Source organism: Oncorhynchus keta, chromosome 26 (genome assembly GCF_023373465.1).
Source record: "Oncorhynchus keta strain PuntledgeMale-10-30-2019 chromosome 26, Oket_V2, whole genome shotgun sequence".
NCBI lineage: Eukaryota > Metazoa > Chordata > Actinopteri > Salmoniformes > Salmonidae > Oncorhynchus > Oncorhynchus keta.
Genome location: NC_068446.1, coordinates 34,232,066 through 34,302,047, shown reverse-complemented (window position 1 = coordinate 34,302,047; position 69,982 = coordinate 34,232,066). Strand labels below are relative to the sequence as shown.

Sequence of the window (69,982 nt, the reverse complement as noted above, 5' to 3'; positions counted from 1 at the left end):
AATGTGCCACTGGTAAGAAAATATTTGTCCTGAAACCTAGTGCCCTTTTTTATCCTGGTAATATTTCAATGTTGACTATTTTTTGAGCACTGCATCCTAAATGTTGGGGTTGGGTTTTTGATAATCTGTTTTAGCACTATGGATTAGCTACAGCATGTACAGAGGGTTCATTCTTATCATAACAAATTACATTGTAACACAGGTAAATATTCACACTGCCTTTGTCAATCAGGGATATCTCAGTGTTAATGTTTAGCCCCTCAGCAAGCAACAATTTGTCTAATATGAAAGGCTCCATTTTCTAGTACAGGGTTTCCCAAACTCGATCCTGGCCCCCTCCCCGGGTAAACAGTTTGGTTTTTTCCGAGCGCTACACAGCTGCTTCAAATAATCAAAGCTTGATGATGAGTTGGTTATTTGAATCAGCTGTGCAGTGCTAGGGGGAAAACCAAAATGTTTACCTGGAGAGGGGACCAGGATTGAGTTTGGGAAACCCTGTACTAGTAGAACAGAAATGGCAACATTCACAGTGATTGAGCTATTTATAAAACTGCAGATGTGGCACTGTGACTATCCTTTTGCTTGTATGTGGCACTATGCTGTTGAGGCCTTTCTCGTAGTTTGAATTAAAATTGTAAATGAAAACTTGTTCTCTACTTGCCTACCTGGTTAAATAAAGGTGGGAAAAAAATACAAGTTCAAGAAACATTATTACAGCAAAGTTACAGAACTTGGCAAGGCCTAATCTCTGGATGTTTTCCTACCTGTATATGTAATTCAGGCTCCTGTCCAAATTTGATGATGAGTAGGAATGAGCACCACGAGCCTCGGCCTGTCCCTGTTGCCCTCACCCCCCAGCTTGTCCCAAGGGCCCACCGGCCCCTCTGCCTCTCCGTCTCCTCAGATAGCAATGGCCGCTTCAAAGCTCTGGAGACCCAAGAGTGGAAGAATAATCTCAAAGCCCAGGTATGTCTGTCTACTAGGCCTATACTGGTGGGTTTCCCCATCAGTGACTACTGTTAGCTATGTGAGTGGTTGTAGTACTTGCATTGTAACCAGGGGTTGGAACCAAAATTCTTTGCCCAGAACCACAATTCCTTTCTTTCCGTTCCACTGTTTCGACTAGCAAAATAAAGTTCTGAACCAGTTCGAACACCAAAAAATAAACTGTTTATCTTTCCTTTTTGTTCCCTTTTAAACCGCTGAAATCAAATTACTTCACCAATGAATAGAGCTGCTTGCTATGGAGCTGGTAAGCTATGTACGTACATGCATTGGACAGACAAGTGTAGCGAAGGGTATGACATGTGACTGACATTGGAATGTCTTTGAACTTCAGAGTTGGCTTAACTAACGTTGGACCAGAGCTAGCCCTTGATTGAGTTTTTTGAGAGCTAGACCAGAGCTAGCTAAAAAGCTAGCTATAGTGCAATCGGGAAGTATTCAGACCCCTTGACTTTTTCCACATCTTGTTATGTTACAGCCTTGTTCCAAAAATGTGTCAATTGTTTTTTCCCCTTATCAATCTATACACAATACCCATAATGACAAAGCAAAATAGTTTTTTATACATTTTTGCAATTTAATATAAACAATTAAAATAATATCACATTTCCGTAAGTATTCAGACCCTTTAGTCGGTACTTTGTTGAAGCACCTTTAGCAGTGATTACAGCCTGGGGTCTTCTTGGGTATGACACTGCAAGCTTCGCACACCTGTATGTGGCGAGTTACTTCCATTCTTCTCTGCAGATCCTCTTGAGTTCTGTCAGGTTAGATGGAGAGCGTCTCTGCACAGCTATTTTCAGTTCTCTGTTGGATCGGGTTAATGTCCGGGCTCTGGCTGGGCCACTCAAAGACATTTAGAGACTTGTCCCGAAGCCACTCCAGCATTGTCTTGGCTGTGTGCTTAGGGTAGTTGTCCTGCTGGAAGGTGAACCTTCACCTCAGTCTGAGGTCCTGAGCACTCTGGGGCAGGTTTTCATCAAGGATCTCTCTGTGCTTTGCTCTGTTCATCTTTCCCTCGATCATGACTAGTCTCCCAGTTCCTGCCACTGAAAAACAACCCCACAGCATGATGCTGCCACCACCATGCTTCACTGTAGGGAGAGTGAAAGGTTTCCTCCAGACGTGACGCTTGGCATTCAGGCCAAAGAGTTCCATCTTGGACCAGAACATCTTGCCTTTTGACTGTCCTGCCTTTTGCTAAGGAGTGTCTTCTGTCTGGCGACTCTACGATAAAGGCCTGATTGGTGGAGTGCTGCAGAGGTGGGAGAACCTTTTCAGAAGGACATCCATCTCCACAGAGTAACTCTAGAGCTCTGTCAGTGACCATCGGGTTGTTGGTCACCTCCCTGACCAAGGCCCTTCTCCCCCGATTGCTCAGTTTGGCAGCCAGCTCTAAGAAGAGTCTTGGTGGTTCCAAACTTCTTCCATTTCAGAATGATGGAGGCCACTGTGTTCTTGGGGACTTTTAATGCTGCAGACATGTTTTGGTACACTTCCCCAGATCTGTGCCTCGACACAATCCTGTCTCTGATCTCTACAGACAATTCCTTTGACCTCATGGCTTGGTTTTTGCTCTGACAATTGATGGACCTTATGTAGACAGGTGTGTGCCTTTCCAAATTATATCCAATCAATTGAATTTACCTCAGGTAGACTCCAAGTTGTAGAAACATCTCAAGGATGATCAGTAGAAACAGGATGGACCTGAGCTCAATTTTGAGTCTCGCGGCAAAGGGTCTGAATACTTATGTAAATAAGTTATTTCTGTTTTATATTTGTAATACATTTACAAAAATTTCCACAAACCTGTTTCCGCTTTGAATTGATGGTGTATTGTGTGTAGATTGAGGAGGAAAAACTATTATTTAATCAATTTTAGAGCAAGGCTGTAATGTAACAAGATGCGGAAAAAGTCAATGGGTCTGAATACTTCCTGAATGCACTGTACCAGAAATAAAATAACACGTCTTACATTTTCGTAGATAATAAATCCAATGTGAAACATGAAATCTATAGTGTCCTTAACTAGCATTAAAAAAAGGTAATGCATTGTTCTCTACACTAAACAAAAATATAAATCCAACATGAAAAGTGTTGGTCCCATGTTTCATGGGCTGAAATAAAAGATACCAGAACATTTCCATACACACAGTGCTTATTTCTCTCAAATTCTGTCCACAAGGTAACCTCAGTTGCAAAGGTAATCCATCCACCTGACAGGTGTGGCATATCAAGAAGCTGATTAAACAGCATGATCATCACGCAGGTGCACCTTGTGCTGGGGACAATAAAAGACCACTTTAAAATGTGCTGTTTTGTCAGACAACACAATGCCAGAGATGTCTCACGTTTTGAGGGAGTGTGTAATTGGGATGCTGACTGCAGGAATGTCCACCAGAGCTGTTGCCAGAGAATACAGTTTTAATTTCTCTACCATAATGTTGTTTTAGAGAATTTGTCAGTACGTCCAACTGGCCTCACAACCCACGTGTAACCATGTCAGCCATGGACCTCCACATCAGGCTTCTTCACCTGCAGGATCGTCTGAAACCAGACATCCAGACAGCTGATGAAACTGTGACCTGACTGCATTTGGGTGTCGTAACCGACTTCTTCAGTGGGAAAATGCTCACCTTCGATGGCCACTGGCATGCTAAAGAAGTGTGCTCTTCACAGATAAATTCTGGTTTCAACTGTACTGGGAAGATGGCAGACAGCGTCTATATAGCATCGTGTTGGCGAGCGGTTGGCTGATGACGTAGTGAACAGAGTGCCCCATGGTGGCAGAGTGCCTGTATTCCAGCCATGTGAAATCCTTAGATCAGGGCCTAATGCATTTATTTAAATTGACTGATTTCCTTATGTACTGTAACTCAGTAAAATCTTTGAAATGGTTGCGTTTTATGTTTTTTTGTTCAGTGTAAAATCTCTCCCTACCTTCTGAATGATGCCTGTAACATCAGTAGCTACAGTAGACTATGCTTCGGGGGAAGGGTCAGATACCCTACACATGCACACACACTGGCAAAGATTTCCAGCTGGCAGGCAGACACTGGAATTAGTTTCTGAGTTGACAGTGAGGGCTTTGCATAGGCGCTTTGTTTTTGTGGGACTGGAAAAAAATGTCCAGATTGTTAAATAACGTTAACCGGTTCCCATGCTTTAAAAAATAATGTCTCTGTTCCAGAACAATGTAGATCACATTTGTTGTCAGTTCTAGTTCTGTTCCTCTAAAATAAATGACCTTTTTGTTTCCAACCCCTCATTGTTACTAGTATTTTAATGTATTGCTGACATCCCAAAATGAATTTCTTAAAAAAAAATCTGTGTCCTATCTTTTGGTATGGTGCCCTACTTCAGTATGCTTTGTGTGTGTGTTTGATGTTGTTTGTGTCTCACTTCAGATGGAGCAGGCCCACAGTGCAGGAGCAGCCAGCAGCACAGGCTCCCTGGAGAGGGCCTCATTGTTTTGTGCCTCTGGTTCCACCACGGCCTCCAGCTCTGGCCTATCCAGCCCTGTGGAGAACCTCACCAAGAGCAAGTCCTCCAGCCGCTTCTCCCTATTTTCCCCTCCCTGGAACAGTAGCTCAGAGTCCGACTCCAACCCCCCCTCCCGCTCCGGCTCCAAGAAGCTGCGTAACTACAGCATGAGAGCTGCCACAGGTCCGGCCGGGGTGGGGTCAGTGGGCAGGGCGGGTCCACCAGACGCCCCAGACACGCCCAAACAGAACGTCCCGGAACACTTCCAGTACTCTGAGCCCGTCATCTCCAAGGTGACGGACTACATCTTCGTGGGCAACCTGAATGCAGCGTACAACGGGCGCACGCTGTGTCGCAACAACATTGACAGCATCATCGACATGAGCAGCATGCCAGGGGACTCCGGCCCAAGTCTCAGCCTTATCCCCTGCACCTGCTCCCGAGGAGCCCGCCACAGCTGGTCCCGCCTCAAGGTGGACATCTGTGATGTCCCAGACGCACTGGGCGAGGGAAGCCCCGCCCTGAAGCAGCACTGCTTCGAGGACATCAACGAGTGCATCGAGGCTTCCACGGAAAAAAGGAAACGAGTGCTGGTCCACTGCCGCGACGGGTACTCCCTGGCTCCGACCTGTATCATCCAGTACCTCATGGTGAAGCAGAATATGCGGCTGATCTCGGCTTATGAGCTGCTGAGGGCCAAGTACCCCGTTAACATCAGGGAGTGTCACCAGAATGTGCTGGTGAGCCTGGAGAGAGCTCTGCGGCCTGGAGGCAACGTGGACCCAGAGTGCTTCAAGCAGGCTATCTCAAGGAAAGTGGCCTGGACCTGACCTGGCTCCTCCCCCTCCCCTTTCCCTGTAGTTTGGCCCTCTTTATTTTTCTAATCTCACCGTGGCATTCAATGGATATTTTTCTATGGACAATTTTTGAAAGGCAGCTTTACTTTCTGTCATAGTCAACTGGATATGGAGATGTTGCCACTAACAGTGAGCTTCAAAAGTATTGGGACAGTGACACATTTTTTTAATGTTTTGGCTCTGTACTTCAGCACTCTGGATTTGAAATGATACGCTGAACTGAGGTTAAAGTGCAGACTGTCAGCTTTACTTTTAGGGTATTTTCATCCATATCTGGTGAACCATTGTAGAAGTGTTTAGAAACCATATTCTATTCTTATTTACAATAAAAGTGACTCGAAAATGACACTACACATTATTTACCATAAATTTCTGTTGAGCACAAAATAATCTGAAACACCACCAAAGCAAATGCCTCTAACAAGTTTGTAGAGTCTCACACGCTTGATGTAATCTTTGTGTGCTAGGAATATGGGACCAAATACTACACTTTTTACCAGTTTAATACAAATATAAGTGAATTTGTCCCAATACTTTTAGTACAGCACTTTTTGCACATGCCTTCTTAACGGTTCACCGGATATGGATGAAAATACCCTCAAATTAAAGCTGACAGTCTGCACTTTAACCTCCGTCATCGTATCATTTCAAATCCAAAGTGCTGAAGTACAGAGCCAAAACGACAACAAATGTCAGTCCCAATACTTTTGATGCTCAATGTACTTGCGACACATCAAAATGCTTGTGAAAATGTAAATGCAAGTTGATGTATTTGTCCTCTTCTGAGCCGGTGAATTTGACTTTGATGTTTCTCCATAAGCGATTAGATGTTTTACTCTTTACATCTGCTAGACATGGAAAATGTTTCATTCTAGACGGTGACTTCAGGCTGAATAAGCCCTGTGCTACCTTGGTTTTATTGTGGTTGTGTTTTTATTTCAGGGGGATTTGAATGGGAGTTCTCAGGAGAACTAATGATGATGTCATTCCAATATAGCTGCAAACACTGCTGATCTAATCTGAAAGCTCTGTGTGAATAATGGAGGATGTCACTGCTCTCTTGGATCTACACCGGCCAACCACAGGAGCAGATCATTACTGTACTTTTATCAGCGACATGCAGGGGACTTTGCACATGGATGCCGATTTGTTGTTGTAAATCCCTCCCTCACACCTCAATTGGTCTGTGACCCTCCTGCCACAGACAGACATAACAATGTGGTAGCCTCCTCAAGACATTTTCCAATATGGTTCAGAAGACCAGGTGGAAGACAATGATTTATCATAGATCATCCTCTATGAGGACTAACTTACATGACGTTCCCTATCACTTTAACTCACCGTTGTAAACATTTGCTGTGCTACTTCTTGGAAACTGTGGCTTTGTAATTTCAGCTGTTGTGTATGCAATGAAAATGGATGGTCAGTATCTATCTCTCTGGAATGTCAGTATTAGTATATTATAAATCAGACTGAATGGTGATTCAGTGTTGTACTGCGGGAAATTCTATTGCACTACCTAAAAAGGTTCTCCAGAAATGCACAGTTTGATGGTTATTAGTAAGCTGACATGAATTTCAACACCAGTTAACTTTTTTATTGTCATTGTTCTGTGGTATGGAAATGTATTTTTACAATTATTGTTTTGAAGCCACTGTGCTCTAGTGTTCGATTCAGTTAATTTGGTCCCAATATTTTTCCCTTAATTAAAGGGACAGTTTGTTCAAAAGTAATATTTCAATTATTTTACTTATCTTGGAAGTAGTCATAGACCAGTAGTGACTACGTCTAGGATTAGGGTTTAATTATTTTGCTTCAGCCACAACAGGCTAAATGTTAACATTCTCTACCTCAACACAAGGGTTGAATGTTGCCCACCTTTAGAACTGTCTGAATTGCAAAATCAACTCAAATTAACATAACATTGGAAAGCGAAACTTTATCTCCAGGGAGTTGTGTAGAGGCTCATATGATTTATAAAATCAGTTAAATTTCTGTAAACAATTTTTTTTTTAAAGATGGCTTGCTACAGTAATTTATCATATTCATAAAATGCCACTGATCCAATGTTATTGTAGTATGATTATGATCATTAACCACTTTTATCTGACAGATTTAATATTAGAAATGCTTATTTTTGTCAGCAGTAGTTGTAGTACATGTTTGTTGTTCTGTGACCAGTATGGGTGGAATGGAAGCTTCAGTACATGAGTATGGTGCCTTTGCTTGAATTTGTCTTGTGCGACTGTACAGTGACACTTGCACACTTTGTATGCAGTTGTTGGGCGTTGATAAACATTTTTCTACTTTAAAATGTTGCCTATTAATGCTGTCAATGTTTTTAATTGGAATACATGACGTAAGGATCTTATGAAAGAATACAGTTATGTGAATTGGTTATTGCTGTAACATGTTTTGGTGGTCAGTGAGTGCACAGTCTTATGTACTATGCGAAATGTGGCTGTGACCATTCATCCATGATGTGATCAGGGTTATAGAATGACCCTAACTTTCCCAAAATTCCCTCCCAGGTGTTCCAGAAATCCTTTTTGGGGGATTCAGGGTTTTCTGTGTATTTCCACCTGATTCCTGGAATCTACCAACTGGGATTTCTGGAAAACCTGGGAATTTTTAAACCCTGGATGTGATGATTCAACATTTTGTGCACTTCTGCACGCCATACAATTTAGGCCATAGACAGATGTTTTAACATTTTCATGGTGAATATACTATATTTAAAAAATAAACAGTTATAGAAGGTTTATTTGACCCTTGTGATGGTGTCTTTGGGTCCTGTCTCAACTTTGGTTTGGTTTTAAAACTTGTTCTCAGGTGAACTGTATAATGGCCCGGAATGTTTTGACTGAACTGTATATGAAACCAGAATATGTGACGCTACGCATTTCCTGTCAAGTTTTTGGTAGGTGTACATATTAAAAAAGACGTTACATCATTGCCATATGTATATTGTTTGACCGGATTATTCTGTATAGAAACGTAAACAAAGTTGCGTCTTCGTGTTCTCAGGGTTCTATTCATTAGTGTATACCATAGCAAATGTTGCAAAACTTTTTGCAACAAAAATAAGTTTCTTATCAGCTCAGGTTCAGGTAGTCCATCCCCATTTCTGTCCGTTTTCTTCCGTTTGATGTCTAGTGAATTTACACAAGGATAATCTTGGGTTCCCCACATCAATATCAGTCGTGATGTGAACAAGTGTACTCGGGGAGGGCGGAAAGGGTAGAGAATCATAGGAATATGGGGGCTTCAAGGTTTGATTTCGAGCATCAGGAAACTATTATTCTGCTCTCTGAAGAGGAGACACATACACACAAAATCCCCTATGCAGAATAAGGAGCCAGGCTCCAGTTTTAAAATAATCAGCTTTAAACATACACATTCGTGAAGAAATTACATCTTGACAACATCAGACATTCCTGCAGAGGGTGAGGGGGGGCTTGCTGACCCTGACCCCATCACAGTATTATTAGCCTTATTCCACACACAGAGCTAACACACTGCTGCTGTAGCCTGTCTGTCACCAGCCTCCATGACTTCTATGACCAGCACGACTTCAGCTTTCCCTTCCTTTATTCCATTTCCCTGCCCCTCTTCTGGCTCTCACTGGTCCTTAAGTACTACATATCCCCACAGTTTGCCTCTCCCCTCCCATCTCCCCCATTCCCAGGCTGCTGTATTCACTTACCCACCTGTCCAACCCATTAGTGATGTGACGTCTGCAAAGAGCCTTTTTCATGCGATCGGGCATTTGATATCATTCCAGCCCTTTGCCCATTGTAACACAGTGTTAGATTTAATGTAGCCTGGCTGTCTGGAAGAAACAGCTCTTCAGCTAACATCATACAATGAATCATAACATACTGTATATGGCACTAAATTAAACATTCATATTCAGTGGCAGATATTACATATATTATTACTAAAACAAACATTCTTCTGTTTAGTATAAACACTTTTTCTCAGTGCTATGGTGACCGCCACCTCAACCTGATATGTTCTGGAAGAAATGCCAAAGCATGATGCTGGTATATATTGATTCTCCTCTAACACGTCACCATTAACTGCTCACTGATTCTCTAAAGTAGCTTGCGCTGTGCTGTTGTTACTTCTGGTTAATTATACAAGTCCATTGGTCATTTCACGTACAGCTTCCTGAATAGTCTTCACTGTGCAGCCAAAACAAATTCCCTGGACCGTTCTCATACCGGCTGCCTCCTTTACTTTCATCACTGAGCATTCCCTCCTTCTTTTCTTCAGCCTGCTCAAACTGGTGGTGGTGGTATCACACTGCCACTTCTCTGTAGAACTCTTTCTGAATGTTCATCTCCCTATCAAACGCACTAGCAACCCTAGCCTTGTCTCTCAGTTCTTCACACTTTCTGAATGGTCATCTCCCTATCAAACGCACTAGCAACCCTAGCCTTGTCTCTCAGTTCTTCACACTTTCTGAATGGTCATCTCCCTATCAAACGCACTAACAACCTTAGCCCTGTCTCTCAGTTCTTCACACTTTCTGAATGGTCATCTCCCTATCAAACGCACTAGCAACCCTAGCCTTGTCTCTCAGTTCTTCACACTTTCTGAATGGTCATCTCCCTATCAAATGCACTAACAACCCTAGCCCTGTCTCTCAGTTCTTCACACTTTCTGAATGGTCATCTCCCTATCAAACGCACTAGCAACCCTAGCCCTGTCTCTCAGTTCTTCACACTTTCTGAATGGTCATCTCCCTATCAAACGCACTAACAACCCTAGCCCTGTCTCTCAGTTCTTCACACTTTCTGAATGGTCATCTCCCTATCAAACGCACTAGCAACCCTAGCCCTGTCTCTCAGTTCTTCACACTTTCTGAATGGTCATCTCCCTATCAAACGCACTAACAACCCTAGCCCTGTCTCTCAGTTCTTCACACTTTCTGAATGGTCATCTCCCTATCAAACGCACTAGCAACCCTAGCCCTGTCTCTCAGTTATTCACACTTTCTGAATGGTCATCTCCCTATCAAACGCACTAACAACCCTAGCCCTGTCTCTCAGTTCTTCACACTTTCTGAATGGTCATCTCTCTATCAAACGCACTAACAACCCTAGCCCTGTCTCTCAGTTCTTCACACTTTGTGAAGCTAAAGTGGCAATCCGACTCACAGCAGTAAACCAAGCTACCCACAACTCATCAGAAAGGAAGCATCAGACCACCACTTTCTTCTGTACTAAATAAGGCTGTTGTCTAAAGGAATTATCACATAACAATCACAATATCATCAGAGTAAGGTTATTTATAACGGAGGAGGTGGGAGTCAGATATAGTATTTCAGGTGCTTGCTTATTGGTCTGTGGATGAATCTACTTCCATAAACAGAAAGATGGGATTTCCTTGACCATTGGGAATTGCAATATATACCATCTTATGATTCCATCTGCTGCTGTAGCCACTAGGCGGTCTCACCCATCCCTCCTCCAAAATCTGTCCCGCTCCTCTTCCTGCTCAGCTCCTAGGTGAGAACTGCTCTTCTTTCAGCCAGCTCTAGCTTGACTGCTCTGTGCTACTGGTGAATTGTTTGGATTTATTCAGTGGTCCATCTAGTTTCAAATGACTTTGTGCCGGTTTATGTACGGGTTCTATTTGAAGGATTTGGGACTTATTGCTTCTTTATTTGGATGTGTTGGTCTCTGTGGTGGGTGTTGTCTATTAAAGCATTTTGCCTGGTTTGATGCACTTTCAATGAGATATTGTCAATCCGTTGATGATTAGTGTAGGTTTTTATGGAAGTACAATGCAAACATTTGTGAAGGAGACATTATCCAGCACTTTCTACATTATACAAGGACAATGTAGGTTGTTCTAGACCTAGATGCTGTTTATGTGGGCTGTTTGACATTACGAGACACCTTTAACTGATGGATGTGAAATGCGATACCCCCAGTGTTTATCTTGGTGTCAACGCAAACAATTTTTCACTATATAACACAGATGAGGAATTGGCTGGAATATAATCTCAAACCCGGAGGATGTTATGTTGGTTGTGGAAATGGGAAGGCATAAAGAAGCTAACTCAGGTTGCCGAATTGGATAATAAAGTAGATCATAGAGGATTATACCAGGCTATCACTGAGGTAATATCAGTTGTTACCTTCGTCCTGCAAGGGTAATGTGATGAAGTGATTGTCAGGGTTTCTAAACGTGTCTTTCTTTGTAATCCTACATTGTATATCAATGTTTAATGAAGTGTGGCATTACACATCACATTTTAGATCAGAATTTAACACCCACAGTGTTAAATGTAACACGTATAAATGATATGTGACCCACCAAAATAGTGTAAAACTAACACTTGGTTCCCTAACACCATTTATTAGAGTTGATGCTGTTATACTTTCTCTGTGTTAGGGAATTACACATGTAGTGTTACAGTATTTAGGGGAGGGGGTTGTTTTAACACTGTAGGGTGTGATGCCATGTTTGCATATTTTCCAGCATGCCTTTCAAATCAAATGTATTTATAAAGCCCTTCTTACATCAGCTGATATCTCAAAGTGCTGTACAGAAACCCAGCCTAAAACCCCAAACAGCAGGCAATGCAGGTGTAGAAGCAAGGGGGCTAGGAAAATCTCCCTAGAAAGGCCAGAACCTAGAACCTAGAGAGGAACCAGGCTATGAGGGGTGGCCAGTCCTCTTCTGGCTGTGCTGGGTGGAGATTATAACATAACATGGCCAAGATGTTAAAATGTTCATAGATGACCAGCATGGTCAAATAATAATAATCACAGTAGTTGTCGAGGGTGCAACAGGTCAGCACCTCAGGAGTAAATGTCAGCTGGCTTTTCATAGCCGATCATTCAGAGTATCTCTACCGCTCCTGCGGTCTCTAGAGAGTTGAAAACAGCAGGTCTTGGACAGGTAGCACGTCCAGTGAACAGGTCAGGGTTCCATAGCCGCAGGCAGAACAGTTGAAACTGGAGCAGCAGCACGGCCAGGTGGACTGGGGACAGCAAGGAGTCATCAGGCCAGGTAGTCCCGAGGCATGGTCCTAGGGCTCAGGTCCTCCGAGAGAGAGAAAGAAAGAATTATAGAGAGCATACTTAAATTCACACAGGACACCGGGTAAGACAGGAGAAGTACTCCAGATATAACAGACTGACCCTAGCCCCCCAACACATAAACTACTGATTTCAATTTAATGTAAGCGATACCTACCCATGACTGTATTTGTAAGTGACAGATTCATGGTAGTTGCATTCAATAACATTTAACCCTGAAATGACCTCATAAGTGAATGTGTTTACGTTTAAAGTAAACCCTTTATGACCATATATTATACATCTCATAAGGCCTTTAGTTATGGCCTAGTTATCCTCAACATTGTGGTATGAAAATCCTTGCACATCAGACCTGCAAGTCACAATACACTGCTTTGTGAAGTGATTAGTAATTCCTATCGGAATCCAGCCAGATGGAGGAAATCCAACCATTTGAATATTTTATCACTCACAACCTGCATTCAGATTGCTATTGTGAAGGACTTGACAAACAACACTACCTAAACCATGTAAACTGGAATAACCATCTCAGTAACGGGTGCAATAAATCCAACCCTTTACAGATTGGATTAGTTTAGAAAATGTAAATCCTTTATTTTTTATATAGTTTAAGATAAATCAATCAATGTGCATGCAGACACAGATATTAAAACAAACTATTGCTAACAATCAATCTGGGACAAAGCTTGTTAGGAATTATGATAATGAATACCCCTCCCACTTGCTTTTCAATCAGAGATTTAAGAGAAATGTGACTAGCAAACATAGTCATGGGTGGTACCTCTAAAATTCACTCGAAAGGTACCCTGGGAAACACATATGCAAATAAGACTTTACACCCTGCCTACAGTGTTAAAACAACACCCAAAAACCAGTTACTGTAACACCATAAGTGCTAATTCCCTAACGCTGAGAACGCATCAACTGTAATAAAGTGATAATTTAAATTGGAATTTGCAATACCCATAGTGTTAGGGACCCTAAACACTTGAGGTGTTAGTTTATCAACACTTTGAAAAGTGTTAGTTTAACACTATTTTGGTAGGCCACGTATAATGACTAAGAAGGTGATCAATTCAACACTGTGTTAAACACACACAATTTAACACAGTGTCCATGGTACTATTTGCCAAAGATAAAGATTCAAAGCCACATCTCATTCTTTATGAAAGCACTGGGATTATCAATTTACAATACATTTTTTACAAGAGATATAGGTTCAAAAGATTTATCCAGAGGCTTTTATTTTGGTGTTTGACAGGTCTTCTAACCATAAAAGGGCAATCTGTGATTGGTACATCCATTTTTTTAAACTTTTAAATTAAAGATATATAGCTGTTTTTGAATTTGAAAGTGATTACATTTCTCCAGCCCCACCCCACCGCTGTTTACCAAAACAGTGTTAGGGTGGCCACTTTATTAATGTTTGAATCCCCGATTGCCCCTTTAAACAGTCAAAGCTCTATTGAAGTGCTGGATCAAGTGGACTTTTCCAGGCAGATGAGCCCTTATTTCAGATGTGATGGTGTAACTTCTCTGCCATCTCAGGGATATTCTAGAGGGTAGGCTGGGCATCAACAGAGGTGGTATCAGGTTGTTGATAATCTCCCAGCCTTCCATTATGGAGCTACTCAAGGACAACAGCTGGCCTTCATATTCTTAGACTCATTTAGACCCTGCTGCTTTTCCAGGGCCAAATGGCCCTCACTTGTGTTGGGAGGCTATAGTGTTTCCCCTCAGCCCTCACGTATGTTGGTAGGCTATAGTGTTCCCCCTCAGTGGAACAATTATGCATGACTGCCCTGTATAAGGAACTTCCATGGTGATTAAACTCAGCATGACTTCTGATTGACCCTCCTTGAGAGATTCCTGGAGAGATTAATTGGTACATCTGTTTAGATTAGGTGAACAAAATAATATATAATTATCTCCACCTAAATTACATCAATGTTCGTCTGAAAAATAAATTGAAAATACATCAACAATTTGATAGAACATGTCAAAAGTTCTGACATTTGACCATTGTAGTTACAGTATATATCACTTACATTTACATAGTTGTGAATTGTATTCTTATTCTTATTCTTTGCCACTGTAAAACAAAGACATGCAGTTGATAACAGAAAGTACACATAAAAATAAATATGTTTTCCACTTGAAATGTGTAAATCTGACAAATTTTTGCAGCCTTAAGAAAATATTTAACTGACATGACAGGCGATTGGCAATGCAGTAAATGTATTTCTTTTAATTAATTTGATATGTATATGAAATAATGACCTCTTTTTTCACAGTGTGAAATCAAACAAACGCCAAGATGTCGGAGTGAGTAACTTATACATTGATCACATCTCATATTCTCTGATGTCGATGTGTAATACATGAAAATGAACATTATTTTATTCTCTCACCTTTTCATAATTTGATCTCTTCAGGAAAAAGATGTCTTCGAGTCGGAGGCATTACCTGAAGGTAAACACTCAAATATCTGATCTTAATTTGATACTTGTCAACAACTATCAATACAAGGAGAACAGAGGGGAACACAAGTATACAATATCTCAAGGTTCATGTTTTACACGAAATGTCCTAATTCTGTTATAGCTGGGCTTTTCACACGTGTAACCTGCATGCCTCATTGTCTCCCAGAGCTTGATGCTCTCCATTGCTAAAGGCTTATTGGAAGACGAGGCAAAGGAGAACGAGCAAGAGAGAATAAGATGGATGGCGGAGAACTGCCCTCCCCTGTCCCTGCCAGGGGGTACTCAACAGTTACAGGTAAACCAAACAAACAATCAATCAAAGCATTACTATATAATCCCACAATGAAAAGTGGTAGTTCACTCAGCAATCAACATTTGGTCAAACCCCAAATCAATGTAAAATATATGCCTTCATATATAAGATGATTACATCATTATTTACTGTATTCAAATGTATTGAATAAAGTGTTCACTATTGTTATTATGATTATTGTTATGAATAGTAGTAGTAGTACTAGTTGTAGTAGCCATAGTACCATTAGTAGTAGCACTAATAGAAGTAGCAGAAGTACTGCAGTAGTAGTAGCAGTAGTAGTAGTAGCAGTAGTAGTAGTAGTAGTAACAGTGGTAGTAGTAGTAGTAGTCACAGTGGTGGTAGTAGTAGTAGTAGTAATAGTAGTAGTACCAGCAGCAGCAGTAGTAGCAGAAGCAGTAGTAGCAGTAGTAGCAGCAGTAGTAGTAGAAGTAGTAATAATACTAGCAGTAGTAGCAATAGAAGTTGCAATAGTAGTAGCAGCAGTAGTAGTGATGGTAGTATATATTTGTTTTATTGGTATAATGATTATGATGATTATTATTATTAATGCTTGATTTTTGTTGATATCACCTCAGGAGTTCTTGAAAGAGCTGCATCATAAGATTGACGTGATAGATGAGGAGAGATATGACCTGGAGAGCAAAGTGAACAAAGCCACTAAGGAGGTATACTCTATTCACTTTACCTCACACCTACTAAAACTTGGAATGCATTCCATGAGTAATTATGTGGTGCCAGTTAGATCAATGCTGTTGTTCTCCTCTTCTTCCATTGGTCAGATTGAAGATTTGAACATTAAAGTTATTGACTTGAAGGGCAAGTTCAAGAAGCCAACTTTGAGGAAAGTTCGTATGTCTGCTGACGCTATGCTCCAGGCTCTGCTGGGCTCCAAGCACAAGGTGTCCATGGATCTGAGGTCCAACCTGAAACAAGTGAAGAAGGAGGTCAAAGAGGAGGTGGGTAACTGTTCAGTAAAATAGAATATTGTAGAGATGTCACTTTGGGTAATGTCTTGTGGATAGATGCACGTAACATAAATGTTGGTAGTATCTGGTGACAGATTGTGCGGTGCGACGACTAACAACTTTGTTGCAAGATTTTTCATCACTGATCATTTGAATAAATCACAATTTCGCAGGTGCTCACATATTTCACATTTCAAAAGGGGAGGGGACATTTGGCCCATAGACTTGTACAAAACTGTCTGAGAGTTTCTGTTTAGAGGGGTAGAGACTTCACGAGTCTCCTTAGTACAAAGTACATTTTATAACACGTCTCCCCCCAGGACTTAATCGAGCATCAATTTCACAACATTTGTTCTGTCCGAGATCAGCCATTGGCAGACATTGCTATTGTCCAACCTGATGCCTTGTTAATCTACTCTAAGAGGTGAAATGAATTCACACATAGATAAGCTCAGCACAGCGCACCCATGTTATACGGCTGTTCGATTTGATGTTGTATAGAGTGGCCAAACCACTGATACAGGGTCAGATATATTTTCATAGCTTTGGGTTCTTGGGTCATCTACAGTTATACAACTTCTGCCAAACAACTGCTCCACTCCGACATGACAACTTGTTGTTTGGCTTCAGCACTCAAATATCTCAAGGTTGTAATTTACTGAATTTTTAACCCTGAACCTTTGACTATGTTGCTATTGCAGGATAAGGAACTGCGTAATGTTGGAGACTGGCGTCAGAACATTGAAGACAAGTCCGGAATGGACGGGAGGAAGAAGATGTTTGAGTCCGAGGGTTAATTTAGTCTATCATTTCCCTGTATAGATCCCGCTAAGCAACACAAAACTCTCACTTTTTTGAACATTTATCTTATTGAGCACTATGGTATCATTTGAACCAGTGTATGTGTGTAAAACGAAAGGACAATTAAATGTTTCGAGTGGAACAGAATCGTGCGTTAATAAATGCTTTATAGATTGCCACAATTTCTTGTACCTGTGTGATCAGATCTATGTTTTGTCTCTGTCTTGTCTAAATGTACCTCTAGTCTAGAACATATGTTATGTTTGTTAGTTGAAATATATATGACAAACATATTTTCTGCCAGTTTTTATCTTCTTTTGTTTTTCCTGATGTAACATCTATTGTATCAATAGACACAATTGCCTTACTGTAACGATCGTCGACTTCTTCTGATGAGGAGTAAGAGAGGTCGGACCAATTTGCAGCGTGGTAAGTGTCCATTTTAATAAGACAAACTGAACACTACAAAAGTACAAAATAACAAAGTGAAACAAACTAAACGGTCCCATGTGGTAACAAACACTAACACGGAAAATAATCACCCACCACTCAAAAGTGAAACCAGGCTACCTAAATATGGTTCTCAATCAGGGACAATTATAAACAGCTGCCTCTGATTGAGAACCATATTTAGGTAGCCTGGTTTCACTTTTGAGTTGTGGGTGATTATTTTCCGTGTTAGTGTTTGTTACCACACAAGACCGTTTCATTTGTTTCACTTTGGCAGCCCCCCACACCAGGCTGTCTCTCCGTCTCCTCCCTACAGGTGCTCCCGCCTCCCGAGTCTTCCTCATGCCCATCGCCCATCGCTGCCAGAGTCTCCCGTCTGTCCTGAGCTGCCAGAACTGTCCGTCTGTCCTGAGCTGCCAGAGTCGCCCATCTGTCCTGAGCTGCCAGAGTCGCCCATCTGTCAAGAGTTGCCAGAGCCGCCCGTCAGTCAGGAGCTGCCAGAGCCGTCCGTCAGTCAGGAGCTGCCAGAGCCGTCCGTCAGTCAGGAGCTGCCAGAGCCGTCCGTCAGCCAGGAGCTGCCAGAGGCGGACAAGGACTATGGTGGAGTGGGGTCCACGTCCCGTGCCAGAGCCGCCACCACGGACAGACACCCACCCAGATCCTCCTCAATAGGTTCAGGTTTTGCGGCCGGAGTCCGCACTTTTGGGGGGAGGGGGGGGTACTGTCACGTTCTGACCTTAGTTCTTTTGTTACGTCTTTGTTTTAGTATGGTCAGGGCGTGAGTTAGGTGGGTTGTCTATGTTCGTTTTTCTATGATTTGCTATTTCTGTGTTTGGCCTGGTATGGTTCTCAATCTGAGGCAGCTGTCAATCGTTGCCCCTGATTGAGAACCATATTTAGGGAGCCTGTTTTCTATTGTGTTTCGTGGCTGATTGTTTTCTGTTGTGTGTCTGCACCAGCCAGAACTGTTTTAGGTCGTTTCTCTTTGCTATTTTTGTTATTTCAATGTTCATTTGAATAAATATGGACACATACCACGCTACACCTTGGTCCTCACCTTCTTCCACCAACAACGGCCGTTACACTTACAGTACATGTAAGCCTGACTAGACTGTGCAGTATGATAGGCACAGTGGTATCACGTGATATGGAGTGAAGTGCCACCAATGTCTATCACTCTAGAATCATATTCACAAGTCCTCTAGAGGAATTGCCAGCCAGTGATTTACAACCTGACTGACAGATATAATGCGACCTGACCACATTAAATCCTCAGTAATAGCACATTCTGACCTTACCCACTGGGCATGGACGTCAATTCAACGTCTATTCCACGTTGCTTCAACGTAATTTCATTGAAACATTGTTGATTCAACCAGTGTGTGCCCAGTGGGTAAAGGTTTGGCTAATTGTATGTTCTGGTTTGCTAGAGGTACAGTATCAGTTGATAGTTAACAGTATTTAAGAAACAAGCAGAGCACTATTGGTTGTTGCCTGGGTAACCACTTATTGGATATAAAGAGATGTTGTCAGGTGGTGCAGCTGTGGAGGGTGTGAGTGAAGAGGAGAACAACTCTTCTTGGGAAGTGGGGTAAGTGAGGCGAGCCACAAGGCAGACCTACTGCCTGGCCATGGCTCTGTTAATTGATTCAATATGTGAGAACTGATTACAAATGTTAGTAATTAGGTAGCATTGATGGATGGTTTCAAGTAGCACTCAAGATGTTTCCAGTTTCATTCTTTCATCCACAGTGAAAAATTGAGTTAGTAGAGAAAAAGATATCCATGAACCATCCTTGTCCATCTTACTTGTCTTTCAGTGGGAGATCTGACAGTGACAGAACTGTCATCAGGTCCTTTGGGCGCCTCAGAAGCCACGGACATAAATCTCAGACACATGATGCCTCCGAGGTACTACCAGTTCAATAGTTTGCCATCCTTTTACGATAAACATCATGGGTGCCAGTTGCATGTCTGGCCTTCTGAAAATGTGTGAATTATAGCATTCTCTATTACTGTTGGTGTGAGTGGCCTTTAAAGTTCTGAGTAGTGGCCATGCATGCTCCTTATGGGTGATGGCATATGCTAAATAAAAGATGATGAAATAAGAACAACCATCTTGAAGGACGTGTTATTTATACTAGAGCCACTGGGGGAGGGGAGGGAACAGGGAAACACCGTACTGTATTTCATGACCTTGTCAGCCCATTGGTTTGGTCTGTAATCCACTTCCATAAAGAGAAATGGAGGATTATAGCGAGGGATCAGAAAATGCAATATATACCTTCTTAACACTTGAGCTGCCTGCGATCAGTCAGTCAGTTGGGGATCTCTTAACAAGCCTGTGCTGCTCTCTTTAGTCCTGAGGTGAGAACCAACGTTTACAGTATGTCCCTATCTGTCTGTCCTGTACTTCTAACTAGTTAGACACTCTCTGAAGGAGAGAAGATTTATTAAGATTTTACTCAGGTTTTAGTTTTCGGAGAAACTACATTTTTTCTTGCTATGATTTACAGAAGCAGTGTGGTCTTTGCGCTAACTTATTCATGAGAAATTGCAGAATTATAGTGATATGCCTATTTAATGTCAATACTTGGCTGTTGGTTGAGGAAAATAAGATAGTTTTATAAAGATTTCAGCATGTGAAATGCATTTTAGTTTGTGAAATTAATGTGAATTGTATTGTGTATTGCAATTGTATTGCACTGTAGCTAATTATACATTTGTATTTGGTTGGTATTGTTGGCTCTAGTCCAAGAGTGTTAAATGTCTTAACTGTAGTCATAAACTGATTGGATTGTTGCTTTATGTAGTAATGCTCATTTTATATGACATATTATCCTTATTCAAATATATGTAATGTCTGTCACTAATGTTTAAATGACTGAAATTATATATAATTTGAAACATATTAACATCAAAGTTTAAAAAATCATAACTCAATTATTTGGTTTATTTCAATACATTTTATAGATATTTGATTTGTTTTGTACAGTATTTCATGATTTATTTTGTCGGTGTATCTTAATTTGTAATCTTTCAATAGTAGTATTTGCATAAGAAAATGTTCTCAGGTACCAGTAGTGTTTTGAATGTGTTTAGTGAGCATCTATGGGGTGGTAAATTATAGATCTAAATGGACTCATGATGTGACATGCAGAAGGGTACACCACCACAAGACATAAATCTGAAAGCGATCGTCAAATGTTTTCCTTCCTCTCAACACCATATTTTAAACATACCTACACAGCCTGTTACAACGTTATAGACATCTCTGATACATCACCTAATTGGCAATCTGGACAAATATATATATACAGTACCAGTGAAGAGTTCGGACACACCTATACATTCAAGTGTTTTTATTTATTTTGACTATTTACATTGTATAATAATAGTGAATACATCAAAACTATGAAATAACACATATGGAATCATGTAGTAACCAAAAAAGTGTTAAACATATCAAAATGTATGTTATATTTTGGATTCTTCAAAGTAGCCACCCTTCGCCTTGATGACAGCTTTGCACACTCTTGGCATTCTCTCAACCAGCTTCACCTGGAATGCTTTTCCAACAGTCTTGAAGGAGGTCCCACATGCTGAGCACTTGTTGTCAGCTTATCCTTCACTCTGCGGTCCAGCTCATCCCAAACCATCTCAATTAGGTTGAGGTGGGGTGACTGTGGAGGATAGGGCATCTGATGCAGCACTCCATCACTCTCATTCCTTGACAAATAGCCCTTACACAGCCTGGATGTGTGTTGGGTCATTGTCCTGTTGAAAACAAATGATAGTCCCACTGCAGAATGCCGTGGAAGACATGCTGGTTAAGTGTGCCTTGAATTCTAAATAAGTGTCACCAGCAAAGCACACCCACAACATCACACCTCCTCCTCCATGCTTCATAGTGGGAGCCACACAGATCATCCGTTCACCTACTCTGCGTTTCACAAAGACACGGCGGTTGCAGGCAAAAATCTCAATTTTGGACTGATCAGACCAAAGGACAGATTTCCACTGGTCTAATGGCCATTACTCGTGTTTCTTGGACCAAGCAAGTCTCTTCTTATTATTGGTGTCCTTTAGTAGTGGTTTCTTTGCAGCAATTTGACCATGAATGCCTGATTCACACAGTCTCCTTTGAACAGTTGATGTTGAGATGTGTCTGTTACTTGAACTCTGTGAAGCATTTATTTGGGATGCAATCTGAGGTGCAGTTAACTCTCATGAACGTATCCTCTGCAGCAGAGGTAACTCTGGGTCTTCTTTTCCCGTGGAAGTCCTCATGAGAGCTAGTTTCATCATAGAGCTTGAAGGTTTTTGAAACTGCACTTGAAGAAACTTTCAAAGTTCTTGAAATGTTCAGTATTGACTGACATTAATGTCTTAAAGTAATGATGGACTGTCGTTTCTCTTTGCTTATTTGAGCTTTTTCTTGCCACAATATGGACTTGGTCTTTTACCAAATAGGCTTTATCACCTATACCTATTCACAACACAACTGTTTGGTTCAAATGCATTAAGAAGGAAATATATTCCACAATTTAACTTTCAACTAGGCACACCTGTTAATTGAAATGCATTCCAGGTGACTACCTCATGAAGCTGGTTGAGAGAATGCCAAGAGTATGCAAAGCTGTCATCAAGGCAAAGCGTGGCTACTTTGAAGAATCTCAAATATAAAATATATTTTCATTTGTTTAACACTTTTTTCGTAACTGTATGATTCCATGTGTTATTTCATAGCTTTGATGTCTTCACTACTATTCTACAGTGTAGAAAATACTAACAATTATTTGTACTATTTTCTACATCTACAATACATACATACATACATACATACATACATACATACATACATACATACATACATACATACATACATACATACATACATACATACATACATACATACATACACTATTGTTCTAAGGTTTGGGGTCACTTAGAAATGTCCTTGTTTTTGAAAGAAAAGATGTGTACTACTCCCTTCACAGTACAGCGCAAACTGGCTCTGAGCAGAATGGAAAGTGCACCGGAGCCTCCCACTCCTCTTTCTATTCTGGTTAGGGCCAGTTTGCACTGTTCTGTGAAGGGAGTAGTACACAGTGTTGTACGAGATCTTCAGCTTCTTGGCAATTTCTCACATGGAATAGCCTTCATTTCTCAGAACAAGAATAGACTGACGAGTTTCAGAAGAAAGTGCTTTGTTTCTGGCCATTTTGAGCCTGTAATCGAACCCACAAATGCCGATGCTCCAGATACTCAACTAGTCTAAAGAAGGCCAGTTTGATTGCTTCTTTAATCAGAACAACAGTTTTCAGCTGTGCTAACATAATTGCAAAAGGGTTTTCCAATTATCAATTATCATTTTAAAATGATAAACTTGGATTAGCTAACACAATGTGCCATTTGAACACAGGAGTGATGGTTGCTGATAATGAATGGGCCTCTGTACGCCTATGTAGATATTCCATAAAAAATCCTGCCGTTTTCAGCTACAATAGTAATTTACAACATTATCAATGTCTACACAGTATTTCAGATTCATTTGATGATATTTTAATGGAAATATTTTCTTTCAAAAACAAGGACATTTCCAAGTGACCCCAAACTTTTGAACGGTGGTGTATATTCAGTGTAGTTAATCATGGAGAATGGAGACAGTTGAGTGAGTACAATGAAATGACCTGATGGAGCAGCAGCAGTTCTTTTTGAGACAAGCCCTAATGTCTTGGTCATCTAAGGGATGTTCTGGAAGGCAATGGCAGGGCTGGCACCACCAGCTGCGGTGTTGGGTTACTGTGACCTCTCGGAGACAAGCCTACAATAACACAGAGCCATTTTAGACAAGATATGGGGCCCAATTTAGATCTCCTCAACACAAGATAACTTCCCCATCTCCAGGGAAACGATACCCAGAGCCCAGACCAAAGATTTGGAGTCGACTGAGTTTAAGGAATTCGGAATGTATTCTTATCACTTGTCTCAATTACAAGAGCAAGTAAGAAGACCGTTGTAAATCATAGCTGCATGCCATGGCCCCCGTTGGAAGTAGGGCAGAACAGGGATAATTGTAAAAAGGGACAGATTCAATAACATAAATTGGAAATAGCCTAGAGTACTCTTATTCAATGTGCTTTAAAAAATATATACTTTTTTCAGACTTTGACTACTTTTTTGTATTGACTGGTCTAGCATTCTCCATGTACCTTATCCTATATAATAGTATCAGTAATCTTACTGGTGTAGTTTTGTAATTGGTATAGTTGAGGATATACCAGTATTGTTGGTAAAATGTTAATAATAATAAATGCCATTTAGCAGACGCTTTTATCCAAAGCGACTTACAGTCATGTGTGCATACATTCTACATATGGGTGGTCTCGGGAATCGAACCCACTACCCTGGCGTTACAAGCGCCATGCTCTACCAACTGTGCTACAGAAGGACCACAAGCTCTTATGAGTACATAATTCATGATTACTATTGTTTTGCATTTCTAGGAACTGAAGACACAAAACAGCCAAGATGGCTGAGTAAGTATAGGCCAATACACTGTCTACACGTTGTGTTTCAAGTGTTTAGGTAGTTGTACTTAACCTGACTTTCTTTTCTTGGTCCAATAGCAAGAAAGGCAATGTGTCCTCAAGCCGTAAGCACACTCTGAAGGTAAGGAATCCCACACAGCCATTCCTTTAATGTTTTACGTAGAATAACACATTTAATAATGTATAGAAATCACAATATAACATAACTTTTAAAAAGTAGTAAAACAAAGGGAGATATAGGTCAATTATCTGGCAACTGTCATAATTTGTCTCCAGAGTTGTATGCTGGCACTTGCTAAAGATTGGCTTGAAGCTGAAGCATTAGAGAAAGTTAAAGAGCGGGAGAGATACATGGAAGAGAACTGCCCTCCTCTGGAGATGTCCCACTCCAAGGATGATTTGATGGTATGATATTCAGATATTCAAAGACAGACATTATGAAAACACATCATACCTGCTTGATACAGTGTGTTGTATGAATTGTGCTTCTACCCGGTTCAGCTGTACTAAGTTCAAGCATAAAAATAGGTATTATATGAAGACAGTTACATTCTCCTTTGTTGCATTCTTTCATTAGGAGCTTTGCAAAAAGATGTACGACAAAATTAATGTGATTGATGAGGAGAGATACAACTTAGAATATAAAGTGATCATGGTTTGCAATGAGGTAAGCAACTGTCTTGTCTGTTCATTTTTTTATGTTTCAATATAAATATACAGTGCGTTCAGAAAGACTTATTCCACATTTTGTTGTGTTACAGCCTGAATTCAAAATGGATGAAATAGATGTTGATTCTCACCCATCTACACACAATACCTCACAATGACAAATTGAAAACTTGTTTTTAGACATTTTTTCAAATGTATTGAAAATGAATTACAGAGACATCTCTGAGTAAAATCACATTTGGCTGTGATGACAGCTGTGAGTGTTTCTGGGTAATTCTCTAAGAGCTTTCCACACCTGGATTGTGAAACATTTGCCTATTATTCTTTTCAAAATTCTTAATTCTCTGTCAAATTGGTTGCTCATTGCTAGACAACCATTTTCAGGTCTTGCCATTGATTTTAATGTAGATTTAAGTCTAAACTGTAACTCGACCACTCAGTAATATTCACTGTCTTCTTGGTAAGCAACTCTAGTATTGATTTGGCTTTGTGTTTTAGGTTATTGTCCTGCTGAAAGGTGAATCAATCTCACAGTGTCTGGTGGAAAGCAGACTGAACCAGATTTTCCTCTAGGTTTTTGCCTGTGCTTAGCTCCATTTCGTTCCATTTTTATCCTGAAAATTTGCCCAGTCCTTGTATTGGAAAACCTCCCTGGACTTTGTGGCTGAATCTGTGTTTGAAATTCACTGCTCGACAGAGGGGCCTTACAGATAATTGTATGTGTGGGCTATAGAGATGAGGTAGCCATTCACAAATCATATTAAACACTATTACTGCACACAGAGTGAGTCCATGCAACTTATTATGTGACTTGTTAAGGCTTGCCATAACCAACGGGTTGAATACTTATTGACTCGAGACATTTTAGCTTTTAATTTTCTAATTGACTTGAAAAAATGTTGAAAAATAATTCCACTTTGAAATGATGGGGTATGGTGTGTAGAAAAATGTTTATGAATGTTAAATTCAGACTGTAACAAAATAACATTTTGAAAAAGTCAAGGGGTGTGAATACTTTCTGAAGGCACTGTATGTACAATATATATATATAAATATAACAGTATTGTTGGTATATATGGAATATGATAAATATATTTTTTATATATACAGTTCTTCTGTTGAGCCCACCTGAATCACTGATTTTCCTGTTCCAAAATTACACCCACTAGGTTTTAGACCTAAACATAAAAATAGTTGACCTGAGGGGCAAGTTCAAGAAGCCAGCCCTGAAGAAAGTGCGTATGTCTGCTGACGCTATGCTCCAGGCTCTGCTGGGCTCCAAGCACAAGGTGACCATGGATCTGAGGTCCAACCTGAAACAAGTGAAGAAAGATGAGAAGAAAGAGGTGGGTCCATTAGGTTGGATATCAAATCGGGAGACATTGTCAATGTTGAACAAACTTTACGCCTTGATATTCTACACTTCATTGTCTTCTCACTCTTTCTACCATCACAGGATAAGGAATTGCGTGACGTTGGTGACTGGCGTAAGAACATTGACGACAAGGCCGGTATGGATGGCAGGAAGAAGATGTTTCAGGGAGATAATTAGATCATTGGGCTGTGTTTGTATGATGTGACTGACTACTGTCCTGTAATGTCTTACTGTCAACCACATACTGATTGATACCCATTACAACCAGTATTGTAACTATATGACACCTCTTTGTTTCTTTTGAAGACACAAAATAAATAGAAGGAAACAGAAACAGAGAGTAAGAAAGTCTAAGGAAGATGTGTGTAATGGTCTGTATGTTGGTTTACTGCTTTACTTCCTGTAGTAGAGTAGCCTACTGTACAGTGACAAACTTTTCAAATAAATTGTCTTAAGGAAATCATTCAACATTTATATTATTTCTATTTTGTCATTCTGATACACTAAGAGAACTAAAATGCTAAATCTTGCAACCACTAAATAGAGTTTCAATAGAGTGGTTCCCTGGTAATGTTCTAGACTGGAGTGCTGTTGCCCATATCTCTTTCTTTTCAAAAGTCACATATGCAGATCACTCCTATAGTTAAAGATGCGTTATAAAGGTTTTCATTCATTCATTTCAGAAAGTAGTTTTGAAAGTATTGCTCAAAAGTCCAAACGGGCTACTGAAAATCGTGCACAATTGTGTGCAACTTCACCCATTTTGTATGATCCTCCAAATTAAAAAAATAATAATAATCTTAAAATCCCATTCAATCTCTTTAATACCCGTCTCCGATTTTGTTAGTCTAATTTGTGCAGCATATACAGTAACATGTTTCTAGAGGTTTTGAAATCAATGCTTTCTGTCATGTTGTACCACGTTATCTGGAACATTATTCAGGTATTATTGGATAAAGAAAACTTCATGTTAAGTAAAATCATGAGATTTGTTTTATAGATTTTATTCATTCAACAGTTCAGGCTAATATGAAAACAATTGGGCTCAGCAATGTTTTCTGCAAGCTTTTTGAGGTCTTTGTCATTATCACTGAAATTAAGGTGAGTTACTTCATTATTTTGCATTTTTCCCTTTTGTATTACAAAGTAAAAGCAAGTATATTATTTCATTGTTCACTCTTACAATTGAAACAAATTGACTAAGCAATTTTATGTTTTCAAAACTGTAGTTAAATGTTTCCTGTCTACAATTTGCATTTACTGTAATGTATTACTTTCCTACTCTCAACAGATAAATTCTCACTTAAACATCAGATGGAATCTTATTGATGCTTCAGTGGTAAGTGTTTTTACAGTGCATTTGGAAAGTATTCAGACCCCTTGACTTTTTCCATATTTTGTTATGTTACAGCCTTATTCTAAAATGGATTATAATATATTTTTTCCCTTATCAATCTACACACAATTCCCCATAATGACAAAACGAAAACAGATTTTTTTGTGTGCAAATCTACCAAATAAAAAACCCAGAAATACCTTATTTACATAAGTATTCAAACCCTTAGTTATGTGATTCAAAATCTATCTTGTTTCCTTTGATTGGACATGATTTGGAAAGGCACACTCCTGTCTATATAAGGTCCCACAGTTGACAGTCAATGTCAGAGCAAAAACCAAGCCATGAGATTGACCATAGAGCTCGAGACAGGATTGTGTCAAGTCAAAGATCTGGGGAAGGGTACCAAAAAATGTTTGCACCATTGAAGGTCCCGAAGAACACAGTCGCCTCCATCATTCTTAAATGGAAGAAGTTTGAATCCACCAAGACTCTTCCTAGAGCTGGCAGCGCGGACAAACTAAGCAATCGGGGGGGGGACCTTGGTCAGGGAGGTGACCAAGAACCTGATGGTCACTCTGACAGACTCCAGAATTCCTCTGTTGAGATGGGAGAACCTTCTAGAAGGACAACCATCTCTGCAGCACTCCACCATCAGGCCTTTATGCTAGAGTGGCCAGACGGGAGCCACTCTTCAGTAAGAGGCACATGACAGCCCAATTGGAGGTTGCCAAACGGCTCCTAAAGGACTCTCAGACCATGAGAAACAAGATTCTCTGGTCTGATGAAACAGAGATTGAACTCTTTGGCCTGAATGCCAAGCGTCACGTCTGGACGAAACCTAGCACTATCCCTACAGTGAAGCATGGTGGTGGCAGCATCATGCTGTGGGGATGTTTTTCAGTGGCAGGGACTGGGAGACTAGTCAGGATCGAGGGAAAGATGAGCAAAGTAGAGAGAGATCATTGATGAAAACCTGCTTCAGAGCGCTCGGGACCTCAGATTGGGGTGAAGGTTCACCTTCCAACAAGAAAACGACTCTAAGCACACAGCCAAAATAACGCAGGATTGGCTTCGGGACAAGTCTCTGAATGTCCTTGAGTGACCCAGCCGGAGCCCAGACTTTGGTTTAAAATATACTCAAGTATCAAAAGTAAACATTTCTGGAAAGACCTGAAAATAGCTGGTCAGCAACCCATCCAAACTGACAGAGCTTGAGAGGATCTGCAGAGAAGAATGGGAGAAACTCCCCAAATACAGATGCCAAGCTTGTACCGTCATACCCAAGAAGACTCAAGGCTGTAATTGCTGCCAAATGTGCTTCAACAAAGTACTGAGTAAAGGGTCTGAATATTTATGTAAATAAGATATTTCTAATTATTTTTTGCAAACATTTGCAAACATTTGAAAAAAAAACTGTGTTTTCGCTTTGTCATTATAGGGTAATGGGTGTAGATGGATGAGGGGAAAAAACAATTTAGAACAATTTTAGAATAAGGCTATAAGGTAACAATGTGGGAAAAGTCAAGGGCTCTGAATACTTTCCGAATGTACTGTATATTGAGGATTTGTATTTATTCTTCTAGTAGCACAGTTTACATGAATATTATATTCTGACTAATGTAACAAGTTATTTTAAGACACAGTGGCCGTGAAAGGGGGTGTTGGGATATGCAAAAAAAACAGCAGCGGGATATGAGAATGAGAAACCCAGCAGCATTGTAGTTCTTGACACAAACCGGTCTGCCTGGCACCTACTAACATACCTCTTTCTAAGGCACTTAAATATTTTGTCTTGCCGATTCACCCTCTTAATGGCACACATACACAAGCCACGTCTCAATTGTCTCAAGGCTTAAAAATCTTTATTTAACCTGTCTCCTCCCCTTCATCTACACTGATTGAAGTGGATTTAACAAGTGACATCAATAAGGGATCATAGCTTTCACCTTGATTCACCTGGTCAGTCTGTGTCATGGAAATAGCAAGTGTCCTAAATGTTTTGTACACTATAAGACAAATATAAGCACTCACCAAATTATTCTTATTATATAGAAAGAATTTTGTCCAGATGTCTCCCCAGGTAATAAAGGAAGTTGCAGAGGATCTAGCTAGTTTCAGTTTAGTTTCAAGTTTTATTAGTCGTATGTAAAGAACATGTAGTATACAAAGTCCAACAAAATGCTTACTTGCAGGTTCCTTCTCAACATTGCAAAACGATAAGAAATAATAAAAGATAAGAACATAAAGTAAATGGCATTTGAGCATACATATATTACATGAAGGCACATTTTATAGTCCAATATGTACACGTGTATCAGGGAGGATTGGGGGGGGGGCAATCACTGGTGGTCACACACTTAGTAAACACCTATTGGGTTATGTACCTTAAGTGTGGTCCCCAGTCCTGGAAAGAAAAGTGACTGGAGACCAATATCTCCTCCATCCTGTCTGGGCAAATTCCAGGAAAGGTTCATTGTGAAGAGCTTCTACCTACAGTAGTTGCTCTTCAGGAATGCAAAAGCCAGTATGCATACTTGGCTAAACACAGCACAACAAATGAGCTGGTCAGAGTCACACACACCTGGCTTACAGAGACAGACTTAAAGCAAACCACGGTCGTTCAGGTTCTGGTGGCGGACATGTCACAAGCTTTTGATCGTGTCGACCATGCTAAACTCCTCCAGCATCTGGCCAGTCTGGGTCTGTGTCCAAGGCTACATCTGGGGTCCCACATGGTGGGGTTGTCTCGTCTTACCTCTTTCTGCTCCACATGTGCACTCGGAGAGTCATCTTTGATTTGAACATTTGGTTTTGTTTACAAATGTAATGATTTAATGATTTTATAATTACTAGCATTTCCAATTTGATTGTTTTAGTTTGAAATCGTTTTAATATGGAATGTGAATATGTCTTGGGTCGTCACATACATCACAGATAATTACCTCTGTCCTTCAAGACCACATCCTCAGTCACTGGCAGATGCTTACAAATATTGTAAAGTACATGTAGCATGTTTCATCATTTTGTCCAATCATTATTTTTTATTATTATTTATTATTATTATTATTTTTCATTATTATTCTGTATGTTGGGGATGAAGCTCCTTCAAATCGTCGTCCTTGGCTGTTTCAGTGGTGTACGGTTTGGAGGCATATGAGAAAGTGTTAGGTTATAATTGACATGCTGATGACAACTGACAGTATCAGAAGAGAATCCCAAGAAGACAGCTGGCTCCTTCCTTAGACACAATTTTAGAAATTAGCTCCTTTCCCTGAACACAGCAAGGAAATAACTATCCTAACCCTCTTGCGTGAAACTAGCGTCAGTGCGCTGCTAACAGTGCTGTCCCTGTCCCCTTTCTGGGCTTGAACTACTGGTCCTCTGGTCACAAACACACGTGACCGCCAAAACCAGTTGTGCTGTAGAAAATGATTTTTTGATAGCACCATTGGCGACATTTCAAGCTAGCTGTGGAGTGATTTTACGGCACATTCTTAACTGTTACATGAGGAAGCACAATGTTACCTCTCATTCATCGAAGTCAATTCTGTTTGGTAAAGTATTGCTATTGGTATTCAAATGCTATTCAAATGAAAAAAAAAGTTGACAAGAGTGCTTAAATATTTGCAAGTTAGGGTTAGGGTTAGTGTTGAGTTTATTACATTGTTGTATTGTCGTTTCTTTCCAAAGGGGTCTGAAGCAAACAAGAGGCCAAGATGTCTGAGTAAGTTCCAATATGTTCTTATGATATCAGTGACTATATTTGTCTGCCCTGTGTGAATAATATTAACTTCACTACTATATTGGTGTTCATCAATGGAACAGCCTCCCATTAGGGGCAAGTGGGATAAGATGGACTATTTTATATATGCTCAATGTGGGAAAATAAATATAACATTCACTCTATGCTGTATACTTCATGATCTTAGACATCCATGTATACAGTATCAATAAATTGCTTTTTTTTAAATTAATGGTTGGAAACTCATCTTTACCTCTCCAGTGCCCCATGTCCCATTTAAAAAAAATCAGAAATGTAAACATTTCTAGGAAATTCTCACATAATTTGATCAACTCTTTTAGGAAAATAATGGCATTGAGTCACAAGCATCATCTGAAGGTAATTTTTCACAAGTAAAATTGAATTCAATTTTTTGTAATTAAACTTTATCTTGAGCACAATATGTTATAATGTTACATTATAATGAAAGTCTTTGTGTGTTGTGATGTGTATTCCACTGTTAACCTTCATCCAGTTGTGTCACTATTCCTGCTTCTCTCTCCTTCTCCAGAGCTTGATGCTCCAGATTGCTAAGGGCTTGCTAGATGCAGAGGCCATAGAGGCAGTGGAAGATACTTTTTTCTACATGGATGAGAACTGCGCTGCATTTGACATGCCTGGGTCATTGGCAGAACTGCAGGTACAGTATCTAATGCTTAAACTACATTTTCAATTGACACTGTTAGGAAATTCACTTTCGTTGCGCCACAGTGCAGGTGGGTTGTTTTTATTACATTCAGTTCTTAATTTCAATCTTTAGTTGTTCAAGGTTCCTTTTGTTAATAACCTCCTGCAGGAACTGTGCAAGACAATTCATCACCAGATTGATAAAGTGGATGAGGAGAGATACGACCTGGCAGGCAAAGGAGGCAAGTGTGACAAAGAGGTACAGAAACCAAAGTTAATCTGTCAAATGAAAGCCTATTGTAGCCATTTGAGGTTGATTATGTTTGTTGATTTTCTCTCTTGTTAAGAGTGCAGATCTAGTCTTTTTCCTGACTTCCTCTCTTCACAGATTGAGGATTTGAGGATTAAAGTGATTGAGTTCCAAGGCTTGTCTGCTGACTCCATGCTCCAGGCACTGCTGGGCTCCAAGCATAAGGGGTCTATGGATTTCAGAGCCAACCTGAAAGAAGTGAAGAAGGAAGTCAAAGAGGAGTTGGGTATTTGTGTGGAAATCTACAAAGCAGAGAATTGGTATAATACTATGGAAGGATATCAGTGAATACCCATGGGAAGATGTTTTGAGTTGGGGGGGGGGGGTTACCTTTATAATAAAGCGTTGCCTGTCTCTATCATCGAATTTGCGTATAGTGGTGCAGAAGACAGAAGCAGAAGACATTCTATAATTTAGCAAAAAGCATTTCATGCAATTCTACATAATTTTACATGAAGGGAGACATTTTCAAAATATTTTTTAATACCAAACAAATAACCATAATGACAGGGTCCTCTGACTCTGAAATAACCATAACTACAGGGTACTCTGACCCTGAAACAACCGTAATGACAGGGTACTCTGACCCTGAAACAACCGTAATGACAGGGTACTCTGACCCTGAAAAACTGAGATCAATAGAAACAACCTAGTCTTGAATGCAACCAATAGCCAAGGCCAAGTATTCCCAAACTGGGCTACGCGAAATGTCGTCAAGGGTAGGTCAAATAAAACATTTTAAAAAATCTAAATATATATATATATTTTTTTCCCTTCACATTTTCAAAAGTCCATTTATATCTTCCAATGGGGCTATACATTTGGGTGAGTTTTTTTTCTCGCCTGAGTAGCCTAGTTTCACTGGCAAAAATTAAGCCGAAGAGCGACTGCCCCCTTACCTGGGAAAGCACTGAACAACAGACAGGGACGTTGGACCATCGAAGAGGAGCAAATATGATGAGAACTACGTTTATTTGGGGTTCACTTATATTGGGAGTAGTGCCTTTCCTCAGCCACAGTGTGTTATATGTGCAAAAGTACTATCTCACAACTTGATGAATCCTTCATTCTTGTGCAGACATTTAGAAACAAAACATGGCAATTTAAGAAATAAGCCACAGGATTTTTTTGAGCGAGAGTTAAGACGACTTTCGAGTAGTAAGGCATGTATAAAAGCAATAGTTCCATTAATAAGAACAGGCTAGAAGTGTCTTATATGATGAGCTACTGAGTGACTAGAACAGGCAAGCCCCATACTATTGTGGAGGACTTAATTATTCCTGCTGCCACGGATATGGCTGGGACAGTGCTGGGGGAAAAGGCCCCAAAAAACTATACAGACAATGACTTCATCAAACAACACTGTTTCACGACGCATCAGTGACATGGCAGGAGATGTCTTGAAACAATTACTGCTTCGCATACAAGCCAATGAATTCTGTGCGTTCCAGCCGGAGGAGTCAACAGACATGGCGGGCCTGGCACAGCTCCTGATAAATATCAGTTACGTTTATGGGGGTCATTAAGGAAGACATCCTCTTCTGGAAACCCGGACAACACAAGAGGATATTTTTAAAGTACTGGACAGCTTTGTGATATCAAATGGACTTTGGTGGTCAAGATGTGTTGGTATCTGTACTGATTGGTGCAAGAGCCATGACAGGGAGACATAGTGGTAATGTGAGTGCAAGCAGTTGCTCCTGACCCCACTTGGGTACACTGCACTTGGGTATTTTCTGCACTATGCAATGATATGGGCAGCGACCATGTAACGCTTTTGCAACATACAAAAGTGAGCTGGTTATCAAGGGGCAAAGTACTGACACGTTTCTTGAATTGAGAGACGATCTTAAAGTTTTCTTCACTGACCATAATTTTCATTTGTCTGACCGCTTGCATGGTGATGAGTTTCTCACATGACTGGCCTATCTGGGTGATGTTGTTTCTCACCTGAATGATCTGAATCTAGGATTACTGGGACTCTCCGCAACTACATTCAATGTACGGGACAAAATTCAGGCTATGATTAAGAAGTTGGAGCTCATCTCTGTCTGCATTAACAAGGACAACACACAGGTCTTTCCATCGTTGTATGATTTTTTTGTGTGCAAATTAACTCAAGCTTACGGACAAGGTCAAATGTGATATAGCGAAGCACCTGAGTGAGTTGGGTGCACAATTACTCAGGCACTTTCTCGAAACGTATGACACAAACAACTGGATTCGTTGTCCCTTTCTTGCCCTGCCTCCAGTCCACTTACTGATATCTGAAGAAGAGGGTCTCATCGAAATTGCAACAAGCGGTTCTGTGAAAATGTAATTTAATCAGAAGCCACTGCCAGATTTTGGATTGGGCTGCGCTCAGAGTATCCTGCCTTGGCAAATCGCTCTGTTAAGACACTGATGCCCTTTGCAACCACATACCTATGTGAGAGTGGATTCTTTGCCCCCACTAGCATGAAAACTAAATATGGGCACAGACTGTGTGTGGAAAAAGACTCAGACTCTCTCCAATACAACCCAACATTGCAGAGTTATTTGCATCCTTTCAAGCACACCCTTCTCATTAACCTGTAGTGAGTTATTCACCATTTTTTTGATGAACAAATAAGGTTTTATATGTAAGATGGCTAAATAAAGAGCAAAATTATTGATTATTATTATATTGTTATTTGTTATATTGGTTTCTTCTGACCAGAGAATCTTGTTTCTCATGTTTCGAAAGTCGAGAGTGCCTTTTGGCAAACTTCAAGTGGTGTGAAAAGTGCCTTTTACTGAAGAGTGGCTTCCGTCTGGCCACTCTACCATAAAGGCCTGATTGGTGGAGTGCTGCAGAGATGGTTGTCCTTCTGGAAGGTTCTCCCATTGCCACAGAGGAACTCTAGAGCTCTGTCAGAGAGACCATCTGGATTTTGGTCACCTTCCTGACCAAGGCCCTTCTCCCCTGATTGCTCAGTTTGGCCGGGCAGCCAGCTCAACAAAGAGTGGTGGTTACGAATTTCTTCCATTTAAGAATGATGGAGGCCACTGTGTTCTTGGGGACCTTCAATGCTGCAGACATTTTTTGGTACCCTTCCCCAGATCTGTGCCTGGACACAATCCTGTCTCGGAGCTCTATGGACAATTCCTTCGACCTCATGGCTTGGTTTTTGCTCTGACATTCACTGTCAACTGATGGACCTTTTATAGACAGGTGTGCCTTTCCAAATCATGTCCAATCAATTGAATTTACCACAGGTGGACTCCAATAAAGTTGTTGCAACATCTCAAGGATGATCAATGGAAACAGGATGCACCTGAGCCCAATTTTGGTCTGGCAAAGGGTCTAAATAATTATGTAAATAAGCTATTTTTATTTTTATACATTTAAAAATATTTTAAAAATCTGTTTTCTCTTTGTCCTTATGGGGTATTGTGTGTAGATTGCTGAGAATTTTATTTTGTTTAATCTATTTTAGAATAAGGCTGTAATGTAACAAAATGTGGAAGAAGTCAAAGGGTCTGAATACTTTCCAAAGGCACTGTACGTGTGCTCAGCGGTGATGGCAGATGCACTCTTGCCAATAACCTATCCCTCAAAGATACTTTGTAAAACAATGCTGTTCGCTCAATATTGGGAGTTGATCAAATATCAGTAGTGGAAAAAGTACCCAATTGTCAAACTTGAGTAAAAGTAAAGATACCTTAATAGAAAATGACTCAAGTAAAAGTGAAAGTCACCCAGTAAAATTCTACTTGAGTAAAAGTCTCGAAGTATTTGGTTTAAAATATACTCAAGTATCAAAAGTAAAAATCTAAGTATGAATAATTAAAAGTTCCTCTTATATTTACAAAATAAACAGCAAAATGTTCTTGTTTTTTTTTTTAAATTTATGGATATCCTGGGGCACACTCCAACACTCAGACATATTTTACAAATGAAGCATTTGTGTTTAGTGAGTCCGACAGATCAGAAGCAGTAGGGATAACCAGGGATGTTCTCTTAATGAGTGTGTGAATTGAAACATTTTCTGTCCTGCTAAGCATTCCAAATGTAACGAGTACTTTTGGGTGTCAGCAAAAATGTATGGAGTAAAAAGTACATTCTTTTCTTCAGGAATGTAGTGAAGTAAAAGTTGTCAAAAATATAGATAGTAGAGTAATGTACAGAAACCCCCAAAAACTACTGAGGTAGTTATTTAAAGTATTTTTAGGGGTTTTAGGCTGGGTTTCTGTACAGCACTTTGAGATATCAGCTGATGTATGAAGGGCTTTATAAATAAATTCGAGTTGACACTTCACGAGGCTATGTATCAGTGCCTACATACAGTCGTGGCCAAAAGTTTTGAGAATGACACCAATATTAATTTCCACAACGTTTGCTGCTTCAGTGTCTTTAGATATTTTTGTGGGATGTTACTATGAAATACCGAAGTACAATTACAAGCATTTCATAAGTGTTAAAGGCTTTTATTGACAATTACATGAAGTTGATGCAAAGAGTCAATATTTGCAGTGTTGACCTTTCTTCTTCAAGACCTCTGCAATCCGCCCTGGCATGCTGTCAATTAACTTCTGGCAACATCCTGACTGATGGCAGCCCATTCTTGCATAATCAATGCTTAGAGTTTGTCAGAATTAGTTTTTTGTTTGTTTGTCCACCTGCCTCGAGGATTGACCACAAGTTCTCAATGGGATTAAGGTCCGGGGAGTTTCCTGGCCATGGACCCTAAATATCGATGTTTTGTTCCCTGAGTCACTTAGTTATCACTTTTGCCTTACGGCAAGGTGCTCCATCATTCTGGAAAAGGCATTGTTCGTCACCAGACTGTTCCTGGATGGTTGTGAGAAGTTGCTCTCGGAGGATGTGTTGGTACCGTTCTTTACTCATGGCTGTGTTCTTAGGCAAAATTGTTTAGTGAGCCCACTCCCTTGGCTGAGAAGCAACCCCACACATGAATGGTCTCAGGATGCTGTTGGCATGACACAGGACTGATGGTAGTGCTCACCTTGTCTTCTCCGGACAAGCTTTTTTTTCGGATGCCTCAAACAATCGGAAATTGGGATTCATCAGAGAAAATGACTTTACCCCAGTCCTCAGCAGTCCAATCCCTGTACCTTTTGCAGAATATCAGTTGTTTTTCCTGGAGAGAAGGGGCTTCTTTGCTGCCCTTCTAGACACCAGGCCATCCTCCAAACGTCTTCGCCTCACTGCGTGCAGATGCACTCACATCTGCCTGCTGCCATTCCTGAGCAAGCTCTGTACTAGTGGTGGCCCGATCCCGCAGCTGAATCAACTTTAGGAGACGGTCCTGGCGCTTTCTGTACATTCTTGGGCACCCTGAAGCCTTCTTCGCAACAATTGAACCGCTCTCCTTGAAGTTCTTGATGATCCGATAAATGTTTGATTTAGGTGCGATCATACTGGCAGCAATATCCTTGCCTGTGAAGCCCTTTTTGTGCAATGTAATGATGACGGCACTTGTTTCCTTGCAGATAACCATGGTTGACAGAGGAAGAACAATGATTCCAAACACCAGCCTCATTTTTAAGCTTCCAGTCTGTTATTCGAACTCAATCAGCACTCACACCTGTGTTAACTAGAGAATCACTGGCATGATGTCAGCTGGTCCTTTTGTTGCAGTGCTGAAATGCAGTGGAAATATTTTTGGGGGTTTCAGTTCATTTGCATGGCAAAGAGGGACTTTGAAATTAATTGCAATTCATCTGATCACTCTTCATAACATTCTGGAGTATATCCATATTGACTAATATCACTATGAATGTACTTTCTTTCCTTTTTACAAAACCCTTAAAGCTCAAATTTTAAATAACCTAAACAAATAGCTTAGATTCTCTCTTGACCTGATCTCTCTGCTATAACACCCACTCTACCCTTACAGGAATAAGATGCAGTTGGTGACTGGCGTAAGAACATTGATGACAAGGCAGGCATGGACGGCAGAAAGAAGATGTTTGAGGCCGCATAATATCTGTGGCACGACTCAGTCCCATTTCACTTGCCTTTCTCTATGTCCTAATAATAAGTCAGTTGTTGTCAGCCATGGCTGCATTTTGTATTTAGATGTTAGATATATAATGTAGTTTTGTGGTTAAGTCAGATATGGATTTGTATGACCATGTTGTAGACTGAGATCATTTTCCTTTTCACAGCAACTTGAACATATTTTGAAGAACACTTGCTGTATGAAGAAATGTACTTAAGTATATATGACTGAATATTAAATAAATATTTGAACCTTTACAAATGGAATAGCATTTTTATTTTGCTTGCATGTCTTTTAGGGTTTTGTGATGAATAAAAAGAGAACACGACTTATGCAGTTGCCTACTTGATTTGGGTATGAGTAGCACACTATTCAATGTTATTCAATAGCAGATGGCAATTAGAAGCTAGTTGTAAAAAAAAAAAATGTAACGACTGAAGGACTTTAATCTTAGGACATAATTTCTTAGAACGTGTCACACAAACCAAAAGGTAGGTGTATGCTCTGTGCATGTTCTCTCTCCCTCTCTCTTTTTCTCTCTGCCAAATCCTGCTGTAATTATGACTCCTACAATTGGTAGCATCTCTTTATTGTTTGGTCATCTTGTGCATGGAATCTGATACAAACATATTTAGGATAGGATTTAATCAATTATTCAATACTAATACTAATACAAAAATATAAACATTAATTTTATATGAAACATGAAGAATGAATATAGTGCAACATGTTATAACAACTTTCATGACTACGCATGAATAAACTAAACATGTATATGTTTTTATAAGTATAGAAACTATTACATTTCATAAGCATTAGAAACATGTATTTTAACTTTTGCCTATAATGGCTAATTCGTCAATTACCGAATATTGGATTGTTAGTATTTCTCACACAAAAATCAGCATGCATAGTGTGTTGACCAGGGTAGTTGAGTATTCATGATGTTTTCTTGTATTCATGATGAAAAAGCTATGTTTTCTTGTATTCATGATGAAAAAGCTATGTTTTCTTGTGTCTTATGACACCATAGGTTGGTGTTGTATCTTGTGACATCTCCACTGTAGCGAGAGCAAGACAGCAGTGGACTAGCATGGATATAACGCCCTCTACTGCCTCACCGCAGCACACACAACTGCAGGTATGGGAGAAATAAGAAACCTGTTGGCTGACCATGGTAATCAATTCAGATATGGATCATCTGTGTAATAGATCTTCTTTGCGTTTTTGCCTACTACAGCTTTGATGTGATTTATTGACAAGTGCTTTGGTTTTATTGTCAATTACAGTGTAGAATTCAATCTGGGTAGATGAAAAATTGAGAAATCTGGATAGATATATATATTGAATGGAAAAAGGATATTAGGTGAGTGATGTAAGGATTGTTTTTGGATCATGGTGCTTTATGAGATGTAAAATAAATGGTTGTGGTTGTGATTGTATTGTTAAAGCCTATTGGAGAAATAACTGTGAACAATGCATGACAATATCTTCTATAACTGATCAACCAGAGGATGCATGATTCCCATGTCTGTATCTTCTTCTTCTTGCACATTTGCAAAACCGTTTCCATTACTTTCAAGGTGACACTTTTCACTGGGTATCATACTTAACAATCTGTGTCTTTAAAGGACAAATTAGATTATGCTTACACTATGTCCTCTGTGGTTCATTTGGTACTGCTTGGTGCTTGCAATGCCAGGATTTTGGGTTTGTTTCCCACGTGGGACCTGTGCGAAAAAATATTAAAATGTAGGTACTCACTACTAAGTCACTCTGGATAAGAGCGTCTGCTAAATGACTAAACTGTAATACAGAGCCACAGAAATATTTGCCACCACAAATTCCCCCAAAAGATTCCTAGGAGGGGCCATTACATTTTAGCAGATGGCTGGTGGATATAGAACTAGGCTAATTCTGGCGCCAAATGACCTAAATACAAAGTCAGGATGAAGGATAGTCAAAGCAGGGCCGGCTCCAGGCATAAGCAACATAAGCGGTCGCTTAGGGCCCCAGCTGCTGCAGGGCCCCCAACAAATTATTATTATTTATTTATGGCATTTTTGGGGGGAATTCAGTCGGATCTCAACTTACCATTTCAGAGTGAGAATAGTTGAATACACCAGGTGCAATTTCGAAATGTGGTTGTGTGTCAGCAGTTTTTCTCTTGTTATGTCAGTCAATGACAGTCACTCAATTAGCCAAGTCGGCTAACACTTTTTTTATTGGTAGTTAGTCTAGCCAGCTATCTAAACTTGTAGTAAGCATGGCTGAATACCGACCGTGCACGCAGGGCTCGTGCCCAGGGTACCTGACCTCCAGAGGGGCCTCCATTGATTTTGTTAGTCCTTCTCACTCATATCATATTAACATGGCATAAGTCCTTACAAAATGTGTATAATTGCAGAAAATTTGCTTTAAAACTGCAAAAAAAAATATCTCCATCCATGGCAAAGTAGGTAGATTGTGGGAGATTTGTTGTAAAACTGAAAAAATGAAAAAATGATCTCTGTCCCATGTCACAATTCATAGGATTGCAGTAAACTTGCTTTAAAACTGCAACATTTTCTCTATGCCCCATGGCAAAATGTGTAGAATTGCAGTGACTCCTAGTGACTCCTGCGATGCAGTGCCTTAGACCACTGCGCCACCCAGCAGGCCCTACTATTTCCTTTTTTTATTTGGCAAATTGCTCTTACTTTTAAACTCTGCATTGTTGGGAAAAGGGCTCTTAAGTAAGCAATTTCACCTGTTCTATTCGGTGCAAGTGACAAATTAAATTTGATTTGATTTTGATTGTTTTCAATTCAAATTGTCAGTGTATTCCAAACTCATAGTATGGAAACATGTATAAAACAAAGGAAAATACACTGGGCCTTTAAAACAAGCATTTTTTTCTCCACCGTCAAGAGCGGTGCCTCTCAAATGTTTTGCCGTGATGTGGGGGGCCCCCCTACCAAATCTTGCTTAGGGCCCCCAAAAGGCTGGAGCCAGCCCTAGGTCAAAGTATGGAATCAGACCCCTATTTTTATTTTTTATTTTACCGGGTAAGTTCCTACCATAAGATGCTTTATTTCCAATGCTTATTATATCTGGCCCTGTAGTGTAGGGCTACTTTGACCACATTCACTTATCATTCATCGATTAAGACTTGATCACAACAAGAAACTATAGAGGGGATGACATTGTGACAAGCAGTTGCACGTTGCTTGTTATTATTTAAGTCACAGAGCAAGATGTGGAAATATTATTGATACTGTAGTTATCTGGTTTGGAAATATGGAGCCTATATTTAGATAACGGGGCATGTTACAGGTCATGTATATGTTACAGGGCAGTATATCAGGCTGACAGGGGGCCGGCAGCATCACTGACCACTACCATAAAGACTGACCTACTGGAGTAAACATGACCATGTTGAGGGAGGGATAAACCACTGGTGTCCACCCATCAGTATTTAATACTGTGTACTCCCTCATTTAATCTGCTATTGGCTTGCCATCCTCTCCCTCTCCATCTCTCACAGCTGCTCTTCATTTTTCATCATTATTTTTCTCACAGGTGAGGATAATAGTGGGATCTTATAGTGCTCCAGCATGCATAATGTGCTCCTGTCTCCTGACTGCTTTGAACTGTATGTAGTGTTGCAGCTGTTGGTTTCTGCACATTGGCAGATCATACGATCACCGTAGTAACATGGTACCCTATGGCTTAGTTGGTTGAGGACAGTGCTTGTAACACCAGGGTTGTGGATTCTATCCCTATGGCCACCCACATGGTAAATGTATGCATGTGTGCTGGCTAAATTGGGGGGGGGGGGAAACAAATACAGGTCTGTATTCTCACCTTTTTTTTAAAGCGATAGATGTTATTTTCAATGATTCATTATGTGCACATGATTGACAGATATTAAGGAATTTGAATGTTTTAATTGAATGAATTGAATTGCTGAATTGTTTTGTGTCACCAGATGTGAATCTAGCTATTCAGGAAGTAGAGCTAGCTCAACAGTTTGAGCCTTCTTGGTCACTAGAAATATTATACTTCGTAGGCTGATTGCATGTATCAGCCCAACATGATGCTCAAGGGGACCTTGAATCCCTGGATGTTTTTGTTCTGCTCTGTGTGTGCAATCTTATGCCATTTGTATCTGAACAGGTGGTGTTCTAGATGTCTGGAATCTACAGAAATTAAATATAAATAACCATCAGAATATGAAACCTTTTGTGTATCATGAATGAATAAAACATTTTACATGATTTATTTGCAAGATTTGAACATTCATGAGTAAAAAAAGTGAATATATCACTGTTTAAAGTGTTGGAAATATTAGCGTATTTTTGACTTCTTTAGGGTGTTTCCTCCAAACTGTATTTTAATTGGTTAGCTAGTTATTGGTTTCCTCCAAACTGTATTTCAATTGGTTAGCTAGTTATTGGTTTCCTTCAAACTGTATTTCAATTGGTTAGCTAGTTATTGGTTTCCTACGAACTGTATTTAAATTGGTTAGCTAGTATTGAACTTGGTTAGCTAGCTAGTTATTTTGAAATGGTTTGGAGAAAACAACAACAACTTAAGGAAATTGGAAGAATAAAAAAAAAATAGTTTAACTATCCCTTTAAAGGATCAACATTATAAAGAGTGACTCATTGTTTTAACAAATGAGTAAAATTGTAGTTGTAGTTATATTCAAATGTAGGTCAGCAGCTCAATAATTAAGTAGATCAAAGTTTAGCATGCCAAATACCAGTTTAGATTTGTCGTCCTCAGCGAAATAAGAAACTATCATTCAGAATGTATATATGTTTTGGCGTCTGAATAAGTTGAAACCCTATCTGTTTAAGCATAAAATTGTTCCAAGTGGCAAGCAGCAATATGATACATGTTTGTGAATACTTCATATCTGCATGCTTATATCTGCAATGTGAAACGAGTTGAAAGGTGTTCTATTGCCAGTGTCTAGCTGCCATAATAATATGCTAAAATCGCAGGTTGTCCAAATGTCCTGCATCAGCATAAAGATAAAAATAAGTACATACCCAATAAAGTGAGCCAGGGTAGACTCCTACTTGCTGAGTAATTAAAGTGATCTCTATATCTTGTTGTGTGCTACTGTTATTTGGTGGATTCATTTTGGCATTATGACTGCTCTTCTGAGTCTATCACAGTACAACATATACATTTATAGCAACACTTGTTCTGTCAAAGTTTTGAATCTTTTAATTTCTGTCTTATACAAGGTGTGAAAAAATAAACAAGCAAGATGTCAGAGTAAGTATAATATTACATTAGTCTCAATAACATCTGAGAGGTGACTGATTGTCTAAGTGCATCGCGAACATCTCATGTATCTACTTCTTCCTCTCACAGGAAAAAGATGAATTCGAGCCGCAGGGGTCATCTGAAGGTAAATATACTGATTTAACCCAATTTCAGCTTCCAATATGAAAAACTGTTTTGTTCTTACTCTCCTTTGATTGAACATTTACAGTACCAGTCAAAAGTTTGGACACACCTACTCATTCAAGGGTTTTTCTTAATTTTTTTACTATTTTCTACATTGTAGAATAATAGTGAAGATTTCAAAACTATGAAATAACACGTATGGAATCATGTAGTAACCAAAAAAAGTGTTAAACAAATCAAAATATATTTTATATTTTCGATTCTTCAACGTAGCCACCCTTTGCCTTGATGACAGTGTTTTGCACACTATTAGCATTCTCTCAACCAGCTTCATGAGGAATGATTTTCCAACAGTCTTGAAGGAGTTCCCACATATCCTGAGCACTTTTTGGCTGCTTTTCCTTCACTCTGCAGTCCAACTCATCCCAAACCGTCTCAATTGGGTTGAGGTCTGGTGATTCTGGAGGCCAGGTCATCTGATGCAGCACTCCCTCACTCTCTTTCTTGGTCAAATAGCCCTTACACAGCCTGGAGGTGTGTTGGGTCATTGTCCTGTTGAAAACAAATGATAGTCCCACTAAGTGCAAACCAGGTGGGATGGCGTATCACTGCAGAATGCTATGGTAGCAATGCTGGTTAAGTGTGCCTTGAATTCTAAATAAATCACAGACAGTGTTACCAGCAAAGCACCCTCACACCATCACACCTCCTCCTCCATGCTTTACGTTGGGAACCACACATGATCATCCGTTCACCTACTCTGCGTCTCACAAAGACACGGTGGTTGGAACCGAAATCTCAAATTTGGACTCATCAGACCAAAGGACAGATTTCCACCGGTCTAATGTCCATTGCTCATGTTTCTTGGCCCAAGCAAGTCTCTTCTTCTTATTGGTGTCCTTTAGTAGTGGTTTCTTTGCAGCAATTCTTCTCTGAACAGTTGAGATGTGTCTGTTACTTTGTTAAGCATTTATTTGGAAAGCAATTTCTGAGGATGGTAACTGTAATGAACTTATCCTCTGCAGCAGAGGTAACTCTGGTTCCTACTTTCCAGTGGCGGTCCACATGAGAGCCTGTTTCATCATAGCGCTTGATGGTTTTCGCGACTACACTTGAAGAAACTTTCAAATTTCTTTACATTTTCTGCCTTGACTGACCATCATGTCTTAAAGTAATGATGGACTGTCGTTTCTCTTTGCTTATTTGAGCTGTTCTTTCCATAATATGGACAGGGTATTTTATCAAACAGGGCTGTCTTTATCCAATGTATATCACCCCTACCTTGTTACAACACAACTGACTGGCTGAAACGCATTAAGAAGGAAATAAATTCTACAAATGACCTTTTAACTAGGCACACATGTTTAATTTAAAAGCCTTCCAGGTCACCTTCCACCTCATGAAGCTGGTTGAGAGAATGCCAAGAGTGTGCAAAGCTGTCATCAAGGCGAAGGGTGGCTACTTTGAAGCATCTCAAATATAAAATATATTTTGGTGTGTTTAATGCTTTTTTGGTTACTACATGATTCCATATGTGTTATTTCATAGTTTTAATGCTTTCACTACTATTGTACAATGTATAAAATAGTAAAAATAAAGAAAAAACCTTGAATGAATAGGTGTGTCCAAACCTTTGACTCATATTGTGTCTATACAGCTAAGTCAAATAATAACCCATTCTTATTTGCAAAGATGTCAAAACTGCGGGCACAGTAGCGATATGAAATACAAATACCTTTCCCTATTTAATTAAATAACCACAAATGAACTATGTGTACAAGTGATTGTGTAAAATGTATCAAGACAAAAACAAACGGCAGAAACACATTAGCTGGCAGTTGCCTGAAGTTAACGTGCTTAGGCTCTCAATTATTTATTCAGACACATGGTAATGCCGCAAGGTTACTTTATTGAATGTATAAGGAAATACAGTACATTTGAGAGTGCCTGAAATTGATGCTAGGCCTAACTTTGCATTGGTGAGTCCTACATGTTTTGGTGTAGTCGTGTTAGCTGCTCTGACACCTTTTCTCCCCCTGGCATCCAGAGCTTGATGCTTGCGATTGCCAAAGACCTCCTGGAGAAAGAAGCAGCAGACTTGATAACGGAAAAGGCAGCTTTTATAGCAGATAACTGCCCTGCTCCGGTATTGTCTGGGGGTCTTCCTGAGCTGCAGGTATTTTACCATTCTAACCAGTTCATTCTCATTTAGTCTGCTTTGAATACCTGACATATACAATAATTCATTCAACCATACAATTGGTACCACAAAAATCCTAACCTATTTATCTTTCATGTTACATATTTGATTTTGAGGTATGTGTTAAGGCTGCATTTGGATTGATTTGATTTGCATAGAAACGAAAATGAATTGAATGAGATTGATCTGTGCCAAAAGCTGAAGACACCATTAAGAGACACTGTGTTTCTCATACAAATGATCTGTGATATGTTTGTGTGTCAACAGGAAATGCTTAAAAAGTTGGCCCAGACCATTGACAAGGTTGATGAGGATAGATATGACTCCGAGGCAAAAGTGAAGAAGACAGACAAAGAGGTACAGTACGTTGCATTCCATATTGTCCTCATCCTGGAAACATATAGCGCTGGTCTTGACTATGTGTTGACTCACCGACTTCACAGATTGAGGACTTGAGAATGAAAGTGGTTGAGATCCAGGGCATAAAGAAGCCAGCTCTGAAGAAAGTGCGTATGTCTGCTGATGCTATGCTCCAGGCTCTGCTGGGCACCAAGCACAAGGCTTCCATGGATTTCAGAGCCAACTTGAAAGAAGTGAAGAAGGAGGTCAAAGAGGAGGTGGGTATTTGTGGGGAGAATTACGAAGCAGAGAATCACAGTACTTTAGGAGTTGGCAGCAGTTGTCCCGAATGTGCTCAGAACTTTGAGGAAATGATCAGTTACATGAATTTCATATTACATCCTCAAACACTAAGAATGTCACATCGTACATTTTATGTCATGCAGGAGGAAGTCGGTGACTGGCGTAAGAACGTTGATGAACAGGCTGGCATGGACGGCAGGAAGAAGAAGTTTGAGACCGCATAAACTACTGAATTAGTTTTTTTAATACATCTTTTAGGTTGTTTTGTTATACCGGCAGTCATTTTGTCTATTTAACTTAAACGTATGTCTTATGTCAATAGTAAAAAGCTTTTGAAGAAAACTTATTTTACCTATGTCCAACATTCATGCCAAAGCTCAGTAATGAAATAAATGCTTTGAAGAAGACAGTCTTTTTTTGTTACTTTTGACATGTATATTTCTTGAATACAGTGGAGGCTGCTGAGGGGAGGACGGCTCATAATAATAGTTGGAACAGAGCAAATGGAAGGGCATCAAACACATGGAAACCATATGTGTGATGTATTTGATACCATTCCACCCACTCCGCTCCAGTCATTACTACGAGTCCGTCCTTTCCAACCTCCTGTGCTTGAACATTGTTACGCTTGTTTATTTCTTTATTACTAATTTGGCACTGAAATAGTGGGGCATCCATAACTAGGGCTTTTCCAAATATTAATGGGTTGCACTTATGTCACTTATGTGCACCTACCAGACAGCTGTGTCAAGGTTCTCTATTCCCGCCCCCAATGAAATATCGACTTATCAGGAACATTGAAAATCACAATCTAGCATAAGATAATACTGGTGTAAAAAGACGTCTAAGCAGAGTCCACACTTCCGGTTTCCAGGAGAAACTGAAGTTAGGTTGAAAACACTGTATCCCTGAAAACCGGTAACATTTGCTTTTTGCAACCCCACAGTGAATTAATCTAATATATTTGTTGTAAGAATATAGGATTATATTTCCTACAAACATTTCATCATAAATGTCAATGTCATTAGAATATAATGTGTCATGCGAAATAACTTGATGAAAACACAATTGAATTAAAACTAACGATTGGCTTGATTTAGTTACACATTTTAGATGTGTATTAATCATTTAAAAAATGTTTTATATTTAATTAAACCTTTCATATTTGAATAAAGAATATAGTAAACAATTTACAAGAATATAGTTATGATATAATTAGTAATATAATATATAAATAAATATCCTCTCTCCATCACTCTCTCTCGCTCTCTTTCAATCTCTCGCTCCTTCTCCCCATCTCACCTTTGAGCAAAAGAGGGCTATTTGCTTGCCCACTTTTTTCTCAGGAATTTGTCATTATTTGTAGATATTCAACTTACAGTATATTGCCATGCAATTGAAGTTGGATTGGGGAACTCTAGTCCTGCAAATGGTGAGTAACACTTTTTTCTACTTTTTAATCATCCTTAACAAAATGGATTCCAGAGGTCAAAAATTGTTCTGACAATAATGACAGATACAGAAATTGTTCAACAGTTTCACTTAAATGCAATGGATAGCATGGTTCCCTTGTTAAAGTTGATGACCCCTTTCCCTTCTTTATTTTAAAGGTGCAATCTGCAATTGGTACTTCCATTTTTTAAAACTTTTAAATGATTGCTATATACACATTGATTGTTGAAGAACTTTTTGTCAAAACAGTGGCTGAGAAGTCACTTTTTATTGTTTGAACTGCAGACTGACCCTTGAACAATAGCCTTCTTCTTATTGAAAATGGAATTATCATCAATCACCCAAAAGTGGTTCAAGAATATATCAACGTTGACCCTTGCTTTCCCGGGTTTATCTATCCATGACCTCCGTGCTTAACTGGGATGGCTTTGTCAAACCTTTCCAACGTCGTTGGTATGGAAGCCAAGTGGCAGCTCAGGTTTTGGGAGACACCTTGTAGAAAGGGAAATTTATGATGTGAGTTGGAGGAAAGGGTTGGTGGTATTTCAGGAGCCCACAGTTCCGTTGGCCTAAGGAGTCTCCACCACCACAAGGAGGTCCCTGGGTTTCTGCTGATTCATCACTAGTCTACATATATATACCCTGTTGGATTTGTTCTTTGCCTGTGACTTACCGTTTCTCCCCTTCTTCACCAAGTGTGTCCTGTCCTCCACATCTCATAGGTGAGAATCTCTCTTATCTTTCGATCACACAGGATCTGTCTTACTGATAAATAAGGTTGGATGTGACTTAGTGATAAATTAAGGAATACAGTCTCACCGTGGGGGGGTAGTTTTACCTGTTAATTAAGTCTTACACAGTGCACATTTATAGACGTTGATGTAAAAGTGATTTCATGGCTACATTTACATAGATATTTTTTTATTTATTTATTTATTTCACCTTTATTTAACCAGGTAGGCTAGTTGAGAACAAGTTCTCATTTACAACTGCGACCTGACCAAGATAAAGCATAGCAGTGTGAACAGACAGCAACACAGAGTTACACATGGAGTAAACAATAAACAAGTCAATATCACAGTAGAAAAAAAAGGGAAAAAAAGACCCACTAACAGGTGACACCTGTCACAAGTTCACTACATTTGAATACAGGTGAATACATTGAGATAAATATGTCAGGGTGGATACTATGAAAGACTATTGAGCCTGTCTAGACAGAATGACCGACGGGCCTCTGTGTTAGACAGTGTGACCCTGTGTGGAGAGCGGGGGGGGGACTCCTGCTCAAGGGGCTATACTCTAGCATGGAAGGCGGTTGAAGACATTATTTAAGGCTTTACTTTTTTTTGTGATGTATGTTGCTCAAATATTCAATGTGTATAACTGTCATGGATAGCGATATGGGATTTGTGATGGAGATCTAGAATTTTGATTATACTGTAACTCGAATGTGATAACTAGGTTACAGCAGACAGTGTTTACTGAATGGGGCTTCTAGGCCCTTGGTTGGTGGTCTGTTCCTCTTGGGCTACAGCTAACATTTGGTAACCTACAGAATAGTTTCAGATCCACTGGTCAGTTGATAGACAAGCACCATGCTCTATCAGGCATTTGAAAGTAACAGTTTAATACATATTTTGACTATCATGTATATTCCTAGTTGAACAGATTGGAAAAGGATGTGTTGGCAAGAGTTTTTATTGTCAATTTCTCTGTTTGCTGAAGTATTCTCAAAATAGTAGCATTTATTTGATCATTTAAATATTAATGAATTTGAACGTATTTGAACTGCATGTGTCATTGACTTTAAACTAGAGAAAACAGAGAAGTTGTTAAAAACATAATTCCTATTCTTAACATTGCTATTCATTGATGCGGTGTGGTTTAACAACAGTGTCTTACAACATTTGAGCCATACTGTATTGCTTAAAATAATAATCAATGATTCGATTGAGGGGCTTTTCATGACAGAAAGTATGCTCCCCAAAATGCAGTAGGAAAAGTGGAAGAGATGTAATGACGGGGTTCACTGAGAACGCAGGTTGTAGTGATTTGAGTGATACCAAGATGTTCTCAGGGTGGAGCAAGACGATGATGCCTGCGGAGGATTTGTGTGCTAATGACATCAATAAAGTAACAGCCCATGAATGTCAGGGGTGACTCTTGTCTCCAGCTGTCCAAATTTAGCCTGATCAAAATGGTTCCAACAAGTTTTAATAGTCAAATGGATCATATTTCCCCTCCCTTCCTTGAAGTGTCCAAATTGCTCAATTAGCAGCCAGTGTCCATGAATCATTCTTGAGCAGGATACACAAGCCTGTTCTAATTTTAGGCTTATGAGGCAAATAGCACCCTAATGCTAAAAACATTTATCTTCCTCGTTGTCTTTTTGTTCCAGGGTCTGAAGCACACATCCCTCCATCATGTCTGAGTAAGTATCCATTACCTTGTTGTTTGCCACATTTGATTATTTTCACAGGATTTTAGATAGCGTTGCAAATATGCAGTAGCTTTCCAAAAATTCTCCAGTTTTCCAGAAATCCTGGTTGGAAGACTCCCGTAATCAGGAGTGCATAAGCAGGAATCTGGAATCCTCCAATCAGAATTTCGGAAAAACCTGGGAATCTTCGGAAGGTTACAGATTTTTGCACCCCTAGTCTTAGACAAACATAATGTTAGAAAGTAGGTATTTTTTTATACCAAATCAGAATAAATAGACAAACAGACAAATAAATATACAAACAAAAAACAAACAGCCAACCCAAACCCTAACATCAAACAAGCTCAGTTGGTAGAGCATGGCGCTTGTAACGCCAGGGTAGTGGGTTCGATTCCCGGGACCACCCATACGTAGAATGTATGCACACATGACTGTAAGTCGCTTTGGATAAAAGCGTCTGCTAAATGGCATATATATATAAACAACTGCTAGTATGCCTAAACCGTACTCTAACATGGGCAAATATACACACATACAGTACCTTCAGAAAGTTTTCAGACCCCTTGACTTTTTCCACATTTTGTTACATTAAAGCCTTATTCTAAAATGGATTTAAAAATAAAAAATCATCAGCAATCTACACGTAATGACAAAGAAAAACCAGGTTTTTTGAATGTTTTGCAAATATATATATATAAAAAAATATATATATATAACTTATTTACATAAGTATTTAGACCCTTCCCTATGCTCAGGTGCATCCCGTTTCCATTGATCATCCTTGAGATGCTGCTACAACTTGATTGGAGTCCACCTGTGGTAAATTCAATTGATTGGACATGATGTGGAAAGGTCTATATATAAGGTCCCACAGTTGACAATGCATGTCAGAGCAAAAACCAAGCCATGAGGTTGAAGGAATTGTCCATAGAGCTCCAAGACAGGATTGTGTCGAGGCACAGATCTGGAGAAGGATACCAAAACATTTCTGCAGCATTGAAAGTCCCCAAGAACACAGTGGCCTCCATCATTCTGAAATGGAAGAAGTTTGGATCCACCAAGACTCTTCGTTGAGCTGGCTGCCCAGCCAAACTGAGCAATCGGGGGAGACGGGCCTTGGTCAGGGAGGTGACCTAGAACCTGATGGTCACTCTGACAGAGCTCTAGAGTTCCTCTGTGGAGATGGGAGAACCTTCCAGAAGGACAACTGCCTCTGCAGCCCTCCACCAATCAGGCCTTTACGGGAGAGTGTGCCAAGACGGAAGCTACTCCTCAGTAAAAGGCACATGACCACCCGGCTTTGATTTGCCAAAAGGCACCTAAAGACTCTCATACCATCAGAAACAAGATTCTCTGAACGCTTTGGCCTGAATGCCAAGCGTCACGTCTGGAGGAAATCTGGCAGAAACAGGTCTGCCAAGCTTGTAGCATCATACCCAAGAAGACTCCATACTGTAATCGCTGCCAAAGGTGTTTCAACAAAGTACTGAGTAAAGGGTCTAAATACTATAAATGTTATATTTCCATTTCTTTATTTGTAATACATTTGTAACATTTTCTAAAAACCTGTTTTTGCTTTGTCACTATGGGTTATTGTGTGTAGATTGATGAGGGGAAAAAAACAATTGAATACATTTTAGAATAAAGCTGTAACATATGAAAATGGGAAAAAAAGTAAAGGGGTCTGAATACTTTACGAAGGTTTGAGTCTTTCACAACAACGTGAGACAAGTAAATGAGATATTCCCAATCTATTCAGCATGCTATAGAATATCACTGATTACAAGCCTTGGTCAACATATTGACCAGTCATGTCCCTTCAGAATATTGACCAGTCATGTCCCTTCAGCATATTTATCAGTTATGTCCCTTCAGCATATTGACCAGTCATGTCTCTTCAGCATATTGATCAGTCATGTCTCTTCAGCATATTGATCAGTTATGTCTCTTCAGCATATTGATCAGTCATGTCTCTTCAGCATATTGATCAGTCATGTCCCTTCAGCATATTGATCAGTCATGTCTCTTAAGCATATTGAGCAGTCATGTCCTTTCAGCATATTGATCAGTCATGTCCTTTCAGCATATTGACCAGTCATGTCTCTTCAGCATATTGATCAGTCATGTCCTTTCAGCATATTGATCAGTCATGTCTCTTCAGCATATTGATCAGTCATGTCTCTTCAGCATATTGATCAGTCATGTCTCTTCAGCATATTGATCAGTCATGTCCCTTCAGCATATTGATCAGTCATGTCTCTTAAGCATATTGAGCAGTCATGTCCTTTCAGCATATTGACCAGTCATGTCCTTTCAGCATATTGACCAGTCATGTCTCTTCAGCATATTGATCAGTCATGTCCTTTCAGCATATTGATCAGTCATGTCTCTTCAGCATATTGATCAGTCATGTCTCTTCAGCATATTGATCAGTCATGTCCCTTCAGCATATTGATCAGTCATGTCTCTTCAGCATATTGATCAGTCATGTCCCTTCAGCATATTGATCAGTCATGTATATAACAATCCAGTATGTCAAACTCACCTTTCTTCACAGGAAAAGGATGACCTCGGGCCGCAAGCATCATCTAAAGGTAAATCAACACAGTTCACTGTGACAACATTCTATGTTTTCTTCTAAATTAGGTGCAAACTGCATTTTGTCAATGGGTTTCTTATATGAGCAGTATATGACTCTGTGGATGCCAATGTGCATTTCTATCTTTTTGACCTCCACTAAGCACACCAGCGTGTCCTGAATGTACACCAAGTCGGGTACTGGACTAGGTTTGGCCTCACTGTGTTTCCTTTTCCTCCAGAGCTTGTGTCTCTCGATTGTGGCTACTTTTCTGGCAACAGAGTAAAAGGAGTCCATGCAAGAGAAAGAAGATTTCATGGCTCAGATCCCCATCATGGATTTGTCTGGAAATCAAGTGGCGCTGGTGGTACCATTCTGTTTATTGATTTGAGTTTGTCGTAATGAGGTGGGATTCGTAGATGTATACACACTCCATTGTCTTCCTTTTGTGGTTGCTAATGTCTTATTTTAATTCCACAGCGGGGGATATAATTTCACACAGACGTCTTGGCAAAGCCTTCATCAGTATGTCAAATGAAAGGTTACCACCTCTCCCTCTCTAGATAGCTGTTGCCTGTAGAAAGTGGTTAATTCCACCCTCTTTAGATACTGGTGCCATACTGATGCCTCTCGTACAAATGATCTGTAATGTGTTGATGTGCACCCAGGAAATGATTGATGGTTGATGAGGAAAGATATGACTCCGAGGCAAAAGTGAAGAAGACAAACAAAGAGGTACAGTACGTTGCATTCCATATTGTCCTCATCCTGGAAACATATAGCGCTGGTCTTGACTATGTGTTGACTCACCCTCTTCACAGATCGAGGACCTGAAGATGAAAGTGGTTGAGATCCAGGGCATAAAGAAGCCAGCTCTGAAGAAAGTGCGTATGTCTGCTGATGCTATGCTCCAGGCTCTGCTGGGCACCAAGCACAAGGCTTCCATGGATTTCAGAGCCAACTTGAAAGAAGTGAAGAAGGAGGTCAAAGAGGAGGTGGGTATTTGTGGGGAGAATTATGAAGCAGAGAATCACAGTACTTTGGGAGTTAGTGTAACGGATGTGAAACGGCTAGCTTAGTTAGCGGTGCGCGCTAAATAGCGTTTCAATCGGTTACGTCACTTGCTCTGAGACCTTGAAGTAGTAGTTCCCCTTGCTCTGCAAGGGCCGTGGCTTTTGTGGAGCGATGGGTAACGATGCTTCGAGGGTGACTGTTGTCGATGTGTGCAAAGGGTCCCTGGTTCGCGCCCGGGTACGGGCGAGGGGACGGTTTAAAATTATACTGTTACATTGGCAACCTTTTCCCCACATGTATTCAGGGCTTTGATGAAAGGATCAATTACATTTATTTCATATTATATCCTCAAACACTGAGAATGTCATATCATAAACTTTATGTCATGCAGGAGGAAGTCAGTGACTGGCGTAAGAACGTTGATGAACAGTCTGGCATGGACGGCAGGAAGAAGAAGTTTCAGTCTGCAAAAATGACAAAATTAGTTTTGGTGTTCAAAACTACAGAGGATACAGAGTGATTGATCTATCTTTTTTGTTATTTTGTTGTACTGTTACAGAGTTGGATATGGAAGACCTAAGGTCGAGATTTGAGGCAAAGACATGTTTATCTTACAGCATAAGATAAGGCCTTATACTAACTGTAAACTGGAATTGAATTGTAAATTATTTTCCAAATATATAGGCTTACTGAAAATATATACAACTGCCAAACTGCAGTAATTCAATAAATGTTGGCAACATGGTGTAAACATGAACATGAACATGGTGGAAACATGAACATGAACATGGTGGAAACATGAACATGAACATGGTGGAAACATGAACATGGTGGAAACATGAACATGAACATGGTGGAAACATGAACATGAACATGGTGTAAACATGAACATGAACATGGTGGAAACATGAACATGAACATGGTGGAAACATGAACATGAACATGGTGGAAACATGAACATGGTGTAAACATGAACATGAACATGGTGGAAACATGAACATGAACATGGTGGAAACATGAACATGGTGTAAACATGAACATGAACATGGTGGAAACATGAACATGAACATGGTGGAAACATGAACATAGTGGAAACATGAACATGAACATGGTGGAAACATGAACATGAACATGGTGGAAACATGAACATGAACATGGTGGAAACATGAACATGAACATGGTGGAAACATGAACATGAACATGGTGGAAACATGAACATGAACATGGTGGAAACATGAACATGAACATGGTGGAAACATGAACATGAACATGGTGGAAACATGAACATGAACATGGTGGAAACATGAACATGAACATGGTGGAAACATGAACATGGTGGAAACATGAACATGAACATGGTGGAAACATGAACATGAACATGGTGGAAACATGAACATGAACATGGTGGAAACATGAACATGAACATGGTGGAAACATGAACATGAACATGGTGTAAACATGAACATGAACATGGTGGAAACATGAACATGAACATGGTGGAAACATGAACATGAACATGGTGGAAACATGAACATGAACATGGTGGAAACATGAACATGAACATGGTGGAAACATGAACATGAACATGGTGGAAACATGAACATGAACATGGTGGAAACATGAACATGGACATGGTGGAAACATGAACATGAACATGGTGGAAACATGAACATGAACATGGTGGAAACATGAACATGAACATGGTGGAAACATGAACATAGTGGAAACATGAACATGAACATGGTGGAAACATGAACATGGTGGAAACATGAACATGAACATGGTGGAAACATAAACATGAACATGGTGGAAACATGAACATGAACATGGTGGAAACATGAACATGAACATGGTGGAAACATGAACATGAACATGGTGGAAACATGAACATAGTGGAAACATGAACATGAACATGGTGGAAACATGAACATGAACATGGTGGAAACATGAACATGAACATGGTGGAAACATGAACATGAACATGGTGGAAACATGAACATGAACATGAACATGGTGGAAACATGAACATGAACATGGTGGAAACATGAACATGGTGGAAACATGAAACATGGAAATGGTATCAATTTTATGATTCTGTGTTGTGGTAAATTATTTTACTCCTTTCAGATTTGGTCCCTCTATGCTTTTGGATGTAAGGTATTCTGGACTATGGTTGGAAAAAAGGTGGCTTTCTGAAAAATCATCTTATTTGCTTCTTATTCTGGGAATCTTCCAACCGGGATTTCTGGAAAACCTGGTAATTTTGGGAAAGTTACTGGAATTTTGCAACACAAATTCTGGAGACACCTAGAACATCTGGGGTGGAGGTTATTTATTAAATACATCTATTAGGTTATCTATTAAACCACAAGATGTCAGTATAGTAGAGTACCTTTCATTTCTGCTGATCCTTCCTCTCTCTCTCATTCACTCTGCCCAACTCTCAATGTAATACAATCCCCTTTCTCTGAAAGTATAGCAATGGAAAAATGGGGGAAGTTGGTGAGTTTTGAACAAACAATGGCAATCTGCAGTGTTCACCAAATGTAGCCAAGCAGAATCATGAGTAGAGTAGCATTTCACTTACTACGTGTTATTGACTAGTTTGTTTAACTCCATTTGTCATGTGTTGGCCTGATTAAGCACTCAACATATTATCAATATGGCCTAACATATAATTCACAGTTGCTGTGCTTTTAGGTTTGAAGGAAACATGATGGAATTGAGGTTTATTGTGTTTTGTCTTTAAGACAATAAATCAATTTCTGATTTCAATACAATTTACATTTCTGAGTTCTTTACTGATTCGATAAAATAACCACTTTTAAAACTGTATTAGGATTTTCAAGAATTGATAATATGATTCACTTGTTGACTTATATTACTATGATTCACTTGTTGAAGTAGACTCCCACTTGAATTAATTTAGATTTTAGAAATACAGTATAATCTTTTTTATATTCACTCTTATCTATAAATACTTTCCCTATCCCTCCCATACTGAACTGTAATTATATACTCACTGCTCAGAGCAACATATGTCTTGAAAGACATCTTGAAGGAAAGAACATTTAAGAGGTGAACAGGGCTGGGCATAGTGTATTTCAGGAGCTCGATGTTCCATTGGTCTGACATGGAAACTACTTCCATAAAGAGGACCCAGTGTTTCTGCTGATGCATCATCCGACACCATATATACCGTTTTCATGTTGCACCGCATGTCGCTTGTCAGTGTGCTAGTCTTCCATCCTTCCTCCTGGTGTGTTCTGCCCTCCTCCTCCTCCTCTTCCTCTCATAGGTGAGAATCTCTCTTTTCCTGTCTCTCTATCAAACTCTCTGATTGTGTTGCATCACTGGGATTAAAAGCACAAGGAATAGAAATAGACTAAAGGGCCTCCCAACCAATGGCAATCTTAACAATCCAATACACTCACTGCACATGGGTGTATTTCTGTTTACCACTTTATGGATCATTACCAAATGGAGCATATGGAACAGATATATTCACCTGGCAAAACAGGTGAAGACATTGAGGTAAACCAGTCAGACTTTCTTTCTTTTTGTAAAACTTTGACTAGGGTTCTGGTTAGGGGTTATACTCTAGCAGTCAAAGCTGGTAAAGACACAACATAAATACAGACCTCTGAGTTATTGAGTTTCAGATAAAGATCCCAGGCACAGAATGTTCTGTGTGAGATACATTGATTATATTTAGATGATTGTTAATTCAATATAAAATGGTAAATTCATAGTGTTATACACTGTGATGGAGAATATGATAGCTGGGAAAGTTTTTCGTTTTCCATTAAAAAAATGTGGTGCATGTTTATTTGAGGTGGTGGATGGAGTAACAGCTTTGTAATACTGTGTAATAGACAGCATGCTAAATGCCATGTTAATTGTCATGTATAGGTCAACAAAAATAAAAAGTGGAGTTTTGCGATAGATCTTAGCTTGCTAAATTGTGTAGTTGACATGATGATTTGAAATTAAATAATTAATTTGATTAGATTATGAATGACTGGGAAAGTAACGCTTTTTCAATTATCAATAACTTTTAACTGAGACTTACAGTCAATTGTTGGGGAAGAAAATAGCAAACCATTATATCTATTGATGAGTGTGAGTACCTTGATTCAACACAATCACATCTGTCTACAGAATGAAGAAGATGCTGTTGATTTATGTATTTCGGAAGGATTTTCTGATATACAGCACCGCAGCAGGTTAATAAATCGAGACTTGCGTCTCTGAAGGCAGCAGCAGTTAAAGTTTATTAGGGTTTCACATTCTAACAACCATTAAACAAGTCAGACAACTGACTCTAGCAGTCCAGATATAGCTTTCTCGGAATTGCCTCAGACTCTAGCTCTGAAAATGTATCATATTTCCCCTAAGAACCTAGTTTGGCCAAGTGTTCCCCAATCTTCAGCTCAATATCACAATATGATCTTTAGACCAGACATGTCTCTCGCTTTTGCACCTATTGCACCCTACTGATATTATAAATGTTTATTTTTTAATCATAAGTATCAAGCACACGCTCCAGCAGGTGTATCTCACTGATCATCCCTAAAACCAACACCTCATTTGGCTGCCTTTCGTTCCAGTTCTCTGCTGCCTGTGACTGGAACGAATTGAAAAAAATCGCTGAAGTTGGAGACTTTTATCTCCCTCACCAACTTCAAACATCTGCTATCTGAGCAGCTAACCGATCGTTGCAGCTGTACATAGTCTATCGGTAAATAGCCCACCCAATTTTACCTACCTCATCCCCATACTGTTTATATTTATTTACTTTTCTGCTCTTTTGCACACCAATATCTCTACCTGTACATGACCATCTGATCATTTATCACTCCAGTGTTAATCTGCAAAATTGTAATTATTCGCCTACCTCCTCATGCCTTTTGCACACAATGTATATAGACTCTTTTTTTCTACTGTGTTATTGACTTGTTAATTGTTTACTCCATGTGTAACTCTGTGTTGTCTGTTCACACTGCTATGCTTTATCTTGGCCAGGTCGCAGTTGCAAATGAGAACTTGTTCTCAACTAGCTTACCTGGTTAAATAAAGGTGAAAAAAAAGCATGTTCTCTCTGTTGTGCTTCTATTCAGGGTGTGAAACACAACAACAGCCAAGATGTCAGAGTAAGTCTTTAAATTTGTCTAACATTCACTAAAAGTGTAATTCCAGACTTCCAGCCTGACACAAAACATGTCCAATCCACCCTTATGTTCTCTCAGCAATGCACATAACTGTTATATCCCTAACAACATGTCAAATCCATGTGTTTTTCACAGTAAAAAGATGACATCGAGCCGCAGGCATCATCTGAAGGTGAACCAAGACAATGAATTATGGTCCATTGGGTGAAACAAGTATTTCACACCAATGTCCAGTACTTGACTGAATTAGTTTGGGCATAAATTAGACTGGTTTTATAACTTTTCAACCTCTTTAATCCTTTAGGTAATCTTTTGTGCCCCAATACCACATAGTAGACTGGGTTTGTCTTTACTATGTTTCTTTGTCCTACAGAGCTTAGTGCTCCAGATTGCGTTTGAGCTTATTGAAGTGGAGAAAAAGGAGGCTGTGCAGGAGAAAGCCAATTTCATGGCTGAGCTCCCCGCTCTGGATTTGTCTGGAGATCAAACGGCGCTGGTGGTACGATACGATGCTAATAATTCATTAATTTACACAAGCTTCACACATCTGGAGACTTACATTTCCCTCACTAACTTTAAACATCAGCTATCTGAGCAGCTAACTGATCGCTGCAGCTGTACATAGTCCATCTGTAAATAGCCCACTCAATCTACCTACCTCATCCCCATATTGTTTTTATTCACTTTGCTGCTCTTTTGCACACCAGTATCACTACTTACACACCATCATCTGATCATCATCATCTGCTCATCTATCACTCCAGTGTTAATCTGCTAATTTGTAATTACTTTGCTACTATGGCCTATTTATTGCCTTACCACCTCACGTCATTTGCACACACTCTATATAGACTTTCTTTTTTTCTATTGTGTTATTGACTGTACGCTTGTTTATTCCATGTTACTCTGTGTTGTTTGTGTCGCACTGCTTTGCTTTATCATGGCCAGGTCGCAGTTGTAAATGAGAACTTGTTCTCAACTAGCTTACCTGGTTAAATAAAGGTGTTCTCAACTAGCTTACCTGGTTAAATAAAGGTGTTCTCAACTAGCTTACCTGGTTAAATAAAGGTGAAATAAAAAAATAAAAAAACATCTACTCCAATGTATTTAGGCCTCACATTGGTGGTTCTTGTAATAAGCCATGTGGATTTTCCTACAAAGTACACACTTGAAATAACTGTTGCCCAAAGATACTGACTCCGTCAGGAGAGAAGAGTTTCTCATAGGGGTGGCAGGGTAGCCTAGTGGTTAGAGCGTTGGACTAGTAACCTGAAGGTTGCAAGTTCAAACCCCCTGAACAGGAAATTAACCCACTGTTCCTAGGCTGTCATTGTAAATAAGAATTTGTTCTTAACTGACTTGCCTTAAATAAATACAAATTACCTGACTGACTTGATGTGTTTGTGTACCAACAGGAAATGCTCAAAAAGTTAGCCCAATCCATCGACAAGGTTGATGAGGAAAGATATGACGCAGAGTCCAAGGTGACGAAGGCAGACAAGGAGGTATTTTCTATTCCATCTTGTCCTCATCATGAAACACATATCCATATAATATAGAATATCCATAGAATTTAAAATTGAAACACAACAAACACACAACCCTGGATTGAATAACCAATGCTAAGTAACCAACCTCCTATTTAATCCAGATTAACAAATTGATATCAGATGTAGATGTGTAATAAAAAACATCTTACCTAAATTTCCTTGACTAACCGGTGCCCCCACACACTGACTCTGTGCCGATACCCCCTGTATATAGCCTCGCTACTGTTATTTTATTGTTACTCTTTAATTATTATTATTATAAAAACATGTTTTACTACAGTTTATTTGAGTAAATCATTTCTTAACACTTTTATTCTTAGAACTGCATTGTTGGTTAAGGGCTTGTAAGTAAGCACTCACCTGTTGTATTTGGCGCATGTGACAAATCAAATTCGATTTTTGACATGGCAAATCTTATCTTCCTCCTGACTTGCTCACGTCACAGATTGAGGACTTGAGAATGAAAGTGGTTGAGATCCAGGGCATGAAGAAGCCAGCTCTGAAGAAAGTGCGTATGTCTGCTGATGCTATGCTCCAGGCTCTGCTGGGCACCAAGCACAAGGCTTCCATGGATTTCAGAGCCAACTTGAAAGAAGTGAAGAAGGAGGTCAAAGAGGAGGTGGGTATTTGTGTGGAAACCTACAAAGCAGAGAATCACAGTACCCGAGTATTGTGTCCCAAATGTGTTCTGAGCTTTGTGGAAAGGATCAGTTATTTCATATTTTATCCTCTATTTGTGACATCATAAACTTTCTGTAACACAGGCAGTGGATGCAGTTGGTGACTGGCGTAAGAACGTTGATGAACAGGCTGGCATGGACGGCAGGAAGAAGAAGTTTCAGGGTTAAACACATTCATTTTTCAGTCATAGCCGACTTTTGTGTTTTGTCGTACAGAGACGGATTTCTATGACCTTGTTGTTATGTATCCCTGCAGGAAGAGGATCTTTAAAATGCTATTATTTTTTGATACTGTAGGTTCAAATATGTATTCAACACTATGGTTTTGGATATCTCTCTCTCCCCTCTCCCCCACTCTCTCTCTCTCTTTATCTCTCGCTGTCTCTCTTTCTTTCTATTTAACTTTTCAGTGTAATTTGCTAATGTTTTTGGCTATTGTATAGTGAGGTGGAAAGGGTAAATATGTGTAGCTTCACCCACTCTTAACATCATACAGCTTTCCATCTGCATCTGTAACATTCACTAAAAGGAGTATATTCACTAACAGAAAAATAAAAATAAAAACCATTATAAAAAGCGTGTGATTGTTTTTGTAGTGTTTTCCTACAAGATCATTGCCAGTTAGGCCCAAATTGTCACTGGGCGTGCTTCTGCCAGCGAAAACATTACACTCAAAGAATGCGTGCATATTTGCTCAGATGAGCCCTTAGATCACAATATATTTGAGTCTGTAAGGTTCTGTAATTGATCCAGCAGCCTTGCTGTAGGATGTTGTTTGTGTTATGCCAAAGTTGCATTTCGATCTGGAAATTGGACCTGTGCAATGAATAGATCCGACCCAATACATATAACTAACATTTACAGGATTCCATGGATCTAGATCAGGGGAAAATGATGAAATACTTAATATATCTATTTTTGTTATTGATATTTAGAATTTAAAATTGAAACACAACAAACACACAACCCTGGATTGAACAACCAATTATTATTTGCTAAGTAACTAATTTAGCCCAATCCATCGACAAGGTTGATGAGGAAAGATATGACGCAGAGTCCAAGGTGACGAAGGCAGACAAGGAGGTATTTTCTATTCCGTCTTGTCCTCATCATGAAACAAACACATATACATAGAATTTAAAATTGAAACACAACAAACACACAACCCTGGATTGAATAACCAATGCTAAGTAACCAACCTCCTATTTAATCCAGATTAACAAATTGATATCAGATGTATACCGTAGATTTCTAAAAAAACATCTTCTTAACATCTGTTTTAGCTAATGGAAAGGCATTGGGAAATGGTCATGTGATATTAGTGTACCATATTTGTTAACACATGAATGCCCTTCAATAATAATACTAATATTAATAATGATGATGATAATGATAATAACGGATTTCATATATATAGTAATTTTCCAGATGCTCCACCAGAGGAAGCCTCCATATGTTGAAATATTAGGAAGTTTGGGCTGCCGTTGTCTTTTCACCTTTATTTTAGCAGGGAGTCTTATTGAGACCGGGTGTCATGCCCTGACCTTAGAGCTTTTTATGTCTCTATTTTGGTTCGGTCAGGGTGCGATTTGGGTGGGCATTCTATGTTCCTTTTTCTATGTTTTTGTATTTCTTTGTTTTGGCAGGGTATGGTTCTCAATCAGGGACAGCTGTCTATTGTTGTATCTGATTGGGAACCATACTTAGGTAGCTTTTTCCCACAGGGTTTTTGTGGGGAGTTAATTTCTGTTCAGTGTTTTGCACCTTTCAGGACTGTTTTGGTTATTCCCTTTGTTATTTTGTTATAGTGTTCAGTTTTAATAAAGAAAGCATGAACACTTATCACGCTGCGCTTTGGTCCGATGATTCCTCTTCTTCAGACGACGAATACCGTTACACCAAGGTTTGTTTTGACAAGATCAGCAGCAATTCCACATTGAAAGTTAGAGATGCAAAAAAATACAAAAATAATGTTATAGAAAAACAATCCTCTGTGAAAAGGTCCTATACCAACAATCTGAACTTCCGAAAGGCACCAATGCATCCAACTGAAGGGTATTCTGAAGATTGTTCCATAAGTGAGTTACGATTAAAACTAAAAGATGCTTTAACTACATCTGTATTGACAGAAGGATTAAGAGTTAGCTATCCAAGTATGGTTTCTCGTAAATATGACCAGAGTATGTCAAAATAGATAGATACATGTATTAAGAATACATTAGTGGATAAACATATGCAGTAAGCTATTTACCCATGAACATTATCAGTTAAACACAGATTTACTCAGATGTGCCCATCCTAGAACCAAACCAACCATTCATGCTCAATATCTGAACTGTGGAGGTATGTTAAATGCTTAGCCTTAGACTGTTCAGAGTATCGATATCAAACCTCCAGGCAGCCAGCTCCTCCCACTGGCATAGTGATACCAAAGCATTCCGTCTATGGTCATGAAGGCCTGCCTGTATTTAACAGCCCTCCAGCAGTAAGAACTGGGCTGGGCATCTTAGGTTACCTCCAAGGAGCTCAAATGCAGGGCTGAGACTGGAGGACTGGCTTAGTATATCCCTGACCCTGCTTCCGAATGCAAGGAGATGCCACAGTGCTATATTTGGATCATCTGACTTCACCAACTTTAATATTAGGAGAGCCGACAGCATCATAATGAGTCAAAACAAATGTACTTTTTTAAATACTCTGCCATTTTTAAAGTGATTTTTCTTAATTAAGTCTACATAACACACTGTCGCTGTTAGAATCTTAATATCAGACACGATATTCAGGAGCAGGGGTGTAAAGTAAGTAAGTAAAAATACTTGAAAGTATTACTTAAGTAAATGTTTTGGGTATATGTACTTTTCTTTACTATTTATATTTTTGACAACTTTTACTTCACTATATTCCAAAAGAAAATTCTGTACCTTTTACTCCATTCATTTTCCCAGACACCCAAAACTGTTTGTTTCATTTTGAATGCTTGGCAGGGCAGGAAAATGGTACAATTCACACACTTATCAAGATAACACCCCTGGTCATCCCTACTGCCTCTGATCTGACGGACTCACTGGACACATGCTTTGTTTGTAAATGGCAGTGTTGGAACGTGCCCCTGGCTATCTGGAAATTTAAAAAACAAGAAAATGGTGCTGTCTGGTTTACTTAATATAAGGAATTAGAAGTTATTTATACTTTTATTTTTGATACTTAAATATATTTGAGCAATTATATTTACTTTTGATGATTAAGTATGTTTAAAACCAAATATTTTTCGACACTTACTCAATTATGATAGGTCGGGTTCGTTTTCCACCACTGTTCAGGAGACTCCTTGGAGGAAATTTACTGTCAGTGATTTCCTGGGGAAAAAAGCTGGACCTGGTTTAATGTGGCCTTGGTTCAACTCTAGCGGGGATGCGTTGATCATCATTTGGCTGCTGATCCTCTGTCTCCACTTCCAAATGGAGGATGTTTTTCTTATTACTTGAGAGGGGCAAAATGAGAAATTTAGTGAAGAACTGTTTTTTTAAACTTGTATTTAATCAGGCGAGTCAGTTAAACAAATTCTTATTTACAATGACCGCCTGGTTGTTATTGAGACAGTTAGGACCTTTTTAATGTTACAATTTTGTTGTTGTTCAGACAGTTAGGACCCTTTTAATGTTACAACTTGGTTGTTGTTCAGACAGTTAGGACTCTGTCAATGTTACGACCTGGTTGTTATTCAGATAGTCAGGACTCTGTCAATGTTACGACCTGGTTGTTATTCAGATAGTTAGGACTCTGTCAATGTTACGACCTGGTTGTTATTCAGATAGTCAGAACCTTTTCAATGTTACGACCTGGTTGTAGGATAGATGCCGTGCAGAAATAAGACATGACATTGATAGATGAAAAATGCTCACATTTGGTAGTCATATCGCCTCTACTGGCATACCCAGTCTGCAGCCAAGCATGTGTTGATATTCTGTCAGTAATATGACTTGCAGTGGGTTCCGTCTTATTTCAAACCCATGAGCATGTGAGAGAACACACTGCTGGTGGACCGTCAGCCCTAGAAACAGAGCCAGCATTCACAAGGTAGCATTTATCAGCTGGCTAGAGATACGGAATCAAGTCAACATATGGAAAAAATCTACTTCAGCTAAGTCCCCTTCTGTTTTCCTCATGATCATCATGGCCCTTATTTCACCGACCTGAACCTGTTTCTGACTGAAGCAAAGACCAAAAAACAGACACCACTGGCGGCTTGCACAGTAAAGTTGGCAGAGATTTGAGTTGACCTTGTGTCTGTTTCCTGTCTCTTTATCCAGAAAGAACTGAAATGTCTCTATAATACCAACAGTTGACAGAGCCAACAGGGCCTTTCCTCCTATTTGTGATCACCCAATGATACCCTCTGACATTCAGTCACTGTTTTATCACCTTCACTGCTGTACCAAGCTCACAGTACAGTGAGAGAATAGGAAGGGTTACACTGTACCCCAAATCCAGGTTAACCATAGCAGGGTCACCATTACCAGAGCCACCAATGATGCATGTTAACTACGACTGTATCAGCAATTGAGGCATTTTCTGGATTGCCTTGCTGCCATGGACCGGTGCCAAATGCCCCCAGGACACAGGCGGCTCATAGCAGAGATATGAGGTCATACTGCTGCCAGCCTGCTCTAATGACCCATAGTAACCCAGTCAAGACTCTTCCTGTTGGATGTTGAGCCTTTCGCTTCGGCCTGTGGAATGTTCCAGGTCCTGAGAACATTGGGCTATGGCTATCATAAATGGCATCCTGTCAAAAGTAGTGCAATATATCGGGAATAAGGAGCCATTTCGGACATAGCCCAGGTCTCTAGGGTTATAGAAGCCTCTGTTCCCATAGAAAAGCCAGGGCCTCTGCCTGCTGCAGACTAGGAAGAATGTGCGCCCCATAGAGGATTGAATGTGAGACATACTGACCCTGGTGGCATTAGGAATTAGAATGGGAATGTAGTCTCAAAGCCCCATGCACTTTGTGAATATCTGGTTGATCACAGTTTTTTCCCCTGATGACGAATGACCATACATGAAACAGCACAACTGGATGCGATAAGGAATATGTACTTGTACTACCAAACTAGGCCCCAAATACAGGCCTTCAGACACACATTAACATGAATTTAAAAACAAGAGATGTGTCAATTACAGTCATTTGGTTTGCTGTGGTTAATTTGCCCCAATCACTCCAAAGGTTTCCGAGTTTTGCCTATAGTTTTAGTACAGTAATTTACCTCACTTCACCAGTCCCAGGAATGGTCAGTAGAGGGCATGTTTGCTCTGTTTGACTTCAACTTGTTTGGGTATCTAGCTGCTATGTTAGCTAGTACTATTGACTGAAACTGTGCTGTTATTAAACAGCTGATCATGCAAAATATAGCCGTTTGACCATAGGCTTTAATTCTGAGGTACATGAACCCAAATTACTTATATAAATAAACAAGGCACAAAATATCTCACGGATCAAAGAGCAATCCACCTTCTGAAAGAGGTTCATCAAAAGTATTCAGTCAATAGTGAAGAAATACATTTGACTTTGGATGAACTGCTGGTGTTTTCTGGTATTTTCTTTCTTTCCCTATGGTCGGTAGAATAATCAGCCATGCCATCCTTACCCTCCCTTGTTAGTCTCATTGTAGAAAAGGCCATTCCTGTGCACGTGACTTTCCCCACAGTTCCTTTAAAAAAAAAAAAGTATTATTACATTTCAAATTACAGTATAATAACAAAAAAAAAACATAGGACATCACTACATGTATATTTTCTCTGAAGAAACATAAAATAACATTTAAGTTAAAAAAAAACTAAAAATCATTACACATTAATTGAGTTTCAAAAGTACCTAAAATAAAATAAATATAATAAGGTCAAGGGTTACAGTTGTACAACCCTATGATAGGGTTATAAGAATACAGTGTTTTTTTTGTTATTAACTACTGCTAGAGATTTTATTAAATATTGGATTTCAAGTAAAAATATATTGCATTTGGGGACAGATTTCAAATATTTGTTTTTGTGTATATACATTTACCAGAGAGAATTCTGAAATTAAAGACAAATTCAGTAGTTTTGTTTTCATTTGAATAATAACATTTGACATATTTTATTGAAAGTACATATTGAAAGTCTTATTTATGAAATAAAAAATGTAAATACTCAACTCGGTCCAAAATAATGCAAAACTATACATTTGCATTATAGTTTCACCTTCTTTATCACAGATATGTCCTCTAAGTCCATTAATTTATTGCAAGGGTATATTTTGCGCAAGATTTTAAACTGAATTTATTTTACTTTATTTGATATACAAAATTTGTGAGGAAGCAACCAAACTTTCTTCCATTCAATTTCAGTAATATATGCATTCCAGAATAATTTCCCTCTAGGAGAGATCTTGTTCTTGGAGTTAAAAAGTTATCTAAAGGGGCCTCCTGAGTGGCACAGCAGTCAGCATAATAAAATAATACAATAATCAGTTCAACATTTTTACATTAAAATAAACAAAATATTTAGCCCCTACTCAACTATCCATCTCATCCTCCTGGTTTCCATCAATCCGATGGCCGAAGGCACATTTAGACTCTGACCCCTCCCACTCCAGGTCAGAGACTGGCTAGCATTGTTGGCAGATGAAGACGCAAATTCAGCTGCCGATCAAGTTGTCATTGTGTTTACTAGGAAGATTGTGCGTCCATTTCCATGTATCACACAAAAATCACGTTCTAATAGAAGCAGATGTGTCCGTGTGTATGGTGGTAACAGACAATTGTCCTGTAAATGGGCATCAACATTACGTTCTGACAGGCGACCGCTCAGACGGGTGAGGGAATACCAGCCAACCTTTTTTACATTAATGTCACAACGTCCTTAAATATTGCTCCCCATTAGTCTCATAAACGTAACACAAGCTGAGCCGCATAAGTGACCCAGGTTGTAAAGTAATTTAAGGTCATTATGTGTCCACCCCGCTCAGGTCATCGTAAAGGTTCAGTGTGCTGTTAGATTTAATGCCTGCTCAAAATCTCATTACGTTTTTTCTCTATTTGTGTTGCGTCCAAGTCCCCATATGTTTTCATTTTGTGCAGACTGTAACCTACTGTACATGCAAGGTATAGCTTCTGCTTCCCTTGACTTGGCAGGATAATAGCTGCTTGAATATCAGTGTAACTCTGTACGTACGCATGCACAGACACACGTCAGACCTGGATTGATGAACATTTATTTCTCATTCAATTCCATCCTGCATCTGATATACTGTAATCTGTGTTTCCATGGCCAGAGAGTTAAGTGTGTCACTTCTAAAGTGAACAACACATCTGGTAGTTTAGCGGCTAAGTGTGTTAGGCAAGTAACTGAAAGGTTGCTGGTTTGAATCTTGGACCTGACTAGGTAAAACATTTGTCGATGTGCCCTTGAACAAGGCACTTAATCCTAAATGCTCTGGATAAGAGTATCCGCTAAAATGTTACTTAGTGTGTTTTTTTGTCATTCAGTAGGGGAGAGATTTAAGTTCTCTGTTTCAAAAAGGTCCTGTCCTCTGGCCCTCTACTCTATCCCTGTTTGAGTAAGTACAGTCAGGTATCTGGATGTCAAATGTCTCAAACAAAAATGTTCAATAAATGGAGATTAAAAAATAAAAGAAACATCTGGCGCCACAAAACAAATATTCAAGTCTATAAATATGTTGGCCGCGATTATTCAGGGGGCCACAAAAGGCAAATAAATGTTTGAGTGGATTGCAGGAGGCCGAGGCATTGGAGGTTTGGAGAGGAATGCAGGAGGCTGAGGCATTGGAGGTTTGGAGAGGAATGCAGGAGGCCGAGGCATTGGAGGTTTGGAGAGGAATGCAGGAGGCTGAGGTACTGGAGGTTTGGAGAGGAATGCAGGAGGCCGAGGCATTGGAGGTTTGTAGAGGAATGCAGGAGGCTGAGGCATTGGAGGTTTGGAGAGGAATGCAGGAGGCCGAGGCATTGGAGGTTTGGAGAGGAATGCAGGAGGCCGAGGTTTGGAGAGGAATGCAGGAGGCTGAGGCATTGGAGGTTTGGAGAGGAATGCAGGAGGCTGAGGCATTGGAGGTTTGGAGAGGAATGCAGGAGGCTGAGGCATTGGAGGTTTGGAGAGGAATGCAGGAGGCTGAGGCATTGGAGGTTTGGAGAGGAATGCAGGAGGCTGAGGCATTGGAGGTTTGGAGAGGAATGCAGGAGGCCGAGGCATTGGAGGTTTGGAGAGGAATGCAGGAGGCCGAGGCATTGGAGGTTTGGAGAGGAATGCAGGAGGCCGAGGCATTGGAGGTTTGGAGAGGAATGCAGGAGGCCGAGGCATTGGAGGTTTGGAGAGGAATGCAGGAGGCCGAGGCATTGGAGGTTTGGAGAGGAATGCAGGAGGCCGAGGCATTGGAGGTTTGGAGAGGAATGCAGGAGGCTGAGGCATTGGAGGTTTGGAGAGGAATGCAGGAGGCTGAGGCATTGGAGGTTTGGAGAGGAATGCAGGAGGCTGAGGCATTGGAGGTTTGGAGAGGAATGCAGGAGGCTGAGGCATTGGAGGTTTGGAGAGGAATGCAGGAGGCTGAGGCATTGGAGGTTTGGAGAGGAATGCAGGAGGCTGAGGCATTGGAGGTTTGGAGAGGAATGCATTCATCATCATCTCCAGGGGTCAATAATAGAGTTGTGGGAACTCAAAGAACCAATAAGCAGGTCTTAGTTAGCCAGGCCACTGCTGCAATGGAGAGATGAGGATACCTGATAATGGAATAATGAGAC

At 39.8% G+C, this 69,982-nt stretch overlaps 7 protein-coding genes across 12 annotated transcripts in view; all 7 read left to right on the top strand.

Moving 5' to 3' along the window:
• LOC118359296 (uncharacterized) overlaps window positions 1–8,306 on the top strand; it is a 10,236-nt gene extending 1,930 nt beyond the window's left edge. For both annotated transcript variants that reach the window (XM_035737766.2, XM_035737768.2), the window contains exons 3-5: window positions 1–12; window positions 782–966; window positions 4,413–8,306. The exon at window positions 1–12 is cut by the window's left edge and continues 75 nt beyond it. In XM_035737766.2, the coding sequence (XP_035593659.1) occupies window positions 1–12; window positions 782–966; window positions 4,413–5,318 (1,103 nt within the window). In that variant the 3' untranslated portion in view covers window positions 5,319–8,306. The remainder of the gene's footprint in view (window positions 13–781; window positions 967–4,412) is intronic.
• Window positions 8,307–10,752: 2,446 nt separating this feature from the next.
• Window positions 10,753–17,150, top strand: LOC118359292 (troponin I, fast skeletal muscle-like). Its single transcript, XM_035737764.2, has 7 exons — window positions 10,753–10,861; window positions 14,698–14,728; window positions 14,839–14,875; window positions 15,053–15,181; window positions 15,778–15,867; window positions 15,982–16,158; window positions 16,869–17,150. Exons 2-7 carry the CDS (start codon window positions 14,721–14,723, stop codon window positions 16,962–16,964), a joined length of 537 nt encoding a protein of 178 aa, XP_035593657.1. The 5' UTR covers window positions 10,753–10,861; window positions 14,698–14,720; the 3' UTR covers window positions 16,965–17,150.
• A 2,509-nt stretch (window positions 17,151–19,659) lies between these two features.
• Window positions 19,660–26,479, top strand: LOC118359291 (troponin I, fast skeletal muscle-like). 2 transcript variants are annotated; one of them, XM_035737762.2, is made up of 7 exons: window positions 19,660–19,785; window positions 23,928–23,960; window positions 24,051–24,093; window positions 24,249–24,377; window positions 24,550–24,639; window positions 25,811–25,987; window positions 26,098–26,479. In XM_035737762.2, exons 2-7 carry the CDS (start codon window positions 23,953–23,955, stop codon window positions 26,191–26,193), a joined length of 543 nt encoding a protein of 180 aa, XP_035593655.1. In that variant the 5' UTR covers window positions 19,660–19,785; window positions 23,928–23,952; the 3' UTR covers window positions 26,194–26,479. The 2 variants fall into 2 exon arrangements, with proteins under 2 accessions (XP_035593655.1, XP_035593656.1); XM_035737763.2 differs by having other exon boundaries at window positions 19,744–19,804.
• Window positions 26,480–26,632: 153 nt separating this feature from the next.
• On the top strand, window positions 26,633–38,326 carry LOC118359290 (troponin I, fast skeletal muscle-like). 3 transcript variants are annotated; one of them, XM_035737759.2, is made up of 7 exons: window positions 26,633–27,355; window positions 31,046–31,079; window positions 31,439–31,475; window positions 31,648–31,776; window positions 31,933–32,022; window positions 32,152–32,294; window positions 37,956–38,326. In XM_035737759.2, the coding sequence occupies exons 2-7, from the start codon at window positions 31,072–31,074 to the stop codon at window positions 38,155–38,157; spliced, it is 609 nt and encodes a 202-aa protein (XP_035593652.1). In that variant the 5' UTR covers window positions 26,633–27,355; window positions 31,046–31,071; the 3' UTR covers window positions 38,158–38,326. The 3 variants fall into 3 exon arrangements, with proteins under 3 accessions (XP_035593652.1, XP_035593654.1, XP_035593653.1); XM_035737761.2 differs by lacking the exon at window positions 31,439–31,475; XM_035737760.2 differs by lacking the exons at window positions 26,633–27,355; window positions 31,439–31,475 and having other exon boundaries at window positions 29,706–31,079.
• Window positions 38,327–41,492: 3,166 nt separating this feature from the next.
• Window positions 41,493–46,715, top strand: LOC118359294 (troponin I, fast skeletal muscle-like). The gene is made up of 7 exons (XM_035737765.2): window positions 41,493–41,621; window positions 43,301–43,331; window positions 43,431–43,467; window positions 45,514–45,642; window positions 45,934–46,023; window positions 46,110–46,283; window positions 46,452–46,715. The coding sequence occupies exons 2-7, from the start codon at window positions 43,324–43,326 to the stop codon at window positions 46,530–46,532; spliced, it is 519 nt and encodes a 172-aa protein (XP_035593658.1). The 5' UTR covers window positions 41,493–41,621; window positions 43,301–43,323; the 3' UTR covers window positions 46,533–46,715.
• A 6,304-nt stretch (window positions 46,716–53,019) lies between these two features.
• On the top strand, window positions 53,020–54,312 carry LOC127912208 (troponin I, fast skeletal muscle-like). The gene is made up of 3 exons (XM_052481115.1): window positions 53,020–53,513; window positions 53,600–53,824; window positions 54,184–54,312. Exons 1-3 carry the CDS (start codon window positions 53,457–53,459, stop codon window positions 54,310–54,312), a joined length of 411 nt encoding a protein of 136 aa, XP_052337075.1. The 5' UTR covers window positions 53,020–53,456.
• Window positions 54,313–56,961: 2,649 nt separating this feature from the next.
• On the top strand, window positions 56,962–61,769 carry LOC118359295 (troponin I, fast skeletal muscle-like). Of its 2 annotated transcripts, XM_052480592.1 has the most exons (8): window positions 56,968–57,090; window positions 58,403–58,533; window positions 58,913–58,945; window positions 59,099–59,135; window positions 59,337–59,462; window positions 60,379–60,468; window positions 60,959–61,132; window positions 61,278–61,769. In XM_052480592.1, the coding sequence occupies exons 3-8, from the start codon at window positions 58,938–58,940 to the stop codon at window positions 61,359–61,361; spliced, it is 519 nt and encodes a 172-aa protein (XP_052336552.1). In that variant the 5' UTR covers window positions 56,968–57,090; window positions 58,403–58,533; window positions 58,913–58,937; the 3' UTR covers window positions 61,362–61,769. The 2 variants fall into 2 exon arrangements, with proteins under 2 accessions (XP_052336551.1, XP_052336552.1); XM_052480591.1 differs by lacking the exon at window positions 58,403–58,533 and having other exon boundaries at window positions 56,962–57,090.
• Window positions 61,770–69,982: the final 8,213 nt, after the last annotated feature.

What these genes read in the sequence shown, in the direction of transcription:
- LOC118359292 (XM_035737764.2), top strand. An exon ending in TGAACAAAGCCACTAAGGAG is followed by an intron (nt 15,868 to 15,981) that starts GTATACTCTATT and finishes TCCATTGGTCAG; the next exon opens with ATTGAAGATTTGAACATTAA. An exon ending in AGAAGGAGGTCAAAGAGGAG is followed by an intron (nt 16,159 to 16,868) that starts GTGGGTAACTGT and finishes TTGCTATTGCAG; the next exon opens with GATAAGGAACTGCGTAATGT.
- LOC118359291 (XM_035737762.2), top strand. An exon ending in GCCGTAAGCACACTCTGAAG is followed by an intron (nt 24,094 to 24,248) that starts GTAAGGAATCCC and finishes ATTTGTCTCCAG; the next exon opens with AGTTGTATGCTGGCACTTGC. An exon ending in AGAAAGATGAGAAGAAAGAG is followed by an intron (nt 25,988 to 26,097) that starts GTGGGTCCATTA and finishes CTACCATCACAG; the next exon opens with GATAAGGAATTGCGTGACGT.
- LOC118359290 (XM_035737759.2), top strand. An exon ending in GTCACAAGCATCATCTGAAG is followed by an intron (nt 31,476 to 31,647) that starts GTAATTTTTCAC and finishes CTCCTTCTCCAG; the next exon opens with AGCTTGATGCTCCAGATTGC. An exon ending in GAGGCAAGTGTGACAAAGAG is followed by an intron (nt 32,023 to 32,151) that starts GTACAGAAACCA and finishes CTCTCTTCACAG; the next exon opens with ATTGAGGATTTGAGGATTAA.
- LOC118359294 (XM_035737765.2), top strand. An exon ending in GCCGCAGGGGTCATCTGAAG is followed by an intron (nt 43,468 to 45,513) that starts GTAAATATACTG and finishes CCTGGCATCCAG; the next exon opens with AGCTTGATGCTTGCGATTGC. An exon ending in AGAAGGAGGTCAAAGAGGAG is followed by an intron (nt 46,284 to 46,451) that starts GTGGGTATTTGT and finishes TATGTCATGCAG; the next exon opens with GAGGAAGTCGGTGACTGGCG.
- LOC127912208 (XM_052481115.1), top strand. Translation starts at nt 53,457, where the DNA reads ATGGTTGATGAGGAAAGATATGACTCCGAGGCAAAAGTGAAGAAGACA. An exon ending in TGAAGAAGACAAACAAAGAG is followed by an intron (nt 53,514 to 53,599) that starts GTACAGTACGTT and finishes CCCTCTTCACAG; the next exon opens with ATCGAGGACCTGAAGATGAA. An exon ending in AGAATCACAGTACTTTGGGA is followed by an intron (nt 53,825 to 54,183) that starts GTTAGTGTAACG and finishes TATGTCATGCAG; the next exon opens with GAGGAAGTCAGTGACTGGCG.
- LOC118359295 (XM_052480591.1), top strand. An exon ending in GAGATCAAACGGCGCTGGTG is followed by an intron (nt 59,463 to 60,378) that starts GTACGATACGAT and finishes GTGTACCAACAG; the next exon opens with GAAATGCTCAAAAAGTTAGC. An exon ending in AGAAGGAGGTCAAAGAGGAG is followed by an intron (nt 61,133 to 61,277) that starts GTGGGTATTTGT and finishes TCTGTAACACAG; the next exon opens with GCAGTGGATGCAGTTGGTGA.